General features: G+C 44.9%; 1 protein-coding gene across 2 annotated transcripts; it reads left to right on the top strand.

The window, feature by feature from the left end:
* The first annotated feature begins 35,230 nt into the window (after positions 1–35,230).
* On the top strand, positions 35,231–36,625 carry LOC123087860 (auxin-responsive protein IAA8). Of its 2 annotated transcripts, XM_044509987.1 has the most exons (4): positions 35,236–35,532; positions 35,650–35,843; positions 35,949–36,066; positions 36,290–36,625. In XM_044509987.1, exons 1-4 carry the CDS (start codon positions 35,312–35,314, stop codon positions 36,351–36,353), a joined length of 597 nt encoding a protein of 198 aa, XP_044365922.1. In that variant the 5' UTR covers positions 35,236–35,311; the 3' UTR covers positions 36,354–36,625. The 2 variants fall into 2 exon arrangements, with proteins under 2 accessions (XP_044365916.1, XP_044365922.1); XM_044509981.1 differs by having other exon boundaries at positions 35,231–35,843.
* The last annotated feature ends 35,464 nt before the right edge of the window (positions 36,626–72,089 follow it).

Raw genomic sequence — 72,089 nt, 5'->3', positions numbered from 1 at the left:
TCAGTCGGCTCACAGTCCAAGGTTGCCTCTGAGGCGCATGGGACGTGAAGGCCGGCGGGAACACTATGATGATCGATTTGGTCGTGATGACAGGCGTCGAGTGCCCACTCCTCCGAGAAGTGGGTCTAACGCCCATCGGCAGCAAGATGACAGACGCCAGCTCAGTGTTGGGCGGAGAGCTCCAGTCGACCCCAGAGAGCCAGGCTTTGACGTGAGATCCATCATCGTGCAAGGTTTGGTCGACCGAAACAGAGCTCATAGAGGTGGTCATGACAGAGATGTGCCCACAAGCAGCCGAGTCCACGTTTCAGGTCCAGAATGTTTTAGCAGAGCGATCAGAGCCGCAGTGATACCCCCCAACTTCAGGTTGGCGACTGGGGTGAGTAAGTTCACCGGAGAGTCTAAGCCTGAAACTTGGCTCGAAGACTACCGAGTGGCTGTTCAGATTGGTGGCGGTAATGATGAGGTGGCCATGAAACATTTGCCACTTATGCTAGAGGGTTCGGCCAGGGCGTGGTTGAATCAGTTAGCTCCTAGCAGCATTTACACCTGGGAAGATCTTTCTCGAGTGTTCGTCAGGATGTTTGAGGGAACTTGCAAGCGACCTGCCGGATTGACTGAGCTGCAAGTTTGTGTACAAAAGTCGAGTGAAACACTGAGGGATTACATCCAGAGGTGGATCACTTTGCATCATACTGTAGAGAATGTGTCAGACCATCAAGCGGTTTGCGCCTTCAAGGATGGCGTCAAGAACAGAGAGTTGAGCCTGAAGTTTGGTCGAACTGGAGATATGACCCTGAGTCGGATGATGGAAATAGCCACCAAGTACGCCAACGGCGAAGAAGAGGACCGACTCCGGAGCGGCAAGTACAAGCCGAGTCAGTCGGATAAAGGAAACTCCAGTCGGAAGCAAAAGCGGAAGGCCGAGCCAGCAGCTCCTGGAGAGGCTCTGGCCGTGACTCAGGGCAAATTCAAAGGGAAGCCCAAAGGATCTTGGAACCCCAAGAAGGTAAAAGATAAGGAAGGTAATGATGTGATGGATCTACCGTGTCATATCCACACGAAGAAAGACGAAGAGGGTAACTTCATCTACCCAAAGCATACCACTCGCCAGTGCCGGCTCTTAATCCAGCAGTTTCAAGGGAAACAGCCGAAAGATAAAGAGAAGGAGTCGGACAAGGCTGAGGACAAGGAGGACAGTGATGGAGAGTACCCTCATGTCAACTCCACTCTGATGATTTTTGCTGATGTAGAGAGCAAAAGTCGACTGAAAGTGATCAACCGTGAGGTCAATATGGTCGCCCCGGCGACACCAAACTATCTGAGATGGTCGCAAACTCCCATTACTTTCGACCAGTCTGACCATCCTACTCACATTGCCACCCCTGGGAGGCAAGCGCTGGTGGTCGACCCGGTCGTCGAAGGCACTCGACTGACGAAGGTATTGATGGATGGCGGCAGCGGGTTGAATATACTGTATGCAGAGACGCTCAAGGGAATGGGCATTCCGATGTCCAGACTCAGTTCCAGCAACATGAGTTTTCACGGAGTCATCCCAGGAAAGAAGGCCGAGTCACTCGGCCAAATAGCTCTGGATGTGGTGTTCGGCGACTCGAAACATTTCCGCAAAGAGAAGCTGACATTTGAAGTCGTGGATTTCCAGAGCGCCTACCACGCCATTTTGGGAAGACCAGCCTACGCCCGCTTCATGGCTCGACCATGCTATGTGTACCTCAAGTTAAAGATGCCTGGCCCCAAAGGCGTGATCACCATCACTGGCAACCGGAAGAAAGCGGAAGAGTGTTTTCAGAAAGGCTCAAAGATTGCGGATGACCAGATAACAGTGGTAGAGCTAGAGGGATACAAGAAGAATGCAGATCCGAGTGATTTACTGCGGGCCAAGAAGCCCGCCACAGAGTCAGCATTTCAGTCGTCCGGTGAGACGAAGCCAGTTCATATCCACCCGACTGACCCCAATGCAGCTCCGACCCATATTTCCACAACACTCGACTCTAAATAGGAAGAAGCGCTCATCCAGTTCCTCCGTGAGAACTGGGACATCTTCGCATGGAAGCCAGCTGACATGCCGGGTGTTCCCAGGGGACTGGCTGAGCATCGCCTTAGAGTCGATTCAAAAGCAAAACCTGTTAAGGAACATCTTCGACGGTCCGCCGTTCAGAAGAAAAAAGCCATTGGCGAGGAGGTGGCTCGACTCCTTGCAGCAGAGTTCATCCGAGAGATATACCACTCCGAGTGGCTCGCCAATGTCGTCATGGTTCCCAAAAAGGACAATTCCCTTCGTATGTGCATTGATTTCAAACATATCAATCGGGCCTGCCCGAAAGATCATTTTCCTCTCCCTCGCATCGACCAAATTGTCAACTCGACCGCAGGGTGCGAGAGATTGTCTTTTCTAGACGCTTATTCCGGGTATCATCAGATCCGTCTGTATGGGCCCGACGAAATCAAAACAGCTTTCATCACTCCATTCGGGTGCTTCTGCTATATCACCATGCCATTCGGCCTCAAGAATGCCGGAGCCACGTTCATGAGAATGATTCAAAAGTGTTTACTCACTCAAATCAGTCGGAATGTGGAAGCATACATGGATGATATCGTGGTCAAGTCACGAAAGGGTTCCGAGCTGTTGACTGACTTAGCTGAAACATTTGCCAATCTCAGGAGGTATGATATCAAGCTCAATCCATCAAAGTGCACATTCGGGGTACCTGGCGGAAAGTTACTCGGTTTTCTCGTTTCCGAACGAGGAATCGATGCTAACCCAGAAAAAGTTGGTACCATACTCCGAATGAAGCGCCCTGTGCGTGTGCACGACGTCCAGAAGCTTACTGGCTGCTTGGCCGCGTTAAGTCGATTCATCTCTCGCCTCGGTGAAAAGGCGTTGCCTCTTTACCGACTGATGAAGAAGGCAGACCAGCTCGAGTGGACTCCGGAAGCTGATGCAGCATTTGCCGAGTTAAAAACTCTGCTCTCCACCCAGCCGGTGCTTGCTGCTCCAATCGGCAAAGAGCCTCTGTTGCTTTATATTGCAGCCACAGGACAAGTCGTCAGTACAGTACTTACGGTCGAGCGGGAAGAAGAAGGGAAAGCCTTCAAAGTTCAGCGCCCAGTGTATTATCTCTCTGAAGTTTTGACCCCATCGAAGCAAAGATATCCTCATTATCAGAAGCTCGTATATGGGATCTACATGACCATGAAGAAGGTTGCTCATTATTTCTCTGATCATGACATTACAGTCGTCAGCGACGCACCATTGTCAGAAATTCTGCACAACAGAGATGCAACTGGTCGAGTGGCTAAATGGGCGATTGAACTCCTTCCCCTTGATATCAAATTCGAGGCAAAGAAAGCCATTAAGTCCCAGGCTATAGCAGATTTCCTTGCCGAGTGGATTGAGCAACAACAGCCGACTCAAGTCCACTCGGAGCATTGGACCATGTTCTTTGATGGCTCTAAGATGTTAAATGGTTCTGGTGCTGGGGTCGTTTTGGTTTCCCCCCGAGGAGACAAGCTCAGATATGTGCTCCAGATCCACTTTGATTCCTCCAACAATGAAGCAGAATATGAAGCACTCTTGTATGGATTACGCATGGCCATTTCACTCGGCGTCCGTCGCCTTATGGTCTATGGCGATTCAGATTTGGTGGTCAATCAAGTGATGAAGGAGTGGGACGTTAGAAGCCCAGCCATGACTGGATACTGCAATGCGGTGAGGAAGCTCGAAAAGAAGTTCGAGGGGTTAGAGCTCCACCACATACCCCGACTGAAAAATCAAGCAGCTGACGATCTGGCGAAGATAGGATCCAAGAGAGAAGCTATCCCCAGTGATGTGTTTTTGGAACACATCCACACTCCGTCAGTCGTAGAAGATCCTTTTACCGATGAAGCCCCGCAACCTAAGAGTGTCATGGACCCGACTGAGGTTGAAGTCCCAGCGGTGGTCGACCTGATCATGGAAGTTCTAGTGATCACTCCAGATTGGACAGTACCATATATCGCGTATATCTTGAGGAAAGAGCTCCCGGAGGACGAAGAAGAGGCTCGACAGATCGTCCGCCGATCTAAAGCCTTTACCATGATAAAGGGACAGTTGTACAGAGAAAGCGCGACTGGAGTTGGTCAGAAATGCATAACGCCAGAGGAAGGTCGAATAATCCTTGATGACATTCACTCGGGAACCTGTGGCCATCATGCGTCCTCTCGGACCATCGTGGCCAAAGCATACCGAGCCAGATTTTATTGGCCAAGAGCGAATGAAATGGCGAAGGAGATAGTCGACAAGTGCGAGGGATGCCAATTTTACTCCAATATGTCACACAAGCCCGTGTCAGCTTTGAAGACTATACCACTCGTCTGGCCCTTTGCAGTGTGGGGTTTGGATATGGTCGGTCCTTTGAGAACAGGCAGAAGCGGTTTTACCCATGTGCTGGTAGCAGTCGACAAGTTCACTAAGTGGATCGAATCTAAACCCATCAAGAACCTCGATGCCGGTACTGCTGTCAGCTTCATCAGAGAATTGATATTCAGATACGGGGTCCCGCACAGCATCATCACTGACAAGGGGTCAAACTTCGACTCCGAAGAGTTCAGAGCTTTCTGCACATCTCAAGGCACGCGAGTCGACTACGCTTCAGTCGCTCACCCACAGTCGAATGGACAAGCAGAATGAGACAATGGTTTGATCCTCAAAGGGTTGAAACCCCGTTTGATGCGTGATCTTAAGCATGCAGCTGGTGCATGGGTCAAAGAACTTCCCTCCGTGCTTTGGGGGTTAAGGACCACGCCCAACCTGTCGACTGGGAGAACTCCATTCTTCTTGGTCTACAGGGCTGAAGCAGTCTTGCCGAGTGACCTTCTCCACAATCCTCCCCGAGTCGAGCTCTACACTGAAGCAGAAGCAGAACAAGCGCGGCAGGATGTAGTCGACCTTTTAGAGGAAGAGAGGGAGATGGCTCTGATCAGATCGACCATTTACCAACAGGACTTGCGTCGCTTCCATGCCAAAAACGTGAAGAGTCGAGCCTTCCAGGAAGGAGATTTAGTTCTCCGAGTGGATCAGCAGAAACCACACAAGCTTGCTCCTTCTTGGGAAGGTCCCTTCATAGTCACCAAGGTTCACCACAATGGAGCATACCGTCTTTACAATGTCGAGCATCAGATCGACGAGCCCCGAGCTTGGAACGCGGAACTTCTCCGCCCCTTTTACACCTAAGTATTCACTCGGACGAGTTGTAATAAAAGTACTTCTATAGTTTGTTTATTAAAGACGAAAGCTTTATAATCTTCCCTGTAATCGTTATTTCTTTTGTCCTCTCAAAACAATCCCCCAGTGGGTGGCTTGGCTGTGAATCCGATTCGCCCAAGTCTGTAAAAAAAATCCTAACCGAGTGGTGAGCCAGTCTCCCACACGATGGCTTAGCTGCGAAATCCGTTTCTCCTAAGATAAATAAAATCCTACCGAGTGGTAAGCCAGCCTTCCACTCGGAGGCTTAGCTGCAGTCCAAGTACTCGCCTAAGATAAATAAAATCCTACCGAGTGGTAAGCCAGCCTTCCACTCGGAGGCTTAGCTGCAGTCCAAGTACTCACCTAAGATAAATAAAATCCTACCAAGTGGTAAGCCAGCCTTCCACTCAGAGGCTTAGCTGCAGTCCAAGAACTCGCCTAAGTACAAGTACAACATGCGTTCTACAAGGAGGACGAGGTGCAGGTCGACTGCTACCCTCTCCCTCCGAGCTGCGCCACCAATTCAAAAATCCTACCGAGTGGAGAGCAGACCTCCCACTCGGGGGCTTAGCTGCAGCCCAGTGCTCGCCTAAGTGTCTGAAATCCTACCGAGTGGAGAGCAGACCTCCCACTCGGGGGCTTAGCTGCAGCCCAGTGCTCGCCTAAGTGTCTGAAATCCTACCGAGTGGAGAACAGACCTCCCACTCGGGGGCTTAGCTGCAGCCCAGTGCTCGCCTAAGTATCCGAAATCCTACCGAGTGGAGAGAAGACCTCCCACTTGGGGGCTTAGCTGCAGCCCAGTGCTCGCCTAAGTATCTGAAATCCTACCGAGTGGAGAGCAGACCTCCCACTCAGGGGCTTAGCTGCAGCCCAGTGCTCGCCGAAGTGTCTGAAATCCTGCCGAGTGGAGAGCAGACCTCCCACTCGGGGCTTAGCTGCAGCCCAGTGCTCGCCTAAGTGTCTGAAATCCTACCGAGTGGAGAGCAGACCTCCCACTCGGGGGCTTAGCTGCAGCCCAGTGCTCGCCTAAGTATCTGAAATCCTACCGAGTGGAGAGCAGACCTCCCACTCGGGGGCTTAGCTGCAGCCCAGTGCTCGCCTAAGTATCTGAAATCCTACCGAGTAGAGAGCAGACCTCCCACTCGGGGGCTTAGCTGCAGCCAAGTGCTCGCCTAAGTGTCTGAAATCCTACCGAGTGGAGAGCAGACCTCCCACTCGGGGGCTTAGCTGCAGCCCAGTGCTCGCCTAAGTATCTGAAATCCTACCGAGTGGAGAGCAGACCTCCCACTCGGGGGCTTAGCTGCAGCCCAGTGCTCGCCTAAGTGTCTGAAATCCTGCCGAGTGGAGAGCAGACCTCCCACTCGGGGCTTAGCTGCAGCCTAGTGCTCGCCTAAGTGTCTGAAATCCTACCGAGTGGAGAGCAGACCTCCCACTCGGGGGCTTAGCTGCAGCCCAGTGCTCGCCTAAGTATCTGAAATCCTACTGAGTGGAGAGCAGACCTCCCACTCGGGGGCTTAGCTGCAGCCCAGTGCTCGCCTAAGTATCTGAAATCCTACCGAGTGGAGAGGAGACCTCCCACTCGGGGGCTTAGCTGCAGCCTAGTGCTCGCCTAAGTGTCTGAATTCCTACCGAGTGGAGAGCAGACCTCCCACTCGGGGGCTTAGCTGCAGCCCAGTGCTTGCCTAAGTATCTAAAAATCCTACCGAGTCGAGGGCAAACCTCTCACTCGGGGACTTAGCTGCAGCCCAGTGCTCGCCTAAGTGAATTGGGGGACAAGTCGATGGCAATAAGCGCTTCGCTTTAACCTGCAAAAGACACCTCAAACCAAATGCAAACATATTCAGCGACGAACCCAAGTTCGGATAACACCTAACAGAACCGAAAGTGCTCAGGTGCTAGGCCTGTTAAGGTTTGTCGGTTACAAAACTCACTCGGCATACCAAGGCAAATTTAAAGTATCAAGCTCAGAAGTTTTTTACCCCCCTGTGGAGGGCTGGAAGGTGCCACAAACTCGTCCAGATCAATTCCATCTGCAATCCGAGTGGCAGCGGCAATGAAGGTCTCCATGAAAGATCTGAAACCGTGCTTCTTGGTGTTGGCCACCCTAAGAGCCACTAGCTTGTCCTCTCGTGCATCCTTGCAGTGAACGCGGACCAGAGACAGAGCAACATCCGCGCCGCACCTGGCCGAAGACTTCTTCCACTCCTGCACTCGACTTGGGACCTCGTTTAGTCGAGTCATCAGAGACTCGAGGTCGTTCTGGAGTGTCTCTCTTGGCCAGAGTGTTGTGTCGATGCGGGAAGTTGCGACCTTCAGCCTTGCGAGATAATCGATGATGGCAGCAACACGAGATTCAAGTCGGAGCACGTTCATGGCGACTTCATCTTTCACAGGAGAGATGATGGGGTCCAGGTTTACTTCCAGTCGACCAGTCTCCTCTTCAAAGTTCTAACAAAATTCTGCTAGCACAACCACCGAGTCAAGACAAACAGTCGGAGGTTACAATTAAAATATTTGTTTGATACAAAGGATTACCTTCAAGCATGAGGAACAACTTCTTGGAGAGTCCACCCAGATAAGCCTCTAGATCATTCTTCTTTCTCTTCAACTCACTGGCCTTGTCATTCAGGGTGGTCTTGTTGCTTTTCAGTTGACTGACCTCCTGGTTGGCAGCATCAAGAGCAGCTTTCAGATTGGTGTTTTCTTCTTCAAGCTTAGTCACTGAAGCGAGCTTCTCATCCGCAAGCCTGGTCTTCTCTAAAGCAGTTTTTTGCATCTCAGCCAAGTCAAGCTCTTGTTTCTTCAAGGCATCCCTCACTTTGCCTGCAAAGTTACAGTGAGATTAGATTCGGAAACAAGTGAGAGGCAAAGGCAGTCGTCAAAGGCCTCACCAAGCATACCTTTAGCTTCCTCCTTCGCCTTCGTCAAATTCTCTTGGGCCAGTTTCAGATCAAGCTCGAGCTGAATGTGTTTGTTCTCCAACTCAGTATAACGAGCCGCAAGGTCACAGGATTTCTACGAAGAACCAATCGACAGATGTCAAAGACAATTCACTTCCGAGTGAGTAAGGAAAAATCATAGCATTTCTAAGACTACGGCCGAATGCAAACATTCGACCATAGTCTCGGGGACTACACCTAGTGGGTGCACTCAGCGTGCCCCCACTAGTTTCATCAGTTAGAGTCGACCAGTCGACCAACAACACACAAAAAAAACCGGAGGTGTTCTTCAGACTATAATCGACTGCAAGCAGTCGACCACAGTCTCGGGGACTACACCCAGTGGGTGCACTCAGCGTGCCCCCACTAGTCCGGAATTTCAATCGACACACCCAGTGGGTGCAGGACAAACTCTAAGAATTGCAGAAACAAGAGTTTACAGATATCATATCCTAACAGAACAGGCAGTGACCGATTGACCTGAACATTACTCTGAAGAGCCGAACTGGCGTCATAGGCTGCCTGGCTAGCTTCTCGTATCGCCTTCACTTGCTCCATCATGACCCCCGCTTGGCGTATCGCTTCTCTAGCAGCACTGGCTTGGTCTTCTGGAACGGGGTAGGTGGAGAAAAGCGAGGGTTGAGCAGCACTCGACGACGAAGGGCGAGCACTCGTCAACGGCACCGCGAAGGTTACGGTGGGTCGAGTGACATTGTCTCCCTCCACGACCAACGTCTTGGGTGCCGGCACATCCTGAGTCGCCTTGCCAGCAGACGTTTTCTTGCTTCTCCTCGGCCGTGGTGGTTCTTCGTTGTTGTCGTCAGGAAGGTCAATAACAATGTTAGATGAAACTGCAGAAAGAATCAAAATTAGAGACAATAAGTCAGTCGACTGAAAACGGTAGCACAAGAGTCATACCAGGTTTCGAGGTTGCAGCATCCTCCATCTCGTGGTCTTCGGCCCTCGCCGAAGTGTCGGAAGTAGCAGCGCTGCAGTTCCAAAAGTCAGTCGATTGGCCCATGAGTCGACCAAGAACAAGTTCATGAAACAGGGAAAGCTCAAAACTACCATTACCCTGAGATAGTGGGGATCACCATCTTCATCTTCGGCAAGACCTTTGCAGGCTTCGACGGTGCCACTCGAGATTGCTTCGGAGCCTTCTCAGTTGGTGCCGGAGAAGTAGTCCGAGGGCGCTTGGTTGACTGGGAAGCGATTGCGACCCCCTTATCCCGCTCAGTCGCATGATCATGGGCAAGCTTCGAGCGTCTTTCCGAGCGGGGAGGTGCAACTTCCTCCTCCCCCTCTTCTTCTTCCTCCTCACCAGAGTCATCACCCTCGTCATCGTCATCAACATCCGAATCCCACTCCTCCGGGCTTTCGCCCCCGCTTCCTTCCTCCTCCTCAGTCGGTGTCTGCGCCCCATTGGGCATCGAGTACAATTCAGTGGTGGCCTGTCAGACAACAAAGCGAAACAAAGATCAATCGACCAATTCGCGGCAAAGCAGAATGGATAAAGCAAGATCACAATCGGGGATAAGTGGCCATACCGCGTCCGGCGTATAAGTACAGTCGAGTGGCGGGATCCTCCTAGCCCCTCGAGGGTTGTCCTTGTTCCCTGTGATGGCGGCTACCCACCTCTCCAGCGTGGCGTCGTCGACTGCTTCTGGATGGACCCGAGTGGTGTCTTCGGTACCGCAGTACAGCCACATCGGGTGGCCTCGGTACTAGAGCGGTTGGATGCGCCGCCTAAGGAAGACTTCCAGAAGATCCAAGCCCGTCACTCCGTCCCGAACGAGTTGGACCACGCGCTCCATCAACATTTTTACCTCGGCTTTCTCCTCAGGAAGCACCTTCAGAGAAGACAGTTTGTCCACTCGGTCCATGGAGAACGGAGGGAGACCAGTCGACTGCCCCGGCGTCGACTCGTCTTGGCAGTAGAGCCAAGTCGACTGCCACCCTCTGACCGACTCAGGAAGGGTCATGGCCGGGAAAGTGCTCTTATTCCTCAATTGAATCCCAAGACCCCCGCACATCTGAATAACCTTGGTCCTCTCATCATCCGGACTCGCCTTTTTTACTGTCTGCGAGCGACAGGTGAATATGTGCTTGAAGAGACCCCGGTGTGGTCAACAACCCAGGAAGTTCTCGCATATGGACACAAAGGCAGCAAGATAGGCGATGGAATTGGGATTGAAATGGTGGAGTTGCGCCCCAAAGAAATTCAGAAACCCACGGAAGAACACACTCGGCGGCAGAGAAAAACCACGATCTACGTGAGTGGCTAAGAGAACGCACTCACCCTCCTGCAGCGGCGGTTGACACTCGGACCCCGGGAGCCTCGCTGACCCGTGGGGGATCAGTCCCTCATTGGCCGGGTTGTTGAGATCTTTCTCAGTGATGGTCAAGCGGATCCAATCCCCTTGGACCCAACCCTTCGGCAGGTGGGACCTCGACGAAGATCCGCCCCGACTGGACGGTCTCCCCTTCGCTTGCCCCGTCGCCGTCGCCTTCTTCACGCGCTCTAGGGCCGCCGTCTTCTCCTTCACCATTGTTGCCGGCGAAGCGCGCGAGAGGTGTATAGGTGGAGCCGGGAGCAGGCGCAGTGGGCGGAGGCAGAGAGGGAAGAGAGAAGAATGGGAAGGCACTATTCAAAAAACCCTCCCCCGGCACTTTATATAAGGGCGTTCACGAGTGGCTGACGAGTGGGTCCGAGCGATCCTGTCACATCCCGAAACAGTCGCGCACGCACGATACATGGTGAAAAAGGCGGCACGGAAATCGAGGCATCCATGCCTTATCCTGTCCGATTGCTGCGGACCGCCCCGCTTCGCGCGCTTCCCAAATTTTGGGTCCCGCAAAATCTGCTAGCAGTAGATCAATCTGTCAGACAATATCTTTCCCGCGATCCGTCGCTCGGGAGTTCTCGAAAGTTCAAAAGTTCACTCGATAGAAGATAAGAATGGATCAAGGCGACTAAAGTAAAAGTTGACACCAACACCGAAAGAAAAATCGCCAATCCAAGATACGACACAATCAAAGCGCAAGAAATGAGTCGGAGAAAATCATCAACTCCTTCCTCACTCGAACCTCGGTCCATTCGGGGGCTAATGATGAGGATATGTACCTAGGGTAGGGTCATAGACCTATCTAGGATACCATGCCCAAGGACATCCTTAGACGAAGCTACCTGCCAGTCGACCAAGAGAGACTCCACTCGACCGGCTAGAAGACACTCGACAAACCTGAAGACACTCGACCATCAAGACCCACTCGACCATCAGGAGTTCAGGATCTACTCTGCATCCAAACGGTCTGTAATTAAGTAGTCTTAATGGTCATGATGACACTTTAAGTAGGGCGTTACCAGTAACGCCCGGCCTTAATGTACTTTAATCCTCTGCTACGTGGGATGGCTGGGGTCCTGGCGTCCTCTATATAAGCCACCCCCCTCCACTGGTAGAAGGGTTCGCACCCCTGTAACTCATATACACAGAAATCAGTCGACCGCCTCCGGGCTCCGAGACGTAGGGCTGTTACTTCCTCCGAGAAGGGCCTGAACTCGCTAAACACTCGTGTGTACAACTACTCCATAGCTAGGATCTTGCCTCTCCATACCTACCCCCCATTCTACTGTCAGACTTAGAACCACGACAGATAGAGGCTAAACCAGTTAAAACGGCTGAATCCGGACCAGTGATAGACTTCATATCGGGTGTTGTGCATGGTAATGGTGTTCCACATAGCATCATCACCGATAACGGCTCTAATTTCATAGCCGATGAGGTGAAAACCTGGTGTGCCAATCTAGGGATTAAGCTCGATTGTGCCTCCGTCTATCACCCGCAAACAAACGGTCAAGTCGAACGAGCCAATGGTCTTATTATGAGCGGCATTAAGCCCAGACTAGTGCGGTCTTTGAAAGAATAAGACAATCACTGGGTTGAGGAGCTCGACTCCATACTCTGGGGGCTGCGGACCACGCCCAATCGCACTACCGAATACACACCCTTCTTCATGTTGTACGGCGCAGAGGTTGTGTTACCCCTCGACATTATTCATGATTCACCTCGAGTGTGCATGTACAAAGAGAGAGAGGCCGAGCTTGATTGGTAGGACAACTTAGATGCCCAGGAGGAGGAGCGCAACATCGCAAAATCCCGTTCCACATTTTATCAACAACATGCATGAAGATATCAAAGAAGAGAAGTGTGGGCCAAGACTTATAATGTTGGCGAACTCGTTCTACGCTTACCAGAGAAGAAAAAGGACAAACTCAAGCCCAAGTGGGAGGGTCCCTTCATCATTGACGAAGTTCTCACCGAAGGAGCGTACTGCCTGCGTGATGCATCAGACAATCACTTAGAGCCTAACCCATGGAACGCAGCCAGACTCCAAAGATTCTACGCCTAGCGCCGAACTCTTTGTTTGTCTCCTTCCCCCTTTTTCCATTATTTTCTATTCTCTTTTTGCTTTTTCTTTTTTGGCCTTAAAGCTTTCGTACGGCTAGACCGTACACCCGAGACATACACATCCTAAAATATGTACGTCCATTATACCTGGGGGGCTTCTTATACAGAAGCTTATTACTATTGTTTTCCGAGTATTAATAAGCTCACCACATACGTGTCTTTTTTTTATCGTATGTACCTTTTCTTCGCCATTATATGCATCGATATGGCTTAAGTTTTAGCCAAGCTAGGTTGCCTGGCTCCTGTGCTTATGCCCTACGTTCCCATTAGTTCGGCTAGGGCATAAAGGGAGCACCTCTGCGATTTTTATTGCCGGGTCATCCGGACATGTACCTCAGACTGGGTGAAGCCGAAAGCTAGCGTTCTTAAGGTAATATTCGGTCGGCGGACTAAAGATGTTTTTTACTAATTACACTATGAACCCCCAGATGTTACATATATTGCGGTTTTTTAAATCACAGTTCGGACATGCATTATAAAGCATGCTCACCTAGGGAAAGGAACCCTTAACGAAACTATTCTCTATGGAAGATGTTTCTTACTATCACAATGTAATATAACATAGCTAGCCGGATACTTGTCTTTTCAAGCAACTATGACCCCTACGCCTGGTTTCCACGCATACCCCGGTTTATATTACCGAGAGGGTATTCGAAAACACTCCGCACCCTCGGGTCCAGAGGTCGAAGCGAAAAGGTCTGCCATGACAAATGTTTTACAATCCAGCTAGGGACAAATTCGTCCATTGAAGTACATAGTCATTTGGACTCAGAAACTTCGTCTTCTATGCCATCCAACAGGTTGTTTAGCTTACAATCCTGCTGAGAATATTTTGCGGCTAATTTCACTTGGTCATATACTAGACTAACGGGAATTTCTTTCCCATCGGACCCTAAAGGTCCGACCCGGGCCATATGATTCGGATCAAGCTTGGTATACCATGTTTTTACCATGGCGCGGGCCTCTCGCACACCTTCCCGACAAGTTGATATCTTCCATAGTCGGAATTGCCGCCCCGCTCCCTTAAATAGCTGTACAAGCTCCTCCATACTTTCTAGAAGGGAGGCGGATGGCCATAAGTGCTTGGCAACACCCCGCATCGCCTGCCGAGCTTGCTCGTGCAGTTGCGACAGCTCTTGTAGAAGATCGCCTGAGAATCCGGACATCTCCTCTTCGGGATGACCAGTCAGCATACCTACAAACGTAACTTTGCCAGTTCCTTTCCTTGCTGAATTAAACAAAGGTTAGTTTGAGCACATACCAAAAATGCCGCCTCGGAGCCTCTTGTTTTCCTTCACGGAGTCAACCAGCTGGGCCCGAACATCTTTCAATTCTTTGCCCAGTTGGGTATTGGAATCCTGGAGTTTGATTTTCTCCTCACTGACCCATGTAAGTATACGCTCGCCAGCGGCCAATTGCCTTTGAGCTCCTTGTTCGCCCTCTTGTGCGACTTCCGGGGTACCTCCCTGGTTATCTGATGATCCTATCATCAAATAGGCAAAAGTGTTAGCACTACTGGTATATATAATTCTATTTTTTCTTGATAGAGGGACACATTACCAGGCGAAGCCTTCTTGGATTTCTCCAGTTCGGTAGTAGCGGTCACTAGCAGGGTTTTACACTTTTCCAGCTCTTGAGACAACAGGTTGTTCTTCTCTGTGAGAACCTGGTTATACAATGATCCTTAAATCAGTTGTACCAACTGTTTCAAGTCTCAGGGGCTACTTGTATATATAATTATCAGATTTGTACAAATATGTACTTACCCGCATATCTCTCAAATATTGGTCAGTGGCTCTGGTAAGCGCACCTTGAGCAGCTTGGATGTATGCATCAGTCGAGCTGAAGGCGTTGAATGCCTCTTTTGAAAAGTCGGGGTCTCGAAGTGCGGCCCACAGGAGCCGATGATTCATGGCTCTTTCCACTTCAGAGTTTGTAATGGATACATCATCCAAATCCTCTGCAGAAGGACAATTCGGCATCACTCCCGCACCATCCTCTGTCCTAGAAGCAGGATCTGGAATCCGGTTGGTGGAGGCATGACTGGCAGGATCCCCGGACATAGTCCGGCGATTGATCTTCCTAAAAAGACACAACGGACAATGTCACACCTTAATGTGACAGGCAAGGAGTGTATTTAATAACCATAACTCTTTGATGAAGGCTCTACTATATTTCCATTCGCCTTCCTCTTTGAGGGCCTGCCCGACATAGGCGCTGCTCTCTTGAGAAACGTCTCAGGTGCAGTACGGCATGCCGAGCGCCTCCCCTTTAGAGCATGAGACAGTGCGGTGGGTGAGGTATAACGAGGAAGCTCTTTTTGAAGAGATGTCTCCTGATTACTTACGTGTGAGGCGGGGAGGAGACCGGGATAGTCGACGGTGAGGGCCACTTCCGTGCCGTCATGGCTAGCCTAGTAGAACACCCCGTCCTCGAGCTCCCTGAATATGTCTGGATCCTCTTTGAATCCGGGATCGAGGTCACGGTTGTGGTCCTCTGGCTATGGAGCGGGGCTCTTGAGCTTCTTGGTGATTTTTCACCATTCCTGTTATAAATGGACGGATTAATGTCCATAAAAAGCAACTCAGAGAGAAGAATGAGAAGAGTTGTGGGATTCGAACTCACCCAGCTAGGAGGATTGTACATGGAGAATCCGTCTCGGCGCTTAATACGAGTGAACTCTTCTTTCTCCCCTTTGTACAGTTCGGCCAGTATCTTGGCCAAAGCGGCGGGGGTATCCGGACCTTTCCGACCGCAGCGGGAGGCTTCATCTTCCCCATTGTAGTGCCACATGGGATTCCTTCTAAATTGGAGTGGTTGAACCCCTCGCACTATGGAGGTCGCCATTACCTCAGCTATTGATAATCCGGATTGAGCGAGCGTCTTTATCTTGCTCGTCAACTGACGGACTTCTGCAATATCTTCCTCCTTGAAGCTCCGAGGGCGCCAGCTGTGGCGTTTCTTCAACAGAATGCTTGAAAATTAAGGGAGACCCATTCGGACTGGGTCCGGAAGGGTGGCGTCCTCGATATAAAACCATTCGGAAGGCCATTCTTCACTACTAGGAAAAGGGCTATAGATGATATGGACACTAATGGCGCACCAGACATGTGTTGCGCCACTACTATATACTAATGGTGCACCATGTGTTGGTGCGCCATTAGGACACTAATGGCGCACCACATACACGGTGCGCCATTAGTAAAAAATCAAAACTAGTAATGGCGCACCAGGGGATAGTGCGCCATTACTAGTTAAACTAGTAATGGCGCACCACATCCACGGTGCGCCACTAGTAAAAAAAATTCAAAATTCTTTTTCAAAATTTTTTTAAATTTTTTTTCAAAACTAGTAATGGTGCACCACACCCACGGTGCGCCACTAGTAATTTTTTTTATTTTTTTAAACTAATAATGGCACACCGTGTGTGTGGTGCGCCATTACTAGTTGAACTAGTAATGGCACACCACTCCCACGGTGCGCCATTACTAACTTGGCCTAAAAATTCCACCGAATGCACCCCCCCTCCCCACCGTGGACCGCCTTTTCAGTTTTTAAAAAATAAAAGAAAATAAGTTTCCCATGTGATATGTGGTCTAGTTGTTGGGAAAATTTACAAATCTGAATTTCAACTTTATTTGCAACTCTCTGGAATTTGTAAAATGAGCATAACTTTTGCATACTTACTCGGATTAAAAAGTTTTTATATGAAAAATCATCTACTCGAAAAGTTACGGGGCTTTTAAGATCTGGAGGCAAAAAAATTCAAAAAAATTCAAACTTACTAGTGGCGCACCGTTTGCTAGGTGCGCCACTAGTAACAGAAAAAAATTAGTTTCAATTTTTTTTTCAAAATATGATACGTAATATGAACGGAAGTTTGAAATAATTTTTCAAAATTTCATCACACTCATGAACATGAACAAAGTCCTAAACATCAACAGGGTTTAATAGGATTGATATGCTAGATATATCAACAAGTGCCTGTGAAGTGAGCTGGTGCTGGGGTGGATAGAACTCTAAAGTTAAGCGTGCTTGGGCTGGAGTAGTGTGAGGATGGGTGACCTTTTGGAAAGTTTGACCACGGAGTGTGATTTGACCTGAGATTAAGCCATAGTGACCCGAGATTTAGAAAAAAAATTAAAAAAATGATTTTTTTGGAAAAAACATTTTGAAAAAAAATTGAAAAAAATTGTTACTAATGGCGCACTCCTATGTGGTGCGCCATTACTAGTAATGGCGCACCTCTAGGCATACTAATGGCGCACTACAGGTGCGCCATTGGTATCTGGTATACTAATGGCGCACCAGTGGTGCGCCATTAGTAAAAAATACTAGTGGCGTGGTACTAGTGGCGCATCAGTAGTGCACCATTAGTAGGCAAAACTGGTGCGCCACTAGTAGGCCTTTTCCTAGTAGTGTCGGATGCCTTCTTCGGCGTGCCGGATAGGTACTCGGTCCCGGCGATATGCCATACCTCAGCTCCGCCAACTTCAAATATTGATCCCCCTTGGCTACAAGGGACGAGGCAGAATAGCTTCTTCCATAATTCAAAATTGGGCTCGCAACCCAGGAATAACTCGCAGAGAGCAACATAACCCGCAATATGCAGGATGGAGGCAAGAGTGAAATTGTGCAGCTGGAGGCCACAATACTCCAGAAGCCCTCGGAGGAATGGATGGAATGGAAATCCGACGCCTCTCAACAAGTAGGGAATAAAGCATACTTGTTCCCCTTGGATGGATTGGGGCGATTCTCTGCCTGAGTCCCGCCGTTGAAGGAAATCAATCCCGCTTGAACGGGGACTAGATCCGCGGGGAGAAGAAATCCCTGTGTTTGCAGCTCTACCAGCTGACTCTGGGATATGGAACACTTCTCCCAATCGCCTTTTCTAGAGCCGTGGGGATGGGAGGAAGAATTGGGAGCGCTAGCCATGTTGGAATGGTTTCTCCTAGCAAGCTATGCGGATTCCTCGCTTGATATGAAATGGATCTGAAAATCCTGATCTCTTTAAATAGGTGTCTTTTTTATGCGGTCGGGGTGGTATGTGTAAAAATACCCCGACCTCTCGTATTCGCTTGACACCTGGAAGCTGAAGTCATGAAGGTGCGGAAGTCGATGGGTGTGGTATTAAACGGAAAGCCGAATACAGCTCTTTAAAGCAGGTACTTTGAAATAAGTGGAGGAGGAACCCGCCTTGCAATGCCGAAGGCAATCTACGCGTCGGACACATCGTCATTGGAAGACTGGTTCGGGGGCTACTGGGGGAGTCCTAGATAAAGGGGTCCTCCGCCGTCCGGACTATGTGACGTGGGCCGGACTGTTGAACTATGAAGATACAAGACTGAAGACTTCTTCACATGTCCGGATGGGACTCTCCTTTGCGTGGATGGAAAGTTTGGCGATTCAGATATGTAGATTCCTTTCTCTGTAACCGACTTTGTGTAACCCTAGCCCCCTTCGGTGTCTATATAAACCGGAGGGTTTAGTCCGTAGAGGCAACAACAATCATAATCATATAGGCTATACTTCTAGGGTTTAGCCATTACGATCTCGTGGTAGATCAACTCTTGTAATACTCACATTCATCAAGATCAATCAAGTAGAAAGTAGGGTATTACCTCCATAGAGAGGGCCCGAACCTGGGTAAACATCGTGTCTCCCGTCTTATATTACCATCGACCTTAGACGCACAGTTTGGGATCCCCTACCCAAGATCCGCCGGTTTTGACACCGACAAAGGGCCTTAGCATGACGATTATTGGACTATCTACTACAACGAAGTTTGCCCGACTCCAATGACGACGGGGTGATGACGACGGCGCGTCTTCGGCTCGCTCTAGTGCTTGTAGTCGTCGCTATGTGGTCCGCAGACATGATTGTAATTTTTATTACCTCTGTTGTTTTTTGTACTCTCGAAGATGAATAGATTGAAAGTTTCTAGAAAAAATAAATCTAATAGGCGCCTTGTCTGGTTTTATAAGATACATATATCTACATTTGAATAATGATGTAGTCCTACCAACTAAGAATCGAACCCCTGAATTTGACCCATCACACGCCAAAGGCCCAATGCCAACTTATTAATTGATCACATTCAATATTATGTGTATTCATTTAGCCAATTGTCACTTCTAAAATAAAATTAGTTCGATTATCCACCGGTTTGGTTGTCGGTCTGTCTAAACTATAATCGCAACTTTGGCACATCACTTACTTTATTGAAAACAACAATAATTTTAAAAACTAGGGAGATTTAGTTTGCAAAAGAATCCTTGCAATGTTACAAGTTTACAACATATGTAAAATAAACAACAATGCGAATTTTTGGGACTTGTGCCTAGGCGCACCCGATTAGGGAAAAATACTAATTAAAAGTACAAAAAATATGAAACTTTGTCTAGTGTATTACTCATGTGTACAAGTTTTTGGACAAAATGACTTTTATTGTATTGTTGGCAAAAAGGACAAAAAATGCAAGTGCAAACTGTGTGAATAGTAAGTTTAATACAGTGTATCAGTTATGCTTTTATCCATTCAGAATACCACGAAAGTCATTTTGCCGTGAAAATTTACACGCTGCATTGCACGTATTTTACGTGGAAGACAAAACGAGGGCCTGCCCATCTTCGGGTCTGCCTCTCTATTAATCTTCCTATAATAATTTCTACCACGCTGCATTGCACGTATTGTACGTGGAAGACAAAACGAGGGCCTGCCCATCTTCTTCCATCCACTGCCATAGGCCTTTCGTCTCTCACCTGGGCCCTCTGCTTTATGTCCATATAATGAGCGTGTGTTTCCCCTTGAGTCTCAACTCTCAAGTCTCAACCCATCGATCCCTCTCTCCATCTAGAAAGAAAAAACCAATCCCTTCCAAGAAGGGTGTGGCGGCGATCTCTGCTTTGAGTGTCTGCCTGTCCGCTTGGATCCGACGACTCCTTTCCTCCAGCATGAACGCCCGTCCGCCCTGCCTTCCACTACTGACTACTCTCAATTTCCTGCACGACCGCCGGTCCCCCTCACCTGTGATGGCGCTCGGGCTTCGGCACGACCGCCGATACCCCTCCCCTCCAGTGACTCTCCGGGATTATCTCATGCAGCAGTCCCGTTGTTGTGGGCTCCTCCGGCTATGGCTGTTGGTCTTCTTTCCTACAGCGGCTCGGACACGGTGTTGATTTGCCTTTCGTCCTCCCCTAAATACTATCACATTTTGATTTTAACTACTATTACTCAATACATAAACATTGATGATGCATATTGCTACTATAAATTCCCGCAGCAACGCGCGGGGAATCATCTAGTTCTTGAAATAAATGGCTCCTTGAATTATAAAGATCAAGATTCAGGGATCTGTCAATAATTGAGGATGACGAATTATTTGTGTCCACTTTCATATGTGTGGACGGAGGCGATGCATATCGACAACATGCAGGGCATGCTCTCGTCTTCTCCGATCTGATCTGATCCGATCAATTAGCTAACAAAGTCTACGGCTAATTAGCAGTGTTGCTCCTCTACCCGCAAAAAACAAAAACAAAAAATCAGTGTTGCTCCTCTCTGCTTTGACCGCCCAACCAAATCTATTGATGAGTGATGATGACCGATGTGCTGCTGTAGCGAACCGGAGAACAAAAACAGTCATCCTGAGATGGCTATAATACTACCTCCGTCCTCTAATATAGGTCGCTATATTACAATAAGTATATAAGAAAATTAATAATCACCCCCTTCCTTCTTTGGCTCCTGGGCTGCGGGCGGCCCAGGTCCAGCCCACCTCTCCTGTAAGGCCGTGTACCGATCCAGGCCTGGCTCGGGCGGGGTACTTATGGGTTCGGAGGGGTGCGGTTCCCCCATTTCTAGAGTTTCCGGCCTCTTCCTCAGATTTGTTCCGCCACCGTCTCTCCATCCGGCGCTTCGTCCGATCTCCTTTGGGGTGGTGGCGGCGATGGACCGCTCCCGTGCGTCCTCCAGCGAGGCGGTCTCCGGGCAGAAGCGGAGTCGTGGTGGTTCTGGTGATGTGGACGCGGATCTGGAGTATGAGGCGGCTCTTCGCGCGAAGCTTCAGGCCTCGCTCGCCCCGGAGGCGGGGTCGGCGGCGGCGTCCGCTGGCGTGTCTCCCCGCGCCTCTGGGTCGGGCCCGTCGGCGCCTCTCCCCCCTGCGTCTGGTGCTCCTTCGGTTTTGGCCGACCCCTGGGAGGCGGCGGCGGCGGCCAGTAGGAAGGGCTCGTTAGGGCCTGCCCTGGCGTCCCCTCTGCTGGGTGCTGCTCCCCGGGGTGGCGCTCCGGTGCGGGCTCCGGCTGGGGGTGGGCCGTCCCGCTTCTTCCCCCGAGGCGCGTCGGGGGCTCCGGCTCGGCGCCCTGTCGGCCCCGTGGTGGGGCGGGGCTCCGGATCTGGGCCTGCTGCGGCTGGGGATGACCTCCTTCCTCCTCCTCGTGGCACTGGTCGCATCCCTCCACAACCCCAAGTTTCCAACCAAGGTTGTCAGAATCGTGATTCTGAATCGAATCGGAGCTCCAATTGTTGGATCGTAAATCATAGAATCTTCACTAGCAGGATCGTAGAAACGTAGATTCTAGAGAGTAAAATCGTAGAATCAGAGCGGTTAGTTTGGATCGTAAAGTCGTAGAATCGTTCAATAGAATCGCGATTCTGACAACCTTGTTTCCAACCCCATTCTCACTTGCTTTGCGTGTCATCGCCCTGGCCATTTCCAATCGCGCTGCGAAAACCCTCCTTTCTGCCTCATCTGCAGGGAGGACGGACACCTAACAGTGGACTGTCTGAATCGTGTCAAGCCTCCCGCGTTTGTTCATTATGGCACCGGTCTCCCTGGATGTTCTTTCTTCGCTCTAGATAGGGGGATCCCTGAGGCTGCTCCCATCCCCTCCCTTTCCAATGTTGGCATTATTTCCGTCCAAGCTAAATGTATCTCTCCCCAGATCCTTCTCAATGAGCTTAAGTTATGGGATGAGGGTGGATTGGATTGGCAAATCCGCTAGCTCTCAGATTTTGAATTTGCTGCGACTTTCCCCTCTAAAGAGAGCCTCCGGATGATCTCCTCTTGCTCTAGCTTTACGCTGCCTCTGAACCATCTCGTTGTATCAATCAAAGCTGCATCTAACGGATCCAAGGCAATCTCTTCCCTGTCTGATGTGTGGGTGTTGGTTCAAGATGTCCCTCCGAGCATGCGCACCACGACCTTCCTGTTGGCTTTCGGAGTTCTCATCGATAAACCTATTGAAGTTGACCAAGACTCGCTGGCGATCCTGGGGCCGGCCCGGCTTCGGGTCTGGTGCGTGGACCCCTGATACGTCTCCAACGTATCTATAATTTTTTATTGCTCCATGCTACTTTATCTATTGTTTTGGACTATAATGGGCTTTATTTTCTACTTTTATATTATTTTTGGGACTAACCTATTAACCGGAGGCCCAGTCCAGAATTGCTGTTTTTTGCCTAATTCGGTGTTTCGAAGAAACGGAATATCAAACGGAGTCCAAACGGAATGAAACCTTCGGAAACGTGAACTTCTCACCGAACGTGATCCAGGAGACTTGGACCCTACTCCAAGAAGTGCCAGAGGTGATCACGAGGGTGGGGGCGCGCCCTCCCCCCCTGGGCGCGACCCCTACCTCGTGGGCCCCCTGACGCTCCACCAACGTACTCCTTCCTCCTATATATACCTACGTACCCCCAACAGATCGGGGACGGAGCCAAAAACCTAATTCCACCGCCGCAACTTTGTGTATCCGCGAGATCCCATCTTGGGGCCTGTTCCGGAGCTCCGCCGGAGGGGGCATCTACCATAGAGGGCTTCTACATCATCACCATAGCCCCTCCGATGAAGTGTGAGTAGTTTACTTCAGACCTTCGGGTCCATAGTCACTAGCTAGATGGCTTCTTCTCTCTTTTTGGATCTCAATACAATGTTCTCCCCCTCTCTCGTGGAGATCTATTCGATGTAATCTTCTTTTTCCGGTGTGTTTGTTGAGATCGATGAATTGTGGGTTTATGATCCAGCTTATCTATGGAAAATATTTGATTCTTCTCTGAATTATTTTATGTATGATTAAGTTATCTTTGCAAGTCTCTTCAAATTATCCGTTTGGTTTGGCCAACTAGATTGGTAGTTCTTGCAATGGGAGAAGTGCTTAGCTTTGGGTTCAATCTTGCGGTGACCTTACCCAGTGACAGAAAGGGTTGCAAGGCACGTATTGTATTGTTGCCATCAAGGATAACAAGATGGGGTATTTATCATATTGCATGAATTTATTCCTCTACATCATGTCATCTTGCTTAAGGCGTTACTCTGTTTTTAACTTAATACTCTAGATGCATGCTGGATAGCGGTCGATGAGTGGAGTAATAGTAGTAGATGCAGAATCATTTCGGTCTACTTGTCACGGACGTGATGCCTATATACATGATCATTGCCTAGATAACCTCAAAACTATGCTCAATTCTGTCAATTGCTCAACAGTAATTTGTTCACCCACCGTAGAATACTTATGCTCTTGAGAGAAGCCACTAGTGAAACCTATGGCCCCCGGGTCTATTCTCATCATATCAATCTCCATCACTTTATTTACTTGCTTTTGCTTTTACTTTTTACTTTGCATCTTTATACCAAAAATACCAAAAATATTATATCTATCAGATCTCACCCTCGTAAGTGACCGTGAAGGGATTGACAACCCCTAAGTGTTGGTTGCGAGTAGCTATCATTTTGTGCAGGTACGAGGGACTTGCGTGTGGTCTCCTACTGGATTGATACCTTGGTTCTCAAAAACTGAGGGAAATACTTACGCTACTGTGTTGCCTCATCCTCTCCTCTTCGGGGAAATCCAACGCAAGCTCGATACGTAGCAAGAAGAATTTCTGGCGCCGTTGCCGGGGAGGCTTACGCAAAAGTCAACATACCAAGTACCCGTCACAATCCCTATCTCTCGCATTACATTATTTGCCATTTTCCTCTCGTTTTCCTCTCCCCTACTTCACCCTTTCCGTTTTATTCGCCCTCTCTTTCCCAATCTCCTCCTCTTTTTCCCTTCGCCTTTTGTTTGCTCATGTGTTAGTTTGCTTGCTTGTCGCTATGTCGAATTCCTTATCCGCACATATGTCTCCTGAGTTTGAAGTTCTTCACTTCAAGCAACGGCAAGGAGAAAATTTAAAGGATGTTTGGTATAGGATGATGGAATCTTATCGTAAGTGCACCCTAGAGGTGAACTTTAGAATCCTTCTTCGCAATTTTTATGTTGGGTTAAATATGACGCATAGACAACTCTTGAATTGCATTGCCAAGGGAAATTTTATTGAAATTGATCCCAATATTGTGCATGAAATTATAGAGGGAATAGTGGGAACACTACCCCAAAAGGGAGGATCTCATCCTACCCAGGAAGAAACCCAAGTGTTTGAGAAGATTTGCGAAGTAAAAAATTTTTTACAAAAGTCTCTTGAGCCTCTTAAAAGTGTTAGCGGAAATCTTCACCGCATGAATATGTTGATTACTCTTTGTAATAAGCGGTTGGATTCTTTAGATCTAAAAATTTCCGAGTATGAAGGGAAGCGGCAAGAACCACCCGGATTCGAGCATGATTCCACTAAAAAATTGAAAATTAAAGATAGTAATACCTAGATCTATCCTTGCTTTTATGCCTAGCTAGGGGCGTTAAACGATAGCGATTGTTGGGAGGCAACCCAATTTTATTTTGTGTTTTCTGTTTTTGGTTCTGTTTAGGAATAAATAATCCATCTAGCCTCTGTTTAGATGAGGTTTTATCTTTTAATTAGTGTTTGTGCCAAGTTGGACCTATTGGATCTTCTTGGATGATAGTTGATTTGATTCTGCTGAAAAACAGAAACTTTGTGCTCACGAGAAAAAATTCAATAAATCACAGGAACGTGATTTTGCATTGATTTTTTTTTGCTTCTGATCATTAAACAAATTGTACAGGTCTTCTAATTTTGGTAGAATTTTTTGGGTTCCAAAAGTTTGCGTTAGTTACAGATTACTACAGACTGTTCTGTTTTTGACAGATTCTGTTTTGCGTGTGTTGTTTGCTTATTTTGATGAATCTATGGTTAGTAAAATAGTTTATAATCCATAGAAAAGTTGGAATACAGTAGGTTTAACACCAATATAAATAAATAATGAGTTAATTACAGTACCTTAAAGTAGTCTTTTGTTTTCTTTCTCTAACGGAGCTCACGAGATTTCTATTGAGTTTTGTGTTGTGAAGTTTTCAAGTTTTGGGTGAATTATTTTGATGGATTATGGAACAAGGAGTGGCAAGAGCCTAAGCTTGGGGATGCCCAAGGAACCCCCAAGATAATCCAAGGACACCAAAAAGTTAAAGCTTGGGGATGCCCCGGAAGGCATCCCCTCTTTCGTCTACTTCCATTGGTAATTTACTTGGAGCTATATTTTTATTCACCAACATGATATGTGTTTTGCTTGGAGCGTCTTGTATTATTTGAGTCTTTGCTTGTTGGTTTACCACAATCATCCTTGCTGTACACACCTATTTGAGAGAGCCATATATGAATTGAAATTTGATAGAATACTCTATGTGCTTCACTTATATCTTTTGAGCTTGATAGTTTGCCCATAGTGCTTCACTTATATCTTTTTGAGCGTGATAATTTTTGCTCTAGTGCTTCACTTAGATCTTTTAGAGCATGGTGGTGGATTTGTTTTGAAGAAACTTGATCTCTCATGCTTCACTTAGATTATTTTGAGAGTCGTTAATAGCATGGTAATTTGCTTAATGTTAATATACTTGGTGTTCAAGATATGTGAAACTTTCTTTTAAGTGCGTTGAATACTAAGATAAGTTTGATGCTTGATAATTGTTTTGAGATATGGAGGTAATAATATCAAAGTCATGCTAGTTGAATAGTTGTGAATTTGAGAAATACTTGTGTTGAAGTTTGTAAGTCCCGTAGCATGCACGTATGGTTAAAGTTGTGTAACAAATTTGAAGCATGAAGTGTACCTGGCTTGTGCATCCTTATGAGTGGCGGTCGGGGACGAGCGATGGTCTTTTCCTACCAATCTATCCCCCTAGGAGCATGCGCGTAGTACTTGATTTTTGATGACTTCTAAATTTTTGCAATAAGTATATGAATTCTTTTGACTAATGTTGAGTCCATGGATTATACGCACTTTTACCTTTCCGCCATTGCTAGCCTCTTCGGTACCGTGCATTGCCCTTTCTCACATTGAGAGTTGGCGCAAACTTCGCCGGTGCATCCAAACTCCGTGATACGATACGCTCTATCACACATAAACCTCCCTTTATCTTCCTCAAAACAGCCACCATACCTACCTATTATGGCATTTCCATAGCCATTCCGAGATATATTGCCATGCAACTTTCCACCGTTCCGTTCATCATTATTATGACATACATTACTTTTGTCATATTGCCATTCCATGATCATGTAGTTGACATCGTATTTGTGGCAAAGCCACCATGCATTATTTTTCATACATGTCACTCTTGATTCATTGCACCATCCCGGTACACCGCCGGAGGCATTCATATAGAGTCATACCTTGTTCTAGTTTCGAGTTGTAATCCTCATGTTGTAATCATAGAAGTGTAATGATCATCATTATTAGAGCATTGCACAAATAAAAAAAAAGAGAGAGAGAAAGGCCAAAATAAAAAAAAAGGAAGGCCCAAAAAAAAGGGCAATGCTACTATCTCTTTTTCCACACTTGTGCTTCAAAGTAGCACCATGTTCTTCATGTAGTGAGTCTCATATTTAGTGCTTCAAAGTAGCACCTCGTTCTTCATGTAGTGAGTCTCATATTTTGTGCTTCAAAGTAGCACCTCGTTCTTCATGTAGTGAGTCTCATATATTGTGCTTCAAAGTAGCACCATGTTTTTCATATAGTGAGTCTCATAAGTTGTATTTTTCATACTAGTGGGAATTTTTTATTATAGAACTTGGCTTGTATATTCCTATGATGGGCTTCCTCAAATGCCCTAGGTCTTCATGAGCAAGCAAGTTGGATGCACACCCACTAGTTTTCTTTTGTTGAGCATTCATAGATCTAGTGCATCCGTTGCATGGCAATCCCTACTCCTCATGTTGACATCAATTGATGGGCATCTCCATAGCTCGTTGATTATCCTCGTCAATGTGATACTTTCTCTTTTTTGTCTTCTCCACACAATCCCCATCATCATATTCTATTCCACCCATAGTGCTATATCCATGGCTCACGCTCATGTATTGCGTGAAGGTTGAAAAAGTTTGAGATTATTTAAGTATGAAACAATTGCTTGGCTTGTCATCAGGGGTATAGAAGTTGGGAACATCTTTGTGTGACGAAAATGAAGCATAGCCTAACTATATGATTTTGTAGGGATGAACTTTCTTTGGCCATGTTATTTTGAGATGACATAATTATTTTGATTAGTGTGCTTGAAGTATTAATATTTTTATGTCAATGTGAACTTTTGTCTTGAATCTTTCGGATCTGAATATTCATATCACAATTAAGAAGATTTACATTGAAATTATGCCAAAGTATCACTCTGCATCAAAAATTCTCTTTTTATCATTTACCTACTCGAGGACGAGCAGGAATTAAGCTTGGGGATGCCTGATACGTCTCCAACGTATCTATAATTTTTGATTGCTACATGCTACTTTATCTATTGTTTTGGACTATAATGGGCTTTATTTTCCACTTTTATAGTATTATTTTTGGGACTAACCTATTAACCGGAGGCCCAGCCCAGAATTACTATTTTTTGCCTATTTCAGTGTTTCGAAGAAACGAAATATCAAACGGAGTCCAAACGGAATGAAACCTTCGGAAACGTGATCTTCTCACCGAACGTGATCCAGGAGGCTTGGACCCTACTCCAAGAAGTGCCAGAGGTGGTCACGGGGGTGGGGGCGCGCCCTCCCCCTAGGCGCGCCCCCTACCTCGTGGGCCCCCTGACGCTCCACCGACGTACTCCATCCTCCTATATATACCTACGTACCCCCAACAGATCAGGGACGGAGCCAAAAACCTAATTCCACCGCCGGGGCATCTACCACGGAGGGCTTCTACATCATCACCATAGCCCCTCCGATGAAGTGTGAGTAGTGTACTTCAGACCTTCGGGTCCATAGTTAGTAGCTAGATGGCTTCTTCTCTCTTTTTGGATCTCAATACAATGTTCTCCCCCTCTCTCGTGGAGATCTATTCGATGTAATCTTCTTTTTGCGGTGTGTTTGTTGAGACCGATGAATTGTGGGTTTATGATCCAGCTTATCTATGGAAAATATTTGATTCTTCTCTAAATTCTTTTATGTATGATTAAGTTATCTTTGCAAGTCTCTTCGAATTATCCGTTTGGTTTGGCCAACTAGATTGGTAGTTCTTGCAATGGGAGAAGTGCTTAGCTTCGGGTTCAATCTTGCGGTGACCTTGCCCAGTGACAGAAAGGGTTGCAAGGCACGTATTGTATTGTTGCAATCGAGGATAACAAGATGGGGTCTTTATCATATTGCATGAATTTATTCCTCTACATCATGTCATCTTGCTTAAGGCGTTACTCTGTTTTTAACTTAATACTCTAGATGCATGCTGGATAGCGATCGATGAGTGGAGTAATAGTAGTAGATGCAGAATCGTTTCGGTCTACTTGTCACGGACGTGATGCCTATATACATGATCATTGCCTAGATAACCTCATAACTATGCTCAATTCTGTCAATTGCTCAACAGTAATTTGTTCACCCACCGTAGAATACTTATGCTCTTGAGAGAAGCCACTAGTGAAACCTATGGCCCCCGGGTCTATTCTCATCATATCAATCTCCATCACTTTATTTACTTGCTTTTGCTTTTACTCTTTACTTTGCATCCTTATACCAAAAATAGAAAATATTATATCTATCAGATCTCACCCTCGTAAGTGACCGTGAAGGGATTGACAACCCCTAAGTGTTGGTTGCGAGTAGCTATCGTTTTGTGCAGGTACGAGGGACTTGCGCGTGGTCTCCTACTGGATTGATACCTTGGTTCTCAAAAACTGAGGGAAATACTTACGCTACTGTGCTGCATCATCTCTCCTCTTCGGGGAAATCGAACGCAAGCTCGAGACGTAGCAACCCCCTGTGCATTCATGGCACCCTCGATGTCTTCCCCGTGGATGGTGGCTTCAGACTTCGTGTGCGGGTGGAGGGGCCACCGGGCCTGGTGTCGCCCCCTCCTCCTCCCCCGCCCCCGGCCTCTGGCAATGGCGACAAGAGCAAGGATGGGGACGGCTGCCCCGATGATTCCATGCATGGGACTGATCCCCGGTTCACCCGGTCGGAGTGGGATGGCCTCTCTCCCGAAGATCAGGACTTGCTCAAGGAGAACGCTCCTGCTGGCAAGGGTGTCCATGGCTCGGCGACTGATCTGGGCGGGGGGGAGGCGGCTGCTGGTGGGGCGAAGGGCACGCCTTTCTCGGCGGTGTACTCCAACCTACCGGCCCGTCCCGCTTCTCCCTCCATGTCTGGCATCGAAGATCTCCCCCCGGCGGGCCCTGCGGCTCGCAAAAAAAAGAAGAAATCCTCCGTCAAGAAGTACTCCGCCAAGAGCCATGCGTCTGGTGATTCTAGGCAATCCGCGACTGGACTTTGCCACAAGCTTGAGGCTGATATGGCTTTGGCCTCGGGCCCGTCCTCTGCTCCGGCTTCTCCCAGTCGTGCTCACCCTGTTCTGGTGTGTTCGCTTGCGTCCACGGCTCGCAAGAGTGGCCGTGTTTCCAATAGTGGTGAGCGGGTGGTCGATTGGGCTGCCCGTCGTGCGGCTGCTCGGGATCTGCCCCCTTCAGGTTCGTCCCCTCCTCCCTCCCCCTCCCCCCCCACGATTTCCTCTCATGTTCGTTTAGTTCTCCCTTCTCAATCTGATGATCACTTGCTAGATATTTTAAACGACGTGGGTATCTGTTTTGACTCTAGTTTGGGTTCTCCTTCATCTGTTCTTGGTATTATTAGGGCGAATGAAATCACCCAGGCGGATATTGCGAAAGCCAAGGAGGCTAGGGTGGGCTCGGGTGCCCCACTGGTTGTGGCCGGTGGGGATGTGGGGGAGATTACAGGAGTCATGCTCCCTCAGTGGCTCCTAAACGCGGGGTAGGTAAGCGCTCAAAATCATGCATGGCCCCGAGCAGGTCGAGTCTCCGTATCAAAAACTTGTCATATAAATGAAGGCATTATTCTGGAACATTAGAGGTTTCTGCGCTAGGGGGCGCAGAGACCAACTTAAGGACTTAGTTCGATCTGAGAATGTAGATTTTATTGGCCTGGTTGAGACCTTCAAACCTTCCTTTTCCGCTAGCGAATTATCGGCAATTGCTGGGATAGATAGATTTCATTGGAATTTTGTGGCCTCGGCTGGGCATTCGAGTGGATTTTTGCTTGGCTCCAAAAAAGATACTTTCGATTTTGTGGCTTTTGATCATGGCATCTTCTGGGCTAGCACGGTGGTATCTATTCGTTCTCTCAACTCCTTGGTGGAAATTTTGGTGGTTTATGGTCCGGCTGATCATGCGATGTCTTATGCTTTTTTGGATGAACTTAGTATTAAGATTGAATCTTGCCAGCTGCCCCTGTTGATTGGGGGTGATTTTAATTTGCTTAGGTTTCCCTCCGACAAGAGTTCTCCTAACTTCTCGTGGCCCTTGGCTGATGCTTTCAATGCTTTCATTAGGGACACGGCTATTTGTGAGATCCCTAGGGTCGGAGCCCGGTACACTTGGTCTAACCATCAAACCCCCCCCCCATCTGCTATGTCCTTGATAGAGTTTTTGTCTGCCCTAGATGGGACCGTTTATTCCCTCGTGCTAGTCTTAAGGCCCTTGCCTGTGTTGGTTCCGATCACACCCTCCTACTTCTAGATGATGGAACGCGGTCTATGGGTGTCTCGAGGTTTCAGTTTGATGCCTCCTGGCTGCAAGTCGAGGGCTTCAATGACTTGGTGGCTCAAAAAAATTTGGCTTTCCTTTCTTCTACTCGTCGTTCTTTTGGCCCGATGGACGACTGGCATCAATGCTCCTATTTCCTGCGTAGATTCCTTAGAGGTTGGTCCAAAAACCACTTTGCTGAGTCAAGGCGTGACAAAGCAAGGCTGGTGGCTCAAATTGGCGTTTTGGACAAACATGCAGATTTAGCTGGGTTGTCCTTAGATGAATGGCATGCTTGGTATGGTTTAGAAGAGGCGTTGTTGGGCATTCATAGGCAGGAGGAAGTTTACTGGAAACAACGCGGTACTATCAACTGGGCCCTTAAGGGGGATTTGCCCACGGCTTATTTCTTTGCTATTGCTAATGGTAGACGGCGAAGATGCTTTATTGATAGCCTTATTATTGACAGTGTAAGGACTTTTGACCCTCCGGTGATTATGCGGCATGTGGTGTCTTTTTTCTCTAACCTTCTAGCGGCTAAACCTAATCTAGGCTTTAAGTTGGTTGCGTCCTTCTGGCCTCCGTGTGATCAACTCTCGACCGTTGACAATGAAAGCCTTCTGATCCCCCCTACGGAGGAGGAAATTTTCGAGATGATTCGTTCTGCCAATTACAATGCGGCCTCAGGCCCTGACGGCTTCTCCATTCCTTTTTTCCGGAAATTTTGGCCTCAACTAAAAGGCCTAATCTTGGCTATTACACAAGGTTTTTGGTTGGTCACTGTAGATATCTCGAGACTTAACTACGCAGTTCTTACCCTCATCCCTAAAGTCAAAGGCGCTGACATAATTTCCCAATTTAGGCCTATTGCTCTCATTAACAACTTTGCTAAGATCCCTGCCAAGGGTATGGCTGTTAAGGTTTCTCCGATCGCTCATCGGGTCATTAGCCCTTTCCAATCTGCGTTCATTAAGGGGAGATTCATCTTGGACGGGGTGCTTTGCCTTCACGAAATACTCCATGACCTTCGTACCAAGAACACCAAGGCTTTGGTTCTCAAGCTCGATTTTGAAAAGGCATATGATTCGGTGAGCTGGAATTTTCTGCATCAAGTTTTGCTGGCCAAGGGCTTTGATAGTTCGGTGGTTCACCGCCTGATGCAACTTGTCACTGGGGGACATACGGCGGTGGCTGTAAACGGCCAGACCAGTAATTTCTTCGCGAATGGTAGGGGTTTGAGACAAGGGGATTCGGCGTCCCCTTTGCTTTTTTAACTTTGTGCTTGATGCTCTTTCCCACATTCTCTCTTGTGCTGCGGCGGCTGGCCACATTTCGCCTGTTAGCTCTCATCTCATTCCGAATGGCATCTCTCACTTACAATATGCGGACGACACCATCATTATGGTTGAACTCAATGACTCGTCCATCACAAATCTGAAATTTCTTCTTCTCTGCTTTGAAGCTTTATTGGGCCTTAAAATCAACTTCTCTAAGAGCGAGGCTATTGTGACGGGGGTACCTGCTGAGGAGGCGCAGCGGGTAGCCCACCTTCTGAACTGCTCGCTCGGGTCGTTCCCTCTTAAATATCTAGGCTTACCCATTTCCCCTCTTAAAATGTTGGCTAAGGACTTTCCCCGGCTGTGACTAAAGTTGGCAATAGAGTTCTGCCGTGGCGAGGCCGGTACAATTCCCAGGTGGGTAAGATTGTGATAGAGGCAAAGGTGTCCCGTCTTTCGATGAGATGATGGATATCGCTTTGGTGGAAGTCGACTTTGATGATCCGACTACGAACGTGCGAGGACGTCGCGCCTTAGCAATCGCTAAACCAACTCCGAGAGGTTATTGACCACGCCGGAGCACGATCAACTTGACCACGAGGGTCTGTTTCCTGCGAGCAAACGAAGAACAAGCAAGAAACTGAGATTGCAATCTGGATATTGCGAATATAAGATGAAAGCTTTATTGATCAAGGTGGGGTTCTGTGACGCCCTTGTCTGGTCGTTGAACACAAACGAAGTACGCGAAGTTGCAGCTATGGCAAACTTTAATCTAAACAAAATCCAAAGTCTAAACGGTGCCCTAAGGGCTGTATATATGGAGGAAGAGAGGGGGAATTTCGTGGCCCTTGGTGGAGGGGTTCGAAATCAACCCTATCTCTTGTTTCCCCACACATACGGACTCTAAAAATAGCCTATACTTATGTATTTCGAAATTACATGGGCCTGGCCCAATAAAAAGGTGACGCAGCACCTATAATAGCCTCTGGACGAAATTTATGAAGTGTCATCTTGTATATTTCGTCCAAGGCTTCATGCACTCGTTATGGTGGCTTCAAAGACCTGAAATCATCACTTGTAACTCCGTTCTTGTTCCCCTTGCGCGTGCCATCATCTTCATGCTTGTTCTTGCTCCAATGTTCATCCTTCTCCAAGCTAGGCCCTTCATTTGTAAGCAAAACAAATGTATCCAATTTAGGCAGCATCATATTCTCATGAACATTAGAATCATTACCAAGAAATGAAAGTACCTGGTAATTTAGTTGGCGTGCGCGAGCTCTAGTAATTGGTCCAGTATGTATAGCAGCAGGGGCTGTGGGTGTAACAATGGTATTGATGTCCTCATCAGGTTGCCCTCACCAACTCCTGCCTCTCCTCGCTCCCGATGTTTCTCATGGGATTCTACCTGCTGTACGAAGGGACACACTCGGGCTTCGATAAGCACGGGGGTGCCTTCTTCTGGAATTCTGCTGATAATAAACACAAGTATAGGATGGTTAAGTGGGCTCTCATCTGTAGACCCAAGAACATGGGAGGCCTTGGTATCATTAACACCAGAATCATGAATAATGCCTTTTGCTTAAATGGTGGTGGAAGATTATGTTCCTCGACGACCGCCCCGCCTGGCTTAATATTCTCAAAGCGAAATATTTCCCCTCCTCCAGCCCTAAGTTCGCTCCTGCCTATGGTGGCTCTCAATTTTGGCGTCAGCTGGTCAGCATTAGGCCGGCTTTCCAGTCCCTTGTGAAGTTCGTTGTCCGTAATGGTAAATCCACGCGTTTTTGGTTAGACTGGTGGGTTCGGGACACCACGTTGGCGGTGGCCCACCCGACTCTGTTTTCGTTCTGTGCTGATCCTGAGATCTCAATCTTTGAGCTCTCGGCTCAAGGCTAGGTTTTAGATTTCCGGCGCTCTCTTTCCCCTGTAGAGTTGGAAGATTGGCACCGCCCTATTGCCTGCTTCCCCCTGCTCTCGGAGGAAGAGGACTCCGTTGCTTGGCCCCACACCTCTTCGGGGCATTTTTCGGTAAAGTCGGCATATTCAAAACTCATCGTTGGTACCCGCACTGATAAGTTTAAGTACATTTGGTCTGCCCGTATCCTTCCCAAGATCAAAATCTTCCTCTGGCAAGCGCACCGTCGCAAACTTCCAGGGGCTGACCAGATTAAGAAGAGGAATGGTCCGGGCTCGGACTTCTGCCAGCTCTACGGTACCCTGGAGAATACTGATCATATCTTTTTCCACTGCTCGTTGGCTAAATTAGTTTGGAGCTGCATTAGACTTTGGCTTGGGGTTAATTGGAACCCTTCCTCCTTTGTGGATTTGCGGCAGTACATCAAGACCCTAGTTGGTCGTTCTAAGAGGGTTTTCATGGTGGGTTGGGCTGTGACTTGTTGGGCTCTATGGACTACTAGGAACAAGTTCACTATTGAACACATTTTCCCTACTAACCCAGTCAGTTGCTTATTCAAAGTCAATGTCTTTTTGCAGCAGTGGAGATCATTGACTAAGGATGGGGACCTAGAGGCTTTCGACGATATGCTATCCAAAATGAAATCTACGGCTTCTTCCCTGTTGCGGCTCTCTAGGCGGACGCTTCCTTAGTGGCTTGGATGTTGGTTCGACTGGGCTGCGTGCCATGATAGGCTGGTTGCCTTGTACCCGTACTTCTTATTCGATTCTGTTAAACTCTTGTGGATCCTTGGTTTGGTTGTGACGCTGCCTGGTGGCTTTATTTATAAAATCGGGCTATCGCCTTTTCTCTAAAAAAAATATACTACTTCCTCGTTTTAAAATTATAATACTCCCTCTGTAAATTAATATAAGAGCGTTTAGAACACTAAAGTAGTGACATAAACGCTCTTATGTTAGTTTACCGAGGGAGTACTTATCTTGGGACGAAAAAAGTACCGTGTATGAGGGTGGACCTATTCAAATAGTGCAGGTACGTGTGATCCATGCACCGACGTTAAACGTGTGTACGAGCACTTGGTTGCGTCGTCTCTTAAGTTTCCACTTTTCTCTAATTCATGGTGCTAACTGGAGCCTGTTTCATTACCCTCCACCCCAAATCGCCAATGGTCGAAACAATCGATTAGAGAGTCATGCCCATGACTCCATGAGTGTAGTTGGTGCTGTCAGAAAGGGACGAGGACCAACGTGTTGGTTGGTGGAGCCTGCAGGGTGATGAGTTGACGAATGGCAACGGCAACGGGGCCAGCAGGGTACGCTCACAGGAGATCTCGGCGGTGGCCGGTCACGTTGCCGTGCACTCGAGTGCACACCGTAACGACCCGACATTCTCCACCGTCACGTGAAGTCCTGCCTAGATCACGGACGCAAAGAAACGAAAAGAAAGAAGAAAAAGTCACGCACGGTCACTGCTAAATCCACCTTCATTCGTACACACGCTCATATAAATCTCGCCCTTCTCTTCTGCCACCTCTCCCCTCTCTCTCTCTACTCTCGTCTGATGGAGTGCAAGGCGGCGAGGGAGCCGTCCTCGTCCGCCCCCTCTTCTTCCATGGACAGCTGTGGCGCCGGCGGGCCGCGGGCGACGGTCTCCACGGCGTCGTCCTTCTACCGGCCGGCGATCGACAGGGGCCTAAGCACGGACCTTCACCTCGGGCTCAGCCTGCGGTCGTGCTCCTCCTCCTTCCACGCAGCTGACGGCGTCTCCGCTTCCACTCCAAGGTCTCTGCAGGCTCGTGATTTTATCTCAGAAATTAAACTTCTTGTTCATCATTTTGCATCGGTCGATCTCTGGCTCTCTGCACATAAACCGACGCATCCAACCTGCCGTCTTCTTAGGAGCGCCCTGACAACAACGGCGGGTCCGGCGTATGAGACAGGCGGCGGCGGCGGCAGCCATGGGCAGCAGTTGCTGTTTGTGAAGGTGTACATGGAGGGCGTCCCCATCGGCCGGAAGCTGGATCTGCTGCTGCTGGACGGCTACGACGACCTCCTCGCTATCCTAGGCCGCATGTTCAAGGCCTCCATCATACGTACGCGACTAGCATTCATATAAGTCATCACAACAAAATTTAACTGTCTGACCATCGATCATGTACTACTTCTTCTCTGATATTTAGTTTGTTTGTTCAATCTAGATCCGGATACTATCGGCCGTGATCACCGAGTGGTTCTTGGGGAGAAGCAGGCTCGCCATGTTGTCACTTATCAAGACCAGGAGGGGGACTGGTTGATGGCCGGCGACCTGCCGTGGGCGTACGTCTATTTGGCTTCATTCTGAATTTCAGACTTATCAGTTCTTCCATCTCACAATAATTCCACAGACTTGAGTTTGAACTATCGACCAGTGATGCAAAACGTGTGGATGATACTTCAGGGAATCAAATTAAATTGCGCTCCACATCTTTGTCAAACTTATTTTTAGAGGATCTTTGTGGAAATCTTAAATAATTATTTTCCTTAATGATTCTTTGGGCAGGCTATTCCTGGCGAGTGTGAAGAAATTGAAGATTGCAAGGGTGGATAGTAGCATCTCGGATTGATTCAACGAGGGCGACTCATGTGGCTCCATTCCTGGGTGTGCTTGGATTTCATTAATTCATTTATTTGGGGGATTAAGATGAGACGGTCATTTCTTGGTGGAGTAGGCTGCTTAATATGTACAGTATGCAGAAGTGCGGGAAATATTCCTGAAAAAAAAAGAGCAACGGATATATAATAGTTTTTTTTAATTATTTTTCTTCAAATTTGATCGTTTATTTTCACCTCTGTGGCCGACACTATGAATATAGATCAAGTACCGGGCTTGCTAAAACTCAATCTACTGAGATTTAACCAAGTCTTAGTCGACTGCATAGCCGTTAGACCTTTGCATGGAGATTCGTGCTGGACTGAGCACCGTCCAACAGACCTCACAACATTTTGTCCCACAGTTTGCAACATATCTTTCTGCCGGTTGCAGCATCTATCTTGCTGGTTGCGGCATGTCGTCTCACCGGGCACAACATCTTCCATCGTCGATTGTAGCACGTCGTCCCACCAGTCGCATCATCCGCCATTTATGGTTGCAGCATTTAGGCACAACGAATGTAGCGTCTGTCGTCATTGCTTGCAACATTTTTCGTCACTGACTGTAGCATGTAGCCATGCCACTCATAACACCGTAACATTGACGTCACTCAACTGAGTTCTAGCCACACCCATCAAGTATGCACAATCTCCACAGGGAAGGAAAATCTGACAACCCCCCCCCCCCCCAATTTTTTTATCCTATTTGGGCCATATCCCTAGACTGAAGTATGAGCCAACTTGCACATGAAATTAGGGAAAATGTTACACATAACCCTTATAGTGGTTGTTTACGTTGTATCCCACAATTTTTTTTCTATTTTTTAAAATCTTCAAGATGCCTCAACTAACATACAAGTGTGCCACTAGGCGAGCTCCCCTCTTATAATTGGTTGCAATTGTATTCACATCATTGACAATTTACATTGTTTCCAAATGGTTTTCATCAAACGATCCTACTAAAGTCTGATGCATTTTTTGTACCTATGCAACATACAACTTTTTCTTTGTTCAACAAATTTTGCAAAAAAAAAATGACCGCAACACTCCAAATAAGCAGAAGCAGCATATTTTGTGCATATGAAATGAATCACTATTTAATATAATAAAATCATGATAAAATGTTGCAACATAGATAATTTAAGTAAAAAATATTTTCTATTTTTTGTAAGCGAAATAAAGATTCTTTTTGTTTTAAGAACATAAAAAGCTCAGGCGGGCAACATGTAAAGAATTTGTTACAAGAAAAAGACCCAAAAACATTGCGCACACACACCAACTTCCGTCTCGTGCTGCAGTAGATAAAAATAGCGTATGTAAAAGCATAACTCAAACACCCATTGACTTCTCTTCAACACCCGAGCATGTCCTTGATACGCCCATTTTGCATCATGTTTTTATATCAATATTTATTGCATTATGGACTGTTATTACACGTTATATCACGATACTTATGGCTTTTCTCTCTTATTTTATAAGGTTTACATGAAGAGGGAGAATGCCGGCAGTTGGAATTCTGAACTGGAAAATGAGCAAATATTAGAGACCTATTCTGCACAACTCCAAAAGTCCTGAAACTTCACGGAGATCAGTTTTGAAATATATTTAAAATATTGGGCGAACAAAGCACCAAAGGGGGGCCACCAGTCAGCCACGAGGGTGGAGGGCGCGCCCTACCCCCCAGGGCGCACGCCCCCTGCCTCGTGGGCCCCCTAGCAGGCCCCCGACGTCCATCTTCTGCCATATGGTGTCTTTTATCCTGGAAAAAATCAGAGAGAAGTTTTCAGGACGAAGCGTCGCCGTCTCGAGGCAGAACCTAGGCAAGGCCAATCTAGGGCTCCAGCAGTGCTGTTCTGCCGGGGAAACATCCCTCCGGGAGGGGGAAATCATCGCCATCGCCATCACCATGGATCCTCTCATCGAGAGGGGTTCAATCTCCATCAACATCTTCACTAGCACCATATCCTCTCAAACTCTAGTTCATCTCTTATATCCGGTCTTTGTCTCAAAACCTTAGATTGGTACATGTGGTTTGCTAGTAGTGTTGATTACTCCTTGTAGTTGATGCTAGTTGGTTTATTCGGTGGAAGATCATATGTTCAGATCCTTAATGCTTATTAATACTCCTCTAATTATGAACATGAATATGCTTTGTGAGTAGTTACATTTGTTCCTGAGGACATGGAAGAAGTCTTGTTATAAGTAATCACTAGATCATGATGGCGTGCGTTGCCATGCCCGTCCATTTTGACAATAAAATGATAGGTATTACTATAAATACACATCGGCAATAGTTACAAAACTGAAATATGAACTAAGTAACCCTAAGATATGTCAAATTAAGATGATTCACACATGTTTTTTTTTTGAAATAACAAGTAGTACTTCAATCAGTACCTATGACCCATATGAAAAAATTTAAACGGGTCACAAAGTATAAAAATGGATTTGGCAAAATAATGAGCATATGTGGTAATTTGATTTGGATTGGAGGGATTTCGAGTGGGCATGCCATGAGAAGCATATGGTCTGACCTAACCAACAACAGATAGGTGGAAAATTTGAAGGCACCAAACATAAGAAAATAGGAACTTAGGTAAAATATAAGAACTTCACCAATTTTTACATAGAAGATGGCAGAGCTCTTTTTAGCATTCTTTATATCTACATATTGTGCCATTACTCGCCGATCAATGCCCAATGGTCTTGAGCAGTCTATTTAGAGTTTGAGTCTCTTCCAACTTGTAATTTAGGCCCAAATCCTACTATATCTTAGGTTGAAGCTTTGATTAGATATGAGCCATTTAGCCTTATTAGGACTAATTAGCTTCCAGATAAATAATAGTATTAGTAAGGCCAAGTGTAGTAAAAAAAATTAAGGCTGATAGATAACTCCATGATAGCAAACCTAACTCTTGTTTCCTCTGACGAAAAGCACCCTCAAGGTGGCAGAAGGATGCAACACAGATAATTTGCACCATATGAATTTTGTTTAGAACATTTTCTGCTCTGCAAACCAGGAAAGTGAACTATCATTAGACCCCTCCCCCCAAAAATTAATATTCAAATAGTCTTTATACATATTCCTCATTTTGCTGGCATCCTCATGCACTGGTTGGTCAAGAGAAAACTACATAAAATCAGTTTATATGGAGTGCCAAGCATTACGTAGATCAAATGGCAATTCAATTGTTGCAACTAAAGCACATATGAAAAGAACTATTGGGGGGAGCCGTTGAGTGAGAAATGGGGGTGTAATACTTGCGGGCTCGTGAGGTCGTTGGGTATGTCGGCTGGTGCAGGATAGTGGCAGATCCAGGAACTGAAATTAGCCGGGGCGAACATTTAAGGTCTATTTTTTATGTACAAATGCAAGTCTACTCCATCAAAACACATGGAATTCAATTAACAAAAACATGAAAAACTATAATAATACGAACAAACATGAAATGTCTTCGAAACTACAAACATGAAGTGTTGCCGCTTGGAATGCTCAAGACAATACCATGTAACACTTACGACACGTCAAGCAAAAAAATATGAATGTGAATCTTTACACAAGTATGATAAGCGAGTTGTAACTTTTGATAAGATGGGAGTAATACCTTTAAGATGTATTTGTAGAAATAACATGAGGTGCAAGGTAAAAAATTCTATCTCTGCAACTTTACAGCGTATATACCGCTTCGACAATGTCGTTTCTTTTAGAAACTAGTATGGCCTCCGTGCCTTGGTTTGGCCGAACTCGTCTGAGTCAGTTTCTCTACTTCTAACTAGAAGAACGCCCGTGCGTTGCAACGGGGCCACATTAACTTTAGAGTTCAATATTAATATTCTCATACATATCAATCATTCTTCTCCTTCCGTCTGCCACCGAGACAGGGACCTAGACTTTGTGCTGCTCTTATTGATTTCAAACCCAGATGAGATGGGGTGGTGGGAGGGGGGACGAAAAAACCCAGACGAAACAAAGGAGAAGGAGAGCCTCATCAGTAGCATCATGGTGAATTTCAAACCTAGCGTTGTGCTCCGCCCAACGAACATGGACGCCGCCGCCGGCGGCCCGGTGGAGCTCGAACCCGAGAGACTCTGCTGCTTGCTGGGAGGGGTCGGGGAGGGTCGGAGCACATGAGCATTGACGTGAAGACAGAGTAGGCCGGGGAGATTACTGTGCACGCCGCACAGCGACTTGGACCTCGGAGGGCCTTAGCTCTGTCAGGAGGAGGTCCCGAGTTCCTGCCGAGGACAGCCTGACGGGGGAGACGCACGGCCGCTCGCGCTGCCCGCAACGCGACCACGCCCTGCCCTAGGGTTCTGCGACGGCGGTAGCGTCGTCCACAGCCACACCCTCTCTGAGTCCTGCCCTGAACTGGGGTTCCGAGATGGCGGCGGTGGCGGAGGTCTCTGAGGTTGGAGAGGGGCAAGATGTAGAACGGCGGAGGCTGGAGCCTGGAGCGATGGCGGCGTTTCGGGATTGCAGGCAGGGGGACGTGCGAGGTGAGTGTTTTTTCACCGGTTTATGTTGTGTTGCCTGCACGGATATATAGGAGAACAAATAGGTGGATTATAATTCCTTCCATTGTATAAGTGCTGGGAAAGGAAGCGAGGGACAAAAATCAATCGAGGGGCCTTTAAGAGTAGAGATTAGTTAATTGGATTTTTCTTTAAAGTCTGTTATTTGTTTTCTTAAAATTTATTATATGTTTCCTAAATCAAATTGCATTGATGGGATGGATCGATTGATTTGGATAGTCTATTATTTGTTTCCTTCACATCCATTATATGTTTCCTAAAGCAAATTGCATTGATGAGATGGATCATTTGATTTGGATGGATCGATTGATTTGTTTCCTTAAAATTGGATTTTTTTTAAAGTCTGTTATTTGTTTTCTTAAAATTTATTATATGTTTCCTAAATCAAATTGCATTGATGGGATGGATCGATTGATTTGGATAGTCTATTATTTGTTTCCTTCACATCCATTATATGTTTCTTAAAGCAAATTGCATTGGTGAGATGGATCGTTTGATTTGGATGGATCGATTGATTTGTTTCCTTAAAATTGGATTTTTTTTAAAGTCTGTTATTTGTTTCCTTAAAATTTATTATATGTTTCCTAAATCAAATTGCATTGATGGGATGGATCGATTGATTTAGATAGTCTATTATTTGTTTCCTTCACATCCATTATATGTTTCCTAAAGCAAATTGCATTGATGAGATGGATCGTTTGATTTGGATGGATCGATTGATTTGTTTCCTTAAAATTGGATTTTTCTTTAAAGTCTGTTATTTGTTTCCTTAAAATTTATTATATGTTTCCTAAATCAAATTGCATTGATGGGAGGGTGACGCATGGAAAGTTATGATCCGTTAAGATTTTTTTCGTTGTGTGAGAGGGTGACGCGAAACTAAACCGGTGGGGTAGGGGAGGGACGAAAAAACCCAGTGAAATGAAACGGGTGGGAGGTGGAAGGAAATACCAAAGAAGTATCAAAAAAAAACCGGATGAGGTGGGACGAAAAAAAACCTGGAAACGAGACTACCAACTGCTCCATTAGGAGTAGAGATTTTCTTGCTCTCCTTTTGGAAACACATGAGTCAATGGAATGCTCAGAGCAACAATTAAACTCATTTTTTTCTGCAACTTCTACAAATGAAGTTTAGAAGAAGAACCACAAATAGGCCATCACCTGTGTTTGGCATTCCATCGAACAAGTGCACAACAATCTCATCCAGTAAAACATGTAGTTTATTTTTCTTCACTGTCGACAACATGAACTAGTGCAATTTATTTCAGTTGTCACCACATCCTGCGAGGAGCTCCCCTCTGGCCGCATCCCCATGGATGAGAACCAGAAGCCATTCGTGTTGTGCACAACCGCAATGGCGGTCTCCGCCAAGCAACGAATCATGTAGTCACTGAAGCAGGCAAACAAGCCAAATTAAATAAAAAAATCAAGTAATCACGAGATCTGTTTCCAATTCCAAATACATCTACTCGTAGCTTGAAAAGAAAAGGACAATTTTGGATCGAATCCAATCAAACGGAAGGTAGCCCGACCACTGTTTTTTCTTTCAACTGCATAGTGGCGCCCAAGTGATCCTCCCGTCCGGCCGCCGGCCCGTCTCGCCCGTACTGCAGCCACCGCCACTCTGCACCGCCACCCCACCGCCCACCCCAGCATCCTTGGTGGCCGAAACAGAGAACCGCCACCACGCCCGCAAAGGATCTCGGGGGACCTCGCACACGTGATCCCTCCACTGGAGGAGGCGAAGGAGGTGCGGGAAGAGGGAAGATGGTGAGCGCATCGTGTCTCTCGCGTTTCTTTGACCTGATTTGACTTTGACTTGTGGACCAGCGGATTAGTGTGGTTGGACGTTGCCGCCACCATGAAGGATCGAGAGGAGCGCTGCCGCTTCGCCAGCAAGGGGAGGGGAAGGAGTTGCACACACCAGCCCACTACGAGCCTGGTTAGCCACAGGCCTTGAAAAATGCTACCTGAGTAGCATCCCCTTTCGACATCTGGCCCAGATTGCGGTGACTTTTGCGGGATGACGGGAATGAGAGTGAATCGGACGGCCAGCGACGTCTATAGTACAAAATCCGATGGCTCATGAGTCTGATAGCGTAGGAGGCCTCCTAGAGTGCTCGGTTATAACGTTTCTAAATCTGAATTTGGTATTCATTTGATATTATGATGAGATGTATGTTGTCTCTCCTCTAGTGGTGTTATGTGAACGTCGACTACATGACACTTCACCGTGATTTGGGCATAGGGGAAAGCATTGGGAAGTAATAAGTAGATGATGGGTTGCTAGAGTGACAGAATCTTAAACCCTAGTTTATGCATTGCTTCGTAAGGGGCTGATTTGGATCCATATGTTTCATGCTATGGTTAGGTTCGTAGTTGCGGATGCTTGCAAGAGGGGTTAATCATAAGTGGGAGGCATGTCCAAGTAAGGACAATACCCAAGCACCGGTCCACCCACATATCAAATTATCAAAGTAACGAATGCGAATCATATGAGCATGATGAAAATTAGCTTGACAATAATTTCCATGTATCCTCGGGAGTGCTTTATTTTATATAAGAGTTTGTTCAGGCTTGTCCTTTGCTACAAAAAGGATTGGGCCACCTTGCTGCACCTTGTTTACTTTTGTTACTTGTTACCCGATACAAATTACCTTATCACAAAACTATCTGTTACCGATAATTTCAGTGCTTGCAGAAAATACCTTACTGAAAACCGCTTGTTATTTCCTTCTGCTCCTCGCTGGGTTTGACACTCTTACTTATCAAAAGGACTATGATAGATACCCTATAATTGTGGGTCATCAAGACTCTTTTCTGGTGCCGTTGCCGGGGATCAAAGCGCCTTTGGTAAGTGGAATTTGGTAAGGAAACATTTATATAGTGTGCTGAAATTTACTGTCACTTGTTACTATGGAAAATAATCCTTTGAGGGGCTTGTTTGGGGTATCTTCACCCCGACCAGAAGTGCAAAGAGTTACTCCTCAACCTACTGAACCTACTGAAAATATTTACTTTGAAATTCCTTCGGGTATGATAGAGAAACTGCTAGCTAATCCCTATACAGGAGATGGAACATTACATCCTGATATGCACCTAATCTATGTGGATGAAGTTTGTGGATTATTTAAGCTTGCAGGTATGCCCGAGTATGTTGTCAAAAAGAAGGTCTTCCCTTTATCTTTTAAGGGAAAGGCATTGACATGGTATAGGCTATGTGATGATATTGGATCATGGACCTACAATCGATTGAAATTGGAATTTCATCAGAAGTTCTATCCTATGCTTTTGGTTCATCGTATTGTAATTATATATATAATTTTTGGCCTCGTGAAGGAGAAAGTGTCGCTCAAGCTTGGGGGAGGCTTAAGTCAATGTTATATTCATGCCCCAATCATGAGCTCTCGAGAGAAATTAGTATTCAAAATTTTTATACTCGGCTTTCTCATAATGATCGTTCCATGCTCGATACTTCTTGTACTGGTTCTTTTATGATGAAGACTATTGAATTCAAATGGGATTTGTTGGGAAGAATTAAATGCAACTCTGAAGATTGGGAACTTGACGAAGGTAAGGAGTCAGGTATAACCCCAAAGTTTGATTGTGTTAAATCTTTTATGGATACTGATGCTTTTCATGAATTTAACACTAAATATGGACTTGACTCTAAGATAGTAGCTTCTTTCTGTGAATCATTTGCTACTCATGTTGATCTCCCTAAGGAGAAGTGGTTTAAATAGCATCCTCCCATTGAAGTAAAAGTAGTATAACCTAGTAAAGTTGAAGAAGAAACTATTACTTATAATGTGGATCCTATTGTTCCTACTGCTTATATTGAGAAACCACCTTTCCCTTTAGAATAAAGGATCATGCTAAAGCTTCAACTGTGATTCGTAAGAGTAATACTAGAACACCTACACCCCCTGAACAAATTAAATTTGAACCTAGTATTGATATGGTTAAAGATCTCTTGGTCGATAATATTGATGGGCATGTTATTTATTTCTGTGATGAAGCTGCTAGAATTGCTAAACCCGATACTAAAAATAAACATAGACCAATTGTTGGCATGCCTATTGTTTTTGTTAAAATAGGAGATCATTGTTATCATGTCTTATGTGATATGGGTGCTAGTGTGAGTTCAATATCTCATTCCTTATACAAAGAAATTATGCATGATATTGCACCTGCTGAGATAGAAGATATTAATGTTACTATTAAGCTTGCCAATAGAGACACTATTTCACCAATTAGGGATTGTTAGAGATGTTGAAGTCTTGTGTGGGAAAATTAAATATCCTACTAATTTTCTTGTTCTTGGTTCCCCACAAGATGACTTTTGTCCCATTATATTTGGTAGACCCTTCTTGAATACTGTTAATGCTAAAAATAGACTGCGAAAAGGATATTGTTACTCTTGGCTTAGGGGATATGTCTCATGACTTTAATTTTGCTAAATTTCGTAGACAGCCCCATGATAAAGAATTCCTAGTAAGGATGACATTATTGATCTTGCTTCTATTGCCGTGCCTCCTAATGAACCTTTAGAACAATATTTGCTAGAGCATGAAAATGATATGTTTATGAATAAAAGAAGGGAAATAGATGAAGTATTCTTTAACCAGGGACCTATTTTGAAACACAACTTGCCTGTTGAAATCCTATGGGATCCTCCGGTTGGGGAACGTAGTAATTCAACATTTTCCTACGATCACGCAAGATCTATCTAGGAGATGCATAGCAACGAGACGGGAGAGAGTGTCCACGTACCCTCGTAGACCGAAAGCGGAAGCGTTTAGTAACACGGTTGATGTAGTCGAATGTCTTCACGATCCAACCGATCCAAGTACCGAACGTACGGCACCTCCATGTTCAGCACACGTTCATCACGAGGACATCCCTCGAGCTCTTGATCCAGTTGAGGACGAGGGAGAGTTCCGTCAGCACAATAGTGTGGCGACGGTGTTGATGACGTTACCGGCAGGGCTTCATCTAAGCACTACGATGATATGACCGAGGTGTTAAACTATGGAGGGGGGCACCGCACATGGCTAGGAAATTGTATGTTGTGCTTTGGGGTGCCCCCTGCCCCCGTATATAAAGGAGGGAGGGAGGACACCGGCAACCTAGGAGGGGCGCGCCATAGGGGGAGTCCAACTAGGATTCTCAATCCTAGTTGGAGTCTCCCTCCTTTTCCAAGAGAGGGAGAGAGGGAAAGAGGTGGAGGAGAAGGAGGAAAGGGAGGGCGCCCCCCCCCCCTAGTCCAATTCGGTTTGGGCTAAGGAGCGCACGCCTCCACCTAGCCGCTGCCTCCTCTTTTCCACTAAGGCCCATGAAGGCTCGTTAATCCCCCGGGGGGGTCCAGTAACCTCCCGGTACTCCAAAAAATGCCCGAACCTATCCGAAACCTTTCCGATGTCCGAACATAGCCTTCAAATATGTCAAACTTTATGTATCAACCATTTCAAGACTCATCGTCACATCCGTGATCTCATCCGGGACTCTGAACAAACTTCGATCATCGAAAACACATAACTCATAATACAAATCATCATCGAACGTTAAGCGTGCGGACCCTACGGGTTCGAGAACTATGTAGACATGATCGAGACACATCTCCCATCAATAACCAATAGAGGAACCTGGATGCTCATTTTGGCTCCTACATATTCTACGAAGATCTTTATCGGTCAAAACGCATAACAACATATGTTGTTCCCTTTGTCATCGGTATGTTACTTGCCCGAGACTCGATCGTCGGTATCATCATACCTAGTTCAATTTCGTTACCGACAAGTATCTTTACTCGTTCTGTAATGCTTCATCCCGCAACTAACTCATTAGTCACATTGCTTGCAAGGCTTATAATGATGAGCATTACCGAGAGGGCCTAGAGATACCTCTCCGATACACGGAGTGACAAATCCTATTCTCGATCTATGCCAATCCAACAAACACCTTTGGAGACACCTGTAGAGCATCTCTATAATCACTCAGTTACGTTGTGACGTTTGATAGCACACAAGGTGTTCCTCCGGTATTCAGCAGTTGCATAATCTCATAGTCTGAGGAACATGTATAAGTCATAAAGAAAGCAGTAGCAATGAAACTGTAACAATCATAATGCTAAGCTAACTGATGGGTCTTGTCCATCACATCATTCTCTAATGATGTGATCCCGTTCATCAAATGACAACACATGTCTATGGTCAGGAAACATAACCATCTGTGGTTAACAAGCTAGTCAAGTAGAGACATATTAGGTACACTTTGTTTTGTCTATGTATTCACACATGTACTAAGTTTCCGGTTAATACAATTCTAGCGTGAATAATAAACATTTATCATGATATAAGGAAATATAAATAACAACTTTATTATTGCCTCTAGGGCATATTTCCTTCACCTCCTCCACCCATGGGATATCCCGTGTTTGAGCTTAAACAATTACCTGGTACTCTTAAATATGCTTATATGTATGAAAAGAAGATATATCCTGTTATTATTAGTGCTAACCTTTCAGAGCATGAAGAAGAAAAATTATTGAAAACTCTGAGGAAGCACTGTGCTGCTATTGGATATACTCTTGATGATCTTAAGGGCATTAGTCCCACTCTATGCCATCACAAAAAAAATTGGAGAAAGATGCTAAACCAGTTGTTGATCGTCAACGATGGTTAAATCCTAAGATGAAAGAAGTGGTAAGAAATGAAATACTAAAGCTTCTGGAGGCAGGTATAATTTATCCTATTGTTGGTAGCCAGTGGGTAAGCCCTGTTCACCGTGTCCCTAAGAAGGAAGGTATTCACACATGTACTAAGTTTTTGGTTAATACAATTCTAGCTTGAATAATAAACATTTATCATGATATAAGGAAATATAAATAACAACTTTATTATTGCCTCTAGGGCATATTTCCTTCAGTCTCCCACTTGCACTAGAGTCAATAATCTAGTTTACATTGCCATGTGATTTAACACCAATAGTTCACATATGTATTTGTTGGGGATATAACTATTAGGTATGACCCGCCCAGGAGACCGGGTTATACCTATGGTGATTCATGATATGAATCCCGTGAGGATATTGAAGATCGCGGTTCAGCTGCAAGAGCCCAAGCCCAACGGCAACTTAAGGCCCGTAGGGGTAAACCGCCATATATGTAAGACTTTGATACGTCTCCAACGTATCTATAATTTTTGATTGTTCCATGCTATTATATTACCTGTTTTGGATGTCTATGGGCTTTATTTTACACATTTATATCATTTTTGGGACTAACGTACTAACCGGAGGCCCAGCCCGTGTTGCTGTTTTTTTGCCTATTTCAGTATTTTGAAGAAAAGGCATATCAAACGGAGTCCAAACGGAATGAAACCTTCGGGAGCGTGATTTTTGGAACGAACGTGATCCAAAGGACTTGGAGTGCAAGCCAAGAAGCAGCCAAGGCGGCCACGAGATAGGAGGGCGCGCCCAGCCCTCCTAGGCGCGCCCCTGTCTCATGGGCCCCTCGGGCGGCCAACGGTATACTTCTTCCTCCTATATAAGCCTACATACCCCGAAAACATCCAGGGAGCCACCGAAGAAATATTTCCACCACCGTAACCTTCTGTATCCGCGAGATCCCATCTTGGAGCCGTCGCCGGCGTTCTGCCGGAGGGGGGATCCACCATGGAGGGCTTCTACATCAACACCATAGCCCCTCCAATGAGTTGTGAGTAGTTTACCATAGACCTTTGGGTCCATAGTTATTAGTTAGATGGCTTCTTCTCTCTTTTTGGATCTCAATACAATGTTCTCCCCCTCTCTTGTGGAGATCTATTCGATGTAATCTCTTTTTGCGGTGCGTTTGTCGAGATCCGATGAATTGTGGATTTATGATCAAGTTTATCTATGAATAATATTTGAATCTTCTCTGAATTCTTTTATGTATGATTGAGTTATCTTTGCAAGTCTCTTGGAATTATCGATTTGGTTTGGCCTACTAGATTGATCTTTCTTGCCATGGGAGAAGTGCTTAGCTTTGGGTTCAATCTTGTGGTGTCCTTACCCAGTGACAGAAAAGGTTGCAAGGCACGTATTGTATTGTTGCCATCGAGGATAAAAAGATGGGGTTTATATCATATTGCTTCAGTTTATCCCTCTACATCATGCCATCTTTCTTAATGCGTTACTCTCTTCTTATGAACTTAATACTCTAGATGCATGCTGGATAGCGGTCGATGTGTAGAGTAATAGTAGTAGATGCAGGCAGGAGTCGGTCTACTTGTTACGGACGTGATGCCTATATACATGATCATGCCTAGATAATCTCATAATTATTCGCTTTTCTATCAATTGCTCGACAGTAATTTGTTCACCCACCGTAATACTTATGCTATCTTGAGAGAAGCCTCTGGTGAAACCTATGGCCCCCGGGTCTATCTTTTATCATATAAGTTTCCAATCTACTTTTATTTGCATCTTTATTTTCTGCATCTATATTATAAAATACCAAAAATATATTTATCTTATCACATTATCTCTATCAGATCCCACTTTTGCAAGTGGCGTGAAGGGATTGACAACCCCTTTATCGCTTTGGTTGCGAGTTCTTTGTTTGTTTGTGTAGGTTCGTGGGACTTGTGAGGAGCCTCCTACTGGATTGATACCTTGGTTCTAAAAAACTGAGGGAAATACTTACGCTACTGTGCTACATCACCCTTTCCTCTTCAAGGAAAACCAACGCAACCTCAAGACGTAGCAAGAAGGATTTCTGGCGCCATTGCCGGGGAGGTCTTCGCTCAAGTCAAGACATACCAAGTACCCATCACAAACTCATCTCCCTCGCATTTACATTATTTGCCATTTGCCTCTTGTTCCCTCTCCCCCACTTCACCCTTGCCGTTTTATTCGCCCTCTCTTTCCCAATGTCCTGTCATTTCCATTTGTCTTCTTCTTCCTCTCTCTTTCGCTTGCCTTTTTCTGTTTGCTTGTGTGTTGGATTACTTGTCGCCATGGCGCAAGATAATACCAAATTGTGTGATTTCTCCAACACCAATAATAATGATTTCCTTAGTACTCCGATTGCTCCTCTTAATGATGTTGAGTCTTGTGAAATCAATGTTGCTTTGCTGAATCTTGTTATGAAAGATCAATTCTCCGGCCTTCCTAGTGAAGATGTTGCTACTCATCTAAATAACTTTGTTGATTTGTGTGAGATGCAAAAGAAAAAAGATACGGATAATGGTATTGTTAAATTGAAGTTATTTCTGTTTTCACTTAGAGACCATGCTAAAGTTTGGTTTTCGTCTTTGCCTAGAAGTAGTATTGATTCTTGGAACAAGTGCAAAGATGCTTTTATCTCTAAGTATTTTCCTCCTACTAAGATCATCTCGCTTAGGAACGATGTTATGAATTTTAAACAACTTGATCATGAGAATGTTGCCCAATCTTGGGAAAGAATGAAATTGATGATTCACAATTGCCCTACTCATGGTTTGAATTTATGGATGATCATACAAAATTTTTATGCCGGATTGAATTTTGCTTCTAGAAATCTTTTAGATCGGCTGCCAGAGGCACGTTTATGGAAATCACGTTAGGAGATGCTACGAAAATTCTTGACAATATTATGGCTAATTATTCTCAATGGCACACCGAACGATCTACTAGTAAAAAAGTGCATGCTATAGAAGAAATTAATGTTTTGAGTGGAAAGATGGATGAGCTTATGAGATTTTTTGCTACTAAGAGTTCTTCTATTGATCCCAATGATATGCCTTTATCTACCTTGATTGAGAATAATAATGAATCTATGGATGTAAATTTTGTTGGTAGGAATAATTTTGGAAAAAATGCTTATAGAGGAAACTTTAATCCTAGACCGTTCCCTAGCAATTCCTCTAATAATTATGGAAATTCCTACAATAATTCTTATGGTAATTTTAATAAGATGCCCTCTGATTTTGAAAACAGTGTGAAAGAATTTATGATCTCTCAAAAGAATTTTAATGATTTGCTTGAAGAAAAAATGCTCAAAGTTGATGGTTTGACTAGGAACGTTGATAGACTTTCGCTTGATGTTGATTCTCTCAAACTTATATCTTCTTATCCTAAGCATGATATCAATGGGTCTCTCAAAGCTATGAGAAGTTCCATTGACGAATGCAAAGAAAGAACCGCTAGATTGCGTGCTAAGAAAGATTGATTTATAAAAGCGTGTTCTTCTAGTTTCCATGAAAATAATGATGAAGAGCTTAAAGTTATTGATGTGTCCCCTATTAGATCTTTATTTTTAAATATGAATCTTGATAATAATGGGAATGGAGATGAGTCAACTTTATTTAGAAGGCGTCCCAAGATTTCAGAGTTTTTAGATCTTGATGCTAAACTTGGTAAAAGTGGGATTGGAGAGGTCATGACTTTAAATAGTATTGAACCCACTATCTTGGATTTCAAGGATTTTGATTATGATAATTGTTCTTTAGAAATTTGCATTTCCTTGTTGCAATCTGTTGTTAATTCTCCTCATGCTTATACTTAGAATAAAGCCTTTACCAAACATATTGTTGATGCCTTGATGCAATCTTTCAATGAAAAACTTAATTTGGAAGTTTCTATACCTAGGAAACTTAATGATGAGTGGGAACCGACTATAAAGATTAAAATTAAAGATTATGAGTGTTTTGCCTTGTGTGATTTGGGTGCTAGTGTTTCCACAATTCCGAAAACTTTATATGATATTCTAGGTTTCCATGATCTTGATGATTGCTCTTTAAATTTGCACCTTGTGGATTCCACCATTAAAAAGCCAATGGGAAGGATCAATGATGTTCTAATTGTTTCTAATAGAAATTTGGTGCCCGTTGATTTTATCGTTCTTGATATAGATTGCAATCTTTCTTGCCCTATTATTCTTGGTAGACCTTTCCTTAGAACGATTGGTGCGATTATTGATATGAAGGAAGAGAATATTAGATTCCAATTTCCATTAAATAAAGGCATGGAGCACTTTCCAAGAAAGAAAGTCAAATTAAATTATGAATCTATCATGCGAGCTACCTATGAATCAAGTGCCAAAGATGGCACTACTTAGATCTATCTTCGCTTTTATGCCTAGCTAGGGGCGTTAAACGATAGCGCTAGTCGGGAGGCAACCCAATTTTCTTTGTGTTTCTTGTTTTTGTTCCTGTTTAGTAATAAACTTTGTTTCTACTTTCTGTTTAGATGTGTTTTCATGTTTTATTTAGTGTTTGTGCCAAGTAGAACCTATAGGATAACCTATGATATGAGTTGATTTGATTCTGCTGAAAAACAGAAACTTTGCGCTCACGAGAAAAAATTAAATAAATCACAAAAACGAGATTTTGCATTGATTCTTTTTGCTGATGTTCAATAAACAAATTGTTTAGCACTTCCTATTTCGGTAGGATTTGTAAAGTTCCAGAAGTTTGCGTTAGTTGCAGATTGCTACAGACTGTTCTGTTTTTGACAGATTCTGTTTTTCGTGTGTTGTTTGCTTATTTTGATGCATCTATGGCTAGTATGTAAGGGTATGAACCATAGAGAACTTGGAATACAGTAGGTTTAACACAAATATAAATAAAGAATGAGTTCATTATAGTACCTTATGTGATGGTTTTGTTTTCTTTCACTAACGGAGCTTATGAACTAACGGAGCTTATGAGATTTCCTATTGAGTTTTGTGTTGTGAAGTTTTCAAGTTTTGGGTAAAGATTCGATGGACTATAGAATAAAGGGTGGCAAAATCCTAAGCTTGGGGATGCCCCCGGAAGGCATCCCGTCTTTCTTCTTCGTTCATTGGTAACTTTACTTGGAGCTATATTTTTATTTGCTACATAATATGTGTTTTGCTTGGAGCGTCATGTATTATATTAGTCTTTGCTTTTTAGTTTACCGCAATCATCCTTGCTGTAACACACCTTTTGGGAGAAGCCTACTTGATTGAAATTTATTAGAATACTCTATATGCTTCACTTATATCTTTTGAGCTAGCTAGTTTTTGCTCTAGTGCTTCACTTATATCTTTTAGAGCACGGCGGTGGATTAATTTTGAAGAAATTATTGATCTCTCATGCTTCACTTATATTATTTTGAGAGTCTTTTAGAACAGCACGGTATTTGCTACGGTTATAAATTGGTCCTAGAATGATGAGCATCCAAGTTGGGTATAATAAAAACTATCATAGGAAGTGAATTGGATGCTATGGTCAACTTGATACTTGATAATTGTTTTGAGATAGGGAGGTAGTGATATTAAAGTCATGCTAGTTGGGTGATTATGAATTTAAAGAATGCTTGTGTTGAAGTTAGCAAGTCTCGTAGCATGCACGTATGGTTAAAGTTGTGTAACAAATTTGAAGCATGAAGTGTACCTGGCTTGTGCATCCTTATGAGTGGCAGTCGGGGACGAGCGATGGTCTTTTCCTACCAATCTATCCCCCTAGGCGCATGCACATAGTGCTTGGTTTTTGATGACTTCTAAATTTTTTTCAATAAGTATATGAGTTCTTTTGACTAATGTTGAGTCCATGAATTATGCGCACTTTTACCTTTCCATCATTGCTAGCCTCTTCGGTACCGTGCATTGCCCTTTCTCACCTTGAGAGTTGGTGCAAACTTCACTGGTGCATCCAAACCCCGTGATATGATACGCTCTATCACACATAAACCTCCTTATATCTTCCTCAAAACAGCCACCATACCTACCTATTTATGGCATTTCCATAGCCATTCCGAGATATATTGCCATGCAACTTTCCACCGTTCCGTTCATCATCATCATGACATACATTACTTTTGTCATATTGTCATTGCATGATCATGTAGTTGACATCGTATTTGTGGCAAGGCCACCATGCATAATTTTTATACATGTCACTCTTGATTTATTGCACCATCCCGGTACACCGCCGAAGGCATTCATATAGAGTCATATCTTGTTCTAGTTTCGAGTTGTAATTCATGTGTTGTAATCAATAAAAGTGTGATGATCATCATTATTGGAGCATTGCCCAAAATGAAAGAAAAAAGAAGAACGGCCAAAAGGAAAAAAGAAAGGCCAAAGAAAAAAAAGAAAAAAAGAAAAGAAAAAAAATAAAAGAAAAAAATAAAAATAATAAAGGGGCAATGCTACTATCTCTTTTTCCACACTTGTGCTTCAAAGTAGCACCTTGTTCTTCATGTAGTGAGTCTCATATATTGTGCTTCAAAGTAGCACCATGTTTTCATGTAGAGAGTCTCATAGGTTGTCACTTTCATATAATAGTGGGGATTTTTCATTATAGAACTTGGCTTGTATATTCCTACGATGGGCTTCCTCAAATGCCCTAGGTCTTCGTGAGCAAGCAAGTTAGATGCACACCCACTAGTTTTCTTTTGTTGAGCTTTCATTCATTTATAGCTCTAGTGCATCCGTTGCATGGCAATCCCTACTCCTCATGTTGACATCAATTGATGGGCGTTCCCATAGCCCGTTGATTATCCTCGTCAATGTGAGAATTTCTCCTTTTTTGTCTTCTCCACACAATCCCCAATCATTATTATATTCCACCCGTAGTGCTATATCCATGGCTCACGCTCATATATTGCATGAAGATTGAATTTTTTTGAGATTATTTAAGTACGAAACAATTGCTTGGCTTGTCATCGGGGGTATAGAAGTTGGGAACATCTTTGTGTGACGAAAATGAAGCATAGCCTAACTATATGATTTTGTAGGGATGAACTTTCTTTAGCCATGTTATTTTGAGAAGACATGATTGCTTTTATTAGTATGCTTGAAGTATTACTATTTCTTTTGTCAATATGAACTTTTATTTTGAATCACTTGGATCTGAACATTCATGCCACAATAAAGAGAAATTACACCGAGAATTGTGCTACGTAGCATTCCACATCAAAAATTCTGTTTTTATCATTTACCTACTCGAGGACGAGCAGGAATTAAGCTTGGGGATGCTTGATACGCCTCCCACGTATCTATAATTTTTGATTGTTTCATGCTATTATATTACCTATTTTGGATGTCTATGGGCTTTATTTTACACATTTATATCATTTTTGGGACTAACCTACTAACCGGAGGCCCGGCCCGTATTGTTGTTGTTTTGCCTATTTCAGTATTTCGAAGAAAGGGAATATCAAATGGAGTCCAAACAGAATGAAACCTTCGGGAGTGTGATTTTTGGAACGAATGTGATCCAGAGGACTTGGAGTGCAAGCCAAGAAGCAGCCGAGGCGGCCACGAGATAGGAGGGCGCTCCCAGCCCTCCTAGGCGCGCCCCTGTCTCGTGGGCCCCTCGGGTGGCCACCGACGTACTTCTTCCTCCTATATAAGACTACATACCCCGAAAACATCCAGGGAGCCACCGAAGAAATATTTCCACCACCGTAACCTTCTGTATCCGCGAGATCCCATCTTGGAGCCGTCGCCGGCATTCTGCCGGAGGGGGAATCCACCATGGAGGGCTTCTACATCAACACCATAGCCCCTCCAATGAGTTGTGAGTAGTTTACCATAGACCTTTGAGTCCATAGTTATTAGCTAGATGGCTTCTTCTCTCTTTTTGGATCTCAATACAATGTTCTCCCCCTCTCTTGTGGAGATCTATTCGATGTAATCTCTTTTTGCGGTGTGTTTGTCGAGATCCAATGAATTGTGGATTTATAATCAAGTTTATCTATGAATAATATTTGAATCTTCTCTGAATTCTTTTATGTATGATTGAGTAATCTTTGCAAGTCTCTTGGAATTATCGATTTGGTTTGGCCTACTAGATTGATCTTTATTGCCATAGGATAAGTGCTTAGCTTTGGGTTCAATCTTGTGGTGTCCTTACCCAGTGACAGAAAGGGTTGCAAGGCACGTATTGTATTGTTGCCATCGAGGATAAAAAGATGGGGTTTATATCATATTGCTTCAGTTTATCCCTCTACATCATGTCATCTTTCTTAATGCGTTACTCTGTTCTTATGAACTTAATACTCTAGATGCATGCTGGATAGTGGTCGATGTGTGGAGTAATAGTAGTAGATGCAGGCAGGAGTCGGTCTACTTGTTACGGACGTGATGCCTATATACATGATCATGCCTAGATAATCTCATAATTATTCTATTTTCTATCAATTACTCGACAGTAATTTGTTCACCCACCGTAATACTTATGCTATCTTGAGAGAAGCCTCTAGTGAAACCTATGGCCCCCGGGTCTATCTTTTATCATATAAGTTTCCAATCTAATTTTATTTGCATCTTTATTTTCTGCATCTATATTATAAAATACCAAAAATATATTTATCTTATCACATTATCTCTATCAGATCTCACTTTCGCAAGTGGCCGTGAAGGGATTGACAACCCCTTTGTCGCGTTGGTTGCGAGTTCTTTGTTTGTTTGTGTAGGTTCGTGGGACTTGTGAGGAGCCTCCTACTGGATTGATACCTTGGTTCTCAAAACCTGAGGGAAATACTTACGCTGTTGTGCTGCATCACCCTTTCCTCTTCAAGGAAAACCAACGCAAGCTCAAGACGTTGCAGACTTGTGTTGTAAGGCATGTATAGATAGTCACCGAGCCGGGCACATTGTCTATGAGCCGGTCGGGACTCCATGAGCCACTGGGCGTCAACCTGTGTATATAAAGGGACGACCCGGCGGCGGTTCAAGGCAAGAAACAACAGATCAAAAGCTAGATCAAGCGGATTCGCTCCCTGGTAATCGACACATAAGCAATACCACCTCAAACTAGATTAGGCCTTTACCTTCACCGCAAGGGGCCAAAGCAATATAAACTCCTGTGTCCTTTGTCCCGTTTAACCCCTTTAAGCTAACCTGGTTGTGATGGCTCCATGACTAAGTCCTCACATTAGGACATCTATCGTGACTATTCCACGACAGTTGGCGCCCACCATGGGGTGCGAGGAGGAGAGGAAGCCGTTACAGGCCTAGAGCGTTCACATCACTACGTACAGGCATGCCAAGAGCGTGTGGGCGTGCTCCTCCTCTCGTCTCATGTCATACTAATAATGAATCCAAAGCTAGGTAGCTTGCTTGCTTGGTGAAATCCCACCTTGGGAAGTTATCTAGGATCAAACTGATGTGCACAAGTTATCCCCACCTTGGGAAGGACCCTTTGTGGTCAGCAGGAACTTGAAAAATGGGTCATACTACCTTATCAATGTTCGAGAGAACAAGGACTCACGTAAGTCAGAGGAGGAGACCCGCCGGCCGTGGAATATTTCTCATCTTCGGGCTTACTACACTTGAGCCATCGGCTCTTATAATGTACATATTTTTGACGATGTATAGATTATGATGATTATAATAAAGTAGGGCATTTGATGTTTCATCTTCAAGAATAATGAGTCTTCTTCATCATAATTTCATGATCACTTGGGGGCTTGATCGTATTCGAATCATTGCCATTAACCCTTTTTGGTCCGGCTTCCTGATCTTATTCGAATCATAGCCGTTAAAAATCACAAGCCACTAGGGGGCTTGATTGTATTCGAATCATTGCCATTAACCCTTTTGGTATGGCTTCTTGATCATATTCGAATCATAGACGATAAAAATCACAAGCCACTAGGGGGCTTGATCGTATTCGGATAATTGCCATTAACCCTTTTTGGTCTGGTTTACTGATCGTATTCGAATCATAGCCATTAACCATTATGGTCACTGGGGGGCTTCCTGATCGTATTCAAATCATAGCTGGCGATACCCCTTTAATCGACGCAATGCCACAAACCACTTGGGGGCTTCCTGGTCATATTCAAATCATAGCCATAAACCCTTTTGGTCCGGCTTCCTGATCGTATTCGAATCATAGTCATTTTTTGCTCCGGCTTCCTGCTCGTATTCGAAGCATAGCCTCATCTTTTCTATCTTTTTTGGTTCGAGCTTTTGAATAGCTTGTCGGTTTTTCTTGATATTATCTTGCCTTTGGGTTTAAAGAGATTCAGGCCATGTAGCCTTAATTCTCACAGCTCATATTTGAAGCATACCCATGGTCTTTGTTAACCCGGCTTAATGTGAGGTGACAACTCGCTTATACATAATGATATCAAGTACTTGGAAGTATCGGCTCCTAAGGTTTGGGTTATCACCCTTACTACACAAGTATCATAAACCGGTGGTACGATTCAATATCACAGGTATGATATTGTTATTATAATTATGTCTCAATTCTGGCTAAGCCAGCCCTATTTTTAGACTGTTTTAAACATTAGTGGTAATATGTGAGGTATTATGACCCGACCTGCGGTAAACCGCCAAGGGCACTTGTGATCTACTTGTGTGCAGGATAAGTCAAAATTTTCATCCGTACAAATCAACGTCATGATAAGTTTAAAAAGATAATTATCTAGTGGCGGCTCAATATTGTTGGGCAAAACATAAAATCATGCACAATGGCATGACAGAGCAAAGTTTACTTCTACCCTATTACATGACTCAACGAGTCAAAATGATTAACTGTTTTTTCGAAGGTCACATCTATGAACCATTCAGCGGCTTAATCTTCTTGACTCTGATGGCCTGAAGCTTCTGGATCACCCCTCTCTGCTTCTTTGTCCTATTCTACTTCCTGGAAGGTTGATGATGACCAGTCAATGCCATTTAAGGCTTGGAATTCAGCCTCATCATCAATAAGCTCGGATGGGTCGACTTTAGGAGCAAAAATGTGCTTACGGATTGGGGGTATTAGATCCTTCACTTTGTAAAACGGCGTCGGCATCTTCTGATTTTCCAAGTCATAAGTCGGCTGATATCTGGACAGATCTGTTTCATTGGCAATCAGACTGGACGGGGGACGTATTGTTGGAAATATGCCCTAGAGGCAATAATAAAAGTATTATTATTATATTTCCTTGTTCATGATAATTGTCTTTTATTCATGCTATAACTGTATTATCCGGAAATCGTAATACACGTGTGAATACATAGACCACAATATGTCCCTAGTGAGCCTCTAGTTGACTAGCTCGTTGTGATCAATAGATAGTCATGGTTTCCTGGCTATGGACATTGGATGTCGTTGATAACGGGATCACATCATTAGGAGAATGATGTGATGGACAAGACCCAATCCTAAGACTAGCACAAAAGATCGTGTAGTTCATTTGCTAGAGCTTTGCCAATGTCAAGTATCTCTTCCTTCGACCATGAGAGCGTGTAACTCCTGGATACCGTAGGAGTGCTTTGGGTGTATCAAACGTCACAACGTAACTGGGTGACTATAAAGGTGCACTACAGGTATCTCCGAAAGTATCTATTGTTTTATGCGGATCGAGACTGGGATTTGTCACTCCGTGTAAACGGAGAGGTATCTCTGGGCCCACTCGGTAGGACATCATCATATGCGCAATGTGACCAAGGAGTTGATCACGGGATGATGTGTTACGGAACGAGTAAAGTGACTTGCCGGTAACGAGATTGAACAAGGTATTGGATACCGACGATCGAATCTCGGGCAAGTAACATACCGATAGACAAAGGGAATTGAATACGGGATTGATTAAGTCCTTGACATCGTGGTTCATCCGATGAGATCATCGTGGAACATGTGGGAGCCATCATGGGTATCCAGATCCCGCTGTTGGTTATTGACCGGAGAACGTCTCGGTCATGTCTACATGTCTCCCGAACCCGTAGGGTCTACACACTTAAGGTTCGATGACGCTAGGGTTATAAAGGAAGTTTGTATGTGGTTACCGAATGTTGTTCGGAGTCCCGGATGAGATCCCGGACGTCACGAGGAGTTCCGGAATGGTCCGGAGGTAAAGATTTATATATGGGAAGTCCTATTTTGGCCACCGGAAAATGTTCGGGATTTTTCGGTATTGTACCGGGAAGGTTCTAGAAGGTTCCGGAGTGGGGCCCACCTGCATGGGGGGACCCACATGGACGTGGGTAGTGGGGGCAAGGCCCCACACCCCTGGTCAAGGCGCACCAAGATCCCCCCTTAGAAGGAATAAGATCATATCCCGAAGGGATAAGATCAAGATCCCTAAAAAGGGGGGATAACAATCGGTGGGGAAGGAAATAATGAGATTTCTTTCCTCCCACCTTGGCCAACGCCCCAATGGACTTGGAGGGCAAGAAACCAGCCCCTCCACCCCTATATATAGTGGGGAGGCGCATGGGAGCTATACACGAAGTTCTGGCACAGCCCTACCTCTCTTCCTACTCCTCCTCTCCCATGGTGCTTGGCGAAGCCCTGCTGGATTGCCACGCTCCTCCACCACCACCACGCCGTTGTGCTGCTGTTGGATGGAGTCTTCCTCAACCTCTCCCTCTCTCCTTGCTGGATCAAGGCGTGGGAGACGTCACCGGGCTGTACGTGTGTTGAACGCGGAGGTGCCGTCCGTTCGGCACTAGGATCATCGGTGATTTGAATCACGACGAGTACGACTCCATCAACCCCGTTCACTTGAACGCTTCCGCTTAGCGATCTACAAGGGTATGTAGATGCACTCTCTTTCTACTCGTTGCTGGTCTCTCCATAGATAGATCTTGGTGACACGTAGGAAAATTTTGAATTTCTGCTACGTTCCCCAACAGTGGCATCATGAGCTAGGTCTATTGCGTAGATTCTTTGCACGAGTAGAACACAAAGTAGTTGTGGGCGTTGATGTTGTTCAATATGCTTACCGTTACTAGTCCAATCTTGTTTCGACGGTATTGTGGGATGAAGCGGCCCGGACCGACCTTACACGTACTCTTACGTGAGACAGGTTCCACCGATTGACATGCACTTGGTGCATAAGGTGGCTAGCGGGTGCCAGTCTCTCCCACTTTAGTCGGAACGGATTCGATGAAAAGGGTCCTTATGAAGGGTAAATAGCAATTGGCATATCACGTTGTGGTCTTGCGTAGGTAAGAAACGTTCTTGCTAGAAACCCATAGCAGCCACGTAAAACATGCAACAACAATTAGAGGACGTCTAACTTGTTTTTGCAGGGTATGCTATGTGATGTGATATGGCCAAGAAGAATGTGATGAATGATATGTGATGTATGAGATTGATCATGTTCTTGTAATAGGATTCACGACTTGCATGTCGATGAGTATGACAACCGGCAGGAGCCATAGGAGTTGTCTTTATTTATTGTATGACCTGCGTGTCATTGAAGAACGCCATGTAAACTACTTTACTTTATTGCTAAACGCGTTAGTCATAGAAGTAGAAGTAGTCGTTGGCGTGACAACTTCATGAAGACACGATGATGGAGATCATGATGATGGAGATCATGGTGTCGTGCCGGTGACGATGATGATCATGGAGCCCCGAAGATGAAGATCAAAAGGAGCAAAATGATATTGGCCATATCATGTCACTATTTGATTGCATGTGATGTTTATCATGTTTATGCATCTTGTTTGCTTAGGACGACGGTAGTAAATAAGATGATCCCTTACAAAATTTCAAGAAGTGTTCTCCCCTAACTGTGCACCGTTGCTACAGTTCGTCGCTTCTAAGCACCACGTGATGATCGGGTGTGATGGATTCTTACGTTCACATACAACGGGTGTAAGACAGTTTTACACAGCGAAAACACTTAGGGTTAACTTGACGAGCCTAGCATGTGCAGACATGGCCTCGGAACACGGAGACCGAAAGGTCGAGCATGAGTCGTATGGTAGATACGATCAACATGAAGATGTTCACCGATGATGACTAGTCCGTCTCACGTGATGATCGGACACGGCCTAGTTGACTCGGATCATGTGATCACTTAGATGACCAGAGGGATGTCTATCTAAGTGGGAGTTCATAAGATGAACTTAATTATCCTGAACATAGTCAAAAGACCTTTTGCAAATTATGTCGTAAGCTCGCGCTTTAGTTCCACTGTTTAGATATGTTCCTAGAGAAAATATAGTTGAAAGTTGATAGTAGCGATTATGCGATCAGTAGAAAGCTTATGTCCTTAATGCACCGCTCAGTGTGCTGAACCCCAACGTCGTTTGTCGATGTTGCGAACATCGGACATACACGTTTTGATAACTACGTGATAGTTCAATTAAATGGTTTAAGTAGAGGCACCAAAGACGTTTTCGAAACGTCGCGGAACATATGAGATGTTTCGAGGGCTGAAATTGGGATTTCAGGCTCGTGCCCACGTCAAGAGGTATAAGACCTCCGACGATTTTCTTAGCCTGCAAACTAAGGGAGAAAAGCTCAATCGTTGAGCTTGTGCTCAGATTGTCTGAGCACAACAATCACTTGAATCGAGTGGGAGTTGATCCTCCAGATGAGATAGTGATGTTTCCCCAAAGTCATTGCCACCAAGCTGCTAGAGCTTCGTGATTAACTATAACATATCAGGGATAGATATGATGATCCTTGAAATATTCATGATGTTTGACACCGCGAAAGTAGAAATCAAGAAGGAGCATCAATTGTTGATGGTTGGTGAAACCACTAGTTTCAAGAAGGGCAAGGGAACAAAGGGATACTTCATGAAACGGCAATTCAGCTGCTGCTCTAGTGAAGAAACCCAAGGTTGAACCCAAACCCGAGACTAAGTGCTTCTGTAATAAGGGGAACAACCACTGGAGCAGCATTACCCTAGATACTTGGTAGATGAGAAGGCTGGCAAGGTCGATAGAAGTATATTGGATATACATTATGTTAATGTGTACTTTACTAGTACTCCTAGTAGCACCAGGGTATTGGATACCGGTTCGGTTGCTAAGTGTTAGTAACTCGAAATAAAAGCTACGGAATAAACGGAGACTAGCTAAAGGTGAGCTGACGATATATGTTGGAAGTGTTTCCAAGGTTGATATGATCAAGCATCGCACGCTCCCTCTACCACCGAGATTGGTGTTTGCGTTGAGCATAGACATGATTGGATTATGTCTATCGCAATACGGTTATTCATTTAAGGAGAATAATGGTTACTCTATTTTTGAATAATACCTTCAATGGTCTTGCACCTAAAGGAATGGTTTATTGAATCTCGGTCGTAGTGATACACATTTTCATGCCAAAAGATATAAGATAGTAATGATAGTACCACTTACTTGTGGCACTGCCATGTAAGTCATAATGGTATAAAACGCATGAAGAAGCTCCATGTTGATGGATCTTTGGACTCACTCGTTTTTGAAAAGTTTGAGACATGCGAACCATGTCTATTGGTGTATATGCATGAAGAAACTCCATGCAAATGGATCGTTCGGACTCACTTGATTTTGAATCACTTGAGATATGCAAATCATACCACATGGGCAAGATGACTGAAAAGCCTCATTTTCAGTAAGATGGAACAAGATAGCAACTTGTTGGAAGTAACACATTTTGATGTGTGCAGTCGAATGAGTGCTGAGGCATGCAGTGAATATCATTATGTTCTTACTTCACAGATGATTCGAGTAAATGTTGAGTATATTTACTTGATGAAACACAAGTCTGAATTATTGAATGGTTCAAGTAATTTCAGAGTGAAGTAGCAGATCATTGTGACAAGAGGATAAAATGTCTATGATATGATCATAGAGATGAATATCTGAGTTACGAGTTTTGGCACACAATTAAGACATTGTGGAAATTGTTTCGCAATTAATACCGCCTGGAACACCATAATGTGATGGTGTGTCCGAACATCATAGTTGCACCCTATTGGATATGGTGCGTACCATGATGTCTCTTATCGAATTACCACTATCGTTCATGGGTTAGGCATTAGAGACAACCACATTCACTTTAAATAGGGCACCACGTAATTCCGATGAGATGACACCGTATGAATTATGGTTTAGAGAAACCTAAGTTGTCGTTTCTTAAAAGTTTGGGGCTGCGACGCTTATATGAAAAAGTTTCAGGTTGATAAGCTCGAACCCAAAGCGGATAAAATGCATCTTCATAGGAAACCCAAAACAGTTGGGTATACCTCCTAATTCAGATCCGAAAGCAATATGGATTGTTTCTAGAATCGGGTCCTTTCTCGAGGAAAAGTTTCTCTCGAAAGAATTGAGTGGGAGGATGGTGGAGACTTGATGAGGTTATTGAACCGTCTCTTCAACTAGTGTGTGACAGGGCACAGGGAGTTGTTCCTGTGGCACCTACACCAATTGAAGTGGAAGCTTATGATATTGATCATGAAACTTCGGATCAAGTCACTCCCAAACCTCGTAGGATGACAAGGATGCGTACTACTTCAGAGTGGTACGTAATCCTGTCTTGAAGGTCATGTTGCTAGACAACAATGAACCTACGAGCTATGGAGAAGCGATGGTGGGCCCGGATTCCGATAAATGGCTTGAGGCCATAAAATCCGAGAGAGGATCCATGTATGAAAACAAAGTGTAGACTTTGGCAGAACGGCTCGATGGTCGTAAGGCTAATGAGTACAGATGGATTTCAAAAGGAAGACGGACAATGATGGTAAATGTCACCATTAAGAAAGCTCGACTTGTCGTTAAGATGTTTTCCGACAAGTTCAAGGAGTTGACTACGATGAGATTTTCTCACTCGTAGCGATGCTAAGAGTCTGTTGGAATTATATTAGCGATTACTGCATTATTTATGAAATCTTGCAGATAGGATGTCAAAACATTGTTTCCTCGACGATTTTAATGAGGAAAGGTTGTATGTGATACAACCGGAAGGTTTTGTCAATCCCGAAAGATGCTAATAAGTATGCAAAGCTCCAGCAATCCTTCTAAGGACTGGAGTGAGCATCTCGGAGTTGGAATGTATGCTTTGATGATGATCAAAAATTTTGGGTTTGTACAAAGTTTATGAGAAACTTGTATTTCCAAAGAAGTGAGTGGGAGCACTATAGAATTTCTGATGAGTATATGTTGTTGACATATTGTTGATCAGAAATGACGTAGAATTTCTGGAAAGCATATAGGGTTATTTTGAAAGTGTTTTTCAATGGAAAGCCTGGATTAAGCTACTTGAACATTGAGCATCAAGATCTATAAGGATAGATCAAAATGCTTAATAATACTTTCAAATGAGCACATACCTTGACATGATCTTGAAGGTGTTCAAGATGGACCAGTCAAAGAAGGAGTTCTTGCCTGAGTTGTAAGGTACGAAGTTAAGACTTAAAGCTCGACCACGGCAGAATAGAGAGAAAGGACGAAGGTCGTCCCCTATGCTTAAGACGTAGGCTCTTCAGTATGCTATGCTGTGTACCGCACCTGAAGTGTGCCTTGCCATGAGTCAGTCAAGGGGTACAAGAGTGATCCAAGAATGGCTCACAGGACAGCGGTCAAAGTTATCCTTAGTAACTAGTGGACTAAGGAATTTTCTCGATTATGGAGGTGGTAAAAGAGTTCGTCGTAAAGGTTACGACGATGCAAGCTTGACACCTATCCGGATAGCTCTGAGTAGAGAGACCGGATACATATAATGGAGCAATAATTTAGAATAGCTCCAAGTAGAACAGTTGTTTGGAATAGCTCCAAATAGAGCGTGGTAGCTGCATCTAGGAGATGACATAGAGATTTGTAAAGCACACACGGATCTGAAAGGTTCAGACCCGTTGACTAAAACCTCTCTCACAAGCAACATGATCAAACATAAAACTCATTGAGTGTTAATCACATAGTGATGTGAACTAGACTACTGACTCTAGTAAACTCTTGGGTATTAGTCACATGGCGATGTGACCTGTGAGTGTTAATCACATGGCGATGTGAACTAGATTATTGACTCTAGTGCAAGTGGGAGACTGTTGGAAATATGCCCTAGAGGCAATAATAAAAGTATTATTATTATATTTCCTTGTTCATGATAATTGTCTTTTATTCATGCTATAACTGTATTATCCGGAAATCGTAATACACGTGTGAATACATAGACCACAATATGTCCCTAGTGAGCCTCTAGTTGACTAGCTCGTTGTGATCAACAGATAGTCATGGTTTCCTGGCTATGGACATTGGATGTCGTTGATAACGGGATCACATCATTAGGAGAATGATGTGATGGACAAGACCCAATCCTAAGACTAGCACAAAAGATCGTGTAGTTCATTTGCTAGAGCTTTGCCAATGTCAAGTATCTCTTCCTTCGACCATGAGAGCGTGTAACTCCTGGATACCGTAGGAGTGCTTTGGGTGTATCAAACGTCACAACGTAACTGGGTGACTATAAAGGTGCACTACAGGTATCTCCGAAAGTATCTATTGTTTTATGCGGATCGAGACTGGGATTTGTCACTCCGTGTAAACGGAGAGGTATCTCTGGGCCCACTCGGTAGGACATCATCATATGCGCAATGTGACCAAGGAGTTGATCACGGGATGATGTGTTACGGAACGAGTAAAGTGACTTGCCGGTAACGAGATTGAACAAGGTATTGGATACCGACGATCGAATCTCGGGCAAGTAACATACCGATAGACAAAGGGAATTGAATACGGGATTGATTAAGTCCTTGACATCGTGGTTCATCCGATGAGATCATCGTGGAACATGTGGGAGCCATCATGGGTATCCAGATCCCGCTGTTGGTTATTGACCGGAGAACGTCTCGGTCATGTCTACATGTCTCCCGAACCCGTAGGGTCTACACACTTAAGGTTCGATGACGCTAGGGTTATAAAGGAAGTTTGTATGTGGTTACCGAATGTTGTTCGGAGTCCCGGATGAGATCCCGGACGTCACGAGGAGTTCCGGAATGGTCCGGAGGTAAAGATTTATATATGGGAAGTCCTATTTTGGCCACCGGAAAATGTTCGGGATTTTTCGGTATTGTACCGGGAAGGTTCTAGAAGGTTCCGGAGTGGGGCCCACCTGCATGGGGGGACCCACATGGACGTGGGTAGTGGGGGCAAGGCCCCACACCCCTGGTCAAGGCGCACCAAGATCCCCCCTTAGAAGGAATAAGATCATATCCCGAAGGGATAAGATCAAGATCCCTAAAAAGGGGGGATAACAATCGGTGGGGAAGGAAATAATGAGATTTCTTTCCTCCCACCTTGGCCAACGCCCCAATGGACTTGGAGGGCAAGAAACCAGCCCCTCCACCCCTATATATAGTGGGGAGGCGCATGGGAGCTATACACGAAGTTCTGGCACAGCCCTACCTCTCTTCCTACTCCTCCTCTCCCATGGTGCTTGGCGAAGCCCTGCTGGATTGCCACGCTCCTCCACCACCACCACGCCGTTGTGCTGCTGTTGGATGGAGTCTTCCTCAACCTCTCCCTCTCTCCTTGCTGGATCAAGGCGTGGGAGACGTCACCGGGCTGTACGTGTGTTGAACGCGGAGGTGCCGTCCGTTCGGCACTAGGATCATCGGTGATTTGAATCACGACGAGTACGACTCCATCAACCCCGTTCACTTGAACGCTTCCGCTTAGCGATCTACAAGGGTATGTAGATGCACTCTCTTTCTACTCGTTGCTGGTCTCTCCATAGATAGATCTTGGTGACACGTAGGAAAATTTTGAATTTCTGCTACGTTCCCCAACAGTGGCATCATGAGCTAGGTCTATTGCGTAGATTCTTTGCACGAGTAGAACACAAAGTAGTTGTGGGCGTTGATGTTGTTCAATATGCTTACCGTTACTAGTCCAATCTTGTTTCGACGGTATTGTGGGATGAAGCGGCCCGGACCGACCTTACACGTACTCTTACGTGAGACAGGTTCCACCGATTGACATGCACTTGGTGCATAAGGTGGCTAGCGGGTGCCAGTCTCTCCCACTTTAGTCGGAACGGATTCGATGAAAAGGGTCCTTATGAAGGGTAAATAGCAATTGGCATATCACGTTGTGGTCTTGCGTAGGTAAGAAACGTTCTTGCTAGAAACCCATAGCAGCCACGTAAAACATGCAACAACAATTAGAGGACGTCTAACTTGTTTTTGCAGGGTATGCTATGTGATGTGATATGGCCAAGAAGAATGTGATGAATGATATGTGATGTATGAGATTGATCATGTTCTTGTAATAGGATTCACGACTTGCATGTCGATGAGTATGACAACCGGCAGGAGCCATAGGAGTTGTCTTTATTTATTGTATGACCTGCGTGTCATTGAAGAACGCCATGTAAACTACTTTACTTTATTGCTAAACGCGTTAGTCATAGAAGTAGAAGTAGTCGTTGGCGTGACAACTTCATGAAGACACGATGATGGAGATCATGATGATGGAGATCATGGTGTCGTGCCGGTGACGATGATGATCATGGAGCCCCGAAGATGAAGATCAAAAGGAGCAAAATGATATTGGCCATATCATGTCACTATTTGATTGCATGTGATGTTTATCATGTTTATGCATCTTGTTTGCTTAGGACGACGGTAGTAAATAAGATGATCCCTTACAAAATTTCAAGAAGTGTTCTCCCCTAACTGTGCACCGTTGCTACAGTTCGTCGCTTCTAAGCACCACGTGATGATCGGGTGTGATGGATTCTTACGTTCACATACAACGGGTGTAAGACAGTTTTACACAGCGAAAACACTTAGGGTTAACTTGACGAGCCTAGCATGTGCAGACATGGCCTCGGAACACGGAGACCGAAAGGTCGAGCATGAGTCGTATGGTAGATACGATCAACATGAAGATGTTCACCGATGATGACTAGTCCGTCTCACGTGATGATCGGACACGGCCTAGTTGACTCGGATCATGTGATCACTTAGATGACCAGAGGGATGTCTATCTAAGTGGGAGTTCATAAGATGAACTTAATTATCCTGAACATAGTCAAAAGACCTTTTGCAAATTATGTCGTAAGCTCGCGCTTTAGTTCCACTGTTTAGATATGTTCCTAGAGAAAATATAGTTGAAAGTTGATAGTAGCGATTATGCGATCAGTAGAAAGCTTATGTCCTTAATGCACCGCTCAGTGTGCTGAACCCCAACGTCGTTTGTCGATGTTGCGAACATCGGACATACACGTTTTGATAACTACGTGATAGTTCAATTAAATGGTTTAAGTAGAGGCACCAAAGATGTTTTCGAAACGTCGCGGAACATATGAGATGTTTCGAGGGCTGAAATTGGGATTTCAGGCTCGTGCCCACGTCAAGAGGTATAAGACCTCCGACGATTTTCTTAGCCTGCAAACTAAGGGAGAAAAGCTCAATCGTTGAGCTTGTGCTCAGATTGTCTGAGCACAACAATCACTTGAATCGAGTGGGAGTTGATCCTCCAGATGAGATAGTGATGTTTCCCCAAAGTCATTGCCACCAAGCTGCTAGAGCTTCGTGATTAACTATAACATATCAGGGATAGATATGATGATCCTTGAAATATTCATGATGTTTGACACCGCGAAAGTAGAAATCAAGAAGGAGCATCAATTGTTGATGGTTGGTGAAACCACTAGTTTCAAGAAGGGCAAGGGAACAAAGGGATACTTCATGAAACGGCAATTCAGCTGCTGCTCTAGTGAAGAAACCCAAGGTTGAACCCAAACCCGAGACTAAGTGCTTCTGTAATAAGGGGAACAACCACTGGAGCAGCATTACCCTAGATACTTGGTAGATGAGAAGGCTGGCAAGGTCGATAGAAGTATATTGGATATACATTATGTTAATGTGTACTTTACTAGTACTCCTAGTAGCACCAGGGTATTGGATACCGGTTCGGTTGCTAAGTGTTAGTAACTCGAAATAAAAGCTATGGAATAAACGGAGACTAGCTAAAGGTGAGCTGACGATATATGTTGGAAGTGTTTCCAAGGTTGATATGATCAAGCATCGCACGCTCCCTCTACCACCGAGATTGGTGTTTGCGTTGAGCATAGACATGATTGGATTATGTCTATCGCAATACGGTTATTCATTTAAGGAGAATAATGGTTACTCTATTTTTGAATAATACCTTCAATGGTCTTGCACCTAAAGGAATGGTTTATTGAATCTCGGTCGTAGTGATACACATTTTCATGCCAAAAGATATAAGATAGTAATGATAGTACCACTTACTTGTGGCACTGCCATGTAAGTCATAATGGTATAAAACGCATGAAGAAGCTCCATGTTGATGGATCTTTGGACTCACTCGTTTTTGAAAAGTTTGAGACATGCGAACCATGTCTATTGGTGTATATGCATGAAGAAACTCCATGCAAATGGATCGTTCGGACTCACTTGATTTTGAATCACTTGAGATATGCAAATCATACCACATGGGCAAGATGACTGAAAAGCCTCATTTTCAGTAAGATGGAACAAGATAGCAACTTGTTGGAAGTAACACATTTTGATGTGTGCAGTCGAATGAGTGCTGAGGCATGCAGTGAATATCATTATGTTCTTACTTCACAGATGATTCGAGTAAATGTTGAGTATATTTACTTGATGAAACACAAGTCTGAATTATTGAATGGTTCAAGTAATTTCAGAGTGAAGTAGCAGATCATTGTGACAAGAGGATAAAATGTCTATGATATGATCATAGAGATGAATATCTGAGTTACGAGTTTTGGCACACAATTAAGACATTGTGGAAATTGTTTCGCAATTAATACCGCCTGGAACACCATAATGTGATGGTGTGTCCGAACATCATAGTTGCACCCTATTGGATATGGTGCGTACCATGATGTCTCTTATCGAATTACCACTATCGTTCATGGGTTAGGCATTAGAGACAACCACATTCACTTTAAATAGGGCACCACGTAATTCCGATGAGATGACACCGTATGAATTATGGTTTAGAGAAACCTAAGTTGTCGTTTCTTAAAAGTTTGGGGCTGCGACGCTTATATGAAAAAGTTTCAGGTTGATAAGCTCGAACCCAAAGCGGATAAAATGCATCTTCATAGGAAACCCAAAACAGTTGGGTATACCTCCTAATTCAGATCCGAAAGCAATATGGATTGTTTCTAGAATTGGGTCCTTTCTCGAGGAAAAGTTTCTCTCGAAAGAATTGAGTGGGAGGATGGTGGAGACTTGATGAGGTTATTGAACCGTCTCTTCAACTAGTGTGTGACAGGGCACAGGGAGTTGTTCCTGTGGCACCTACACCAATTGAAGTGGAAGCTTATGATATTGATCATGAAACTTCGGATCAAGTCACTCCCAAACCTCGTAGGATGACAAGGATGCGTACTACTTCAGAGTGGTACGTAATCCTGTCTTGAAGGTCATGTTGCTAGACAACAATGATCCTACGCGCTATGGAGAAGCGATGGTGGGCCCGGATTCCGATAAATGGCTTGAGGCCATAAAATCCGAGAGAGGATCCATGTATGAAAACAAAGTGTAGACTTTGGCAGAACGACTCGATGGTCGTAAGGCTAATGAGTACAGATGGATTTCAAAAGGAAGACGGACAATGATGGTAAATGTCACCATTAAGAAAGCTCGACTTGTCGTTAAGATGTTTTCCGACAAGTTCAAGGAGTTGACTACGATGAGATTTTCTCACTCGTAGCGATGCTAAGAGTCTGTTGGAATTATATTAGCGATTACTGCATTATTTATGAAATCTTGCAGATAGGATGTCAAAACATTGTTTCCTCGATGATTTTAATGAGGAAAGGTTGTATGTGATACAACCGGAAGGTTTTGTCAATCCCGAAAGATGCTAATAAGTATGCAAAGCTCCAGCAATCCTTCTAAGGACTGGAGTGAGCATCTCGGAGTTGGAATGTATGCTTTGATGATGATCAAAAATTTTGGGTTTGTACAAAGTTTATGAGAAACTTGTATTTCCAAAGAAGTGAGTGGGAGAACTATAGAATTTCTGATGAGTATATGTTGTTGACATATTGTTGATCAGAAATGACGTAGAATTTCTGGAAAGCATATAGGGTTATTTTGAAAGTGTTTTTCAATGGAAAGCCTGGATTAAGCTACTTGAACATTGAGCATCAAGATCTATAAGGATAGATCAAAATGCTTAATAATACTTTCAAATGAGCACATACCTTGACATGATCTTGAAGGTGTTCAAGATGGACCAGTCAAAGAAGGAGTTCTTGCCTGAGTTGTAAGGTACGAAGTTAAGACTTAAAGCTCGACCACGACAGAATAGAGAAAAAGGACGAAGGTCGTCCCCTATGCTTAAGACGTAGGCTCTTCAGTATGCTATGCTGTGTACCGCACCTGAAGTGTGCCTTGCCATGAGTCAGTCAAGGGGTACAAGAGTGATCCAAGAATGGCTCACAGGACAGCGGTCAAAGTTATCCTTAGTAACTAGTGGACTAAGGAATTTTCTCGATTATGGAGGTGGTAAAAGA

Source organism: Triticum aestivum, chromosome 1B, assembly GCF_018294505.1.
Source record: "Triticum aestivum cultivar Chinese Spring chromosome 1B, IWGSC CS RefSeq v2.1, whole genome shotgun sequence".
NCBI classification, from domain to species: Eukaryota; Viridiplantae; Streptophyta; class Magnoliopsida; order Poales; family Poaceae; genus Triticum; species Triticum aestivum.
The sequence above is the reverse complement of the archived record's forward strand: the minus strand, read 5'-3'. Positions and strand labels throughout refer to the sequence as shown.

What these genes read in the sequence shown, in the direction of transcription:
- LOC123087860 (XM_044509981.1), top strand. Translation starts at nt 35,312, where the DNA reads ATGGAGTGCAAGGCGGCGAGGGAGCCGTCCTCGTCCGCCCCCTCTTCT. An exon ending in GTTCAAGGCCTCCATCATAC is followed by an intron (nt 35,844 to 35,948) that starts GTACGCGACTAG and finishes TGTTCAATCTAG; the next exon opens with ATCCGGATACTATCGGCCGT. An exon ending in GCCGGCGACCTGCCGTGGGC is followed by an intron (nt 36,067 to 36,289) that starts GTACGTCTATTT and finishes TTCTTTGGGCAG; the next exon opens with GCTATTCCTGGCGAGTGTGA.